This window comes from Gobio gobio (assembly GCF_949357685.1).
Source record: "Gobio gobio genome assembly, chromosome: 4".
NCBI lineage: Eukaryota > Metazoa > Chordata > Actinopteri > Cypriniformes > Gobionidae > Gobio > Gobio gobio.
Genome location: NC_137100.1, coordinates 35,902,865 through 35,960,464, shown reverse-complemented (window position 1 = coordinate 35,960,464; position 57,600 = coordinate 35,902,865). Strand labels below are relative to the sequence as shown.

The 57,600-nt window shown below is 39.1% G+C and overlaps 3 protein-coding genes across 3 annotated transcripts; 2 read left to right on the top strand and 1 right to left on the bottom strand.

The window, feature by feature from the left end:
- The first annotated feature begins 18,415 nt into the window (after positions 1 to 18,415).
- mark4a (MAP/microtubule affinity-regulating kinase 4a) lies at positions 18,416 to 34,968 on the top strand. The gene is made up of 18 exons (XM_079816132.1): positions 18,416 to 18,580; positions 21,753 to 21,950; positions 23,781 to 23,834; positions 26,855 to 26,903; positions 27,025 to 27,090; positions 27,347 to 27,417; positions 27,559 to 27,615; positions 28,002 to 28,238; positions 28,956 to 29,075; positions 29,325 to 29,424; positions 29,850 to 29,959; positions 30,050 to 30,224; positions 30,308 to 30,519; positions 30,965 to 31,068; positions 31,176 to 31,460; positions 33,502 to 33,588; positions 34,005 to 34,049; positions 34,486 to 34,968. The coding sequence occupies exons 1-18, from the start codon at positions 18,530 to 18,532 to the stop codon at positions 34,826 to 34,828; spliced, it is 2,364 nt and encodes a 787-aa protein (XP_079672258.1). The 5' UTR covers positions 18,416 to 18,529; the 3' UTR covers positions 34,829 to 34,968.
- Positions 34,969 to 38,874: 3,906 nt separating this feature from the next.
- Positions 38,875 to 43,567, bottom strand: ckma (creatine kinase, muscle a). The gene is made up of 8 exons (XM_079816131.1): positions 43,282 to 43,567; positions 41,701 to 41,909; positions 41,412 to 41,566; positions 41,071 to 41,203; positions 40,469 to 40,640; positions 39,799 to 39,922; positions 39,520 to 39,709; positions 38,875 to 39,387 (listed from the first exon to the last, which is right to left on the bottom strand). The coding sequence occupies exons 2-8, from the start codon at positions 41,891 to 41,893 to the stop codon at positions 39,209 to 39,211; spliced, it is 1,146 nt and encodes a 381-aa protein (XP_079672257.1). The 5' UTR covers positions 41,894 to 41,909; positions 43,282 to 43,567; the 3' UTR covers positions 38,875 to 39,208.
- A 10,215-nt stretch (positions 43,568 to 53,782) lies between these two features.
- Positions 53,783 to 57,090, top strand: nccrp1 (P1, F-box associated domain containing). The gene is made up of 6 exons (XM_079814290.1): positions 53,783 to 54,102; positions 55,670 to 55,756; positions 55,945 to 56,041; positions 56,124 to 56,219; positions 56,544 to 56,682; positions 56,766 to 57,090. Exons 1-6 carry the CDS (start codon positions 53,958 to 53,960, stop codon positions 56,913 to 56,915), a joined length of 714 nt encoding a protein of 237 aa, XP_079670416.1. The 5' UTR covers positions 53,783 to 53,957; the 3' UTR covers positions 56,916 to 57,090.
- The last annotated feature ends 510 nt before the right edge of the window (positions 57,091 to 57,600 follow it).

Genomic DNA, 57,600 nt, shown 5'->3' with positions numbered 1-57,600 from the left:
CGGATGCCATCGGGAGCCCCGGGAGCAGACGTGGTGATCGACGGGAAACACTTCAGAGCCCTGCTGGACTCCGGCAGTACGGTCACCCTCATCCAGCCAGGGTTGTGTGGGCCCCGAAGAGTCGAGAAGAGCTTCCTCCCCATCACCTGTGTGCACGGAGACACTCGCCAAGTGCCGTCACCATCTCATCGCCCCAAGGCACCTGGCCGGTGGAAGTCGGCGTGGTAGAGGACCTTCCGGTGGCCGTACTGCTGGGTAGAGACTGGCCGGGCTTCGACACCCTGCTCACCGCCGCCACTCAGCCTGCCAGCCGGGAGGGGAACCGTCGAAGACGGAGACGGCCGCGTGGACCCCGCAGCCGACCAGCCCTTCTAGCCTCCGACAGCGGGAGAGATGGTGAGTCCCCCTCCCAATCCACTAATCCATTTTTTGATGTGTATCAGCAGGCTGCCGGAGGGGGCTCATTCGCCAAGGAACAGCGGGAGGACGATCGCCTGAAGCACTGCTGGTCCCAAGTGTGGATCGTCGACGGGAAAGACGTCCTCCCACGGCCCCATCCTCTCCCGCATTTTGTCGTTGAGAATGGCCTGCTATACTGTGTCGCACAGCGGAGGGGGGAGGAGAAAAAATTGTTAGTTGTCCCTCGGACCAAGACCGAAACCATCCTGGAGCTGGCCCATTCCCATCCTATGGCAGGTCACCTCGGGGAAGCTAACACCACCTAACGCATCCGTGATCGGTTCCACTGGCCTGGACTGGAGGCCGAGGTGAAGAGGTTCTGCCAGGCCTGCCCGACCTGCCAAGTCACGTCGCCCAGGACTCCTCCCCCCAGCCCACTCATTCCGCTGCCCATCATTGAGGTGCCCTTCGAGCGGATTGGGATGGACATAGTGGGGCCGTTGCCAAAGTCTTCCCGTGGCCACGAACACATTCTGGTCATCGTCGATTATGCCACCCGGTACCCCGAAGCGATTCCCCTCCGCAAGGCCACCGCGAAGAACATCGCCCAGGAGCTGTTCCTGCTGGCCAGCCGAGTGGGCATACCAACGGAGATACTGACTGACCAGGGTACCCCGTTCATGTCCCGGCTAATGGCAGATCTCTGCAGGCTGCTGCGGGTGAAGCAGTTGAGGACCACAGTCTATCACCCACAAACGGACGGGCTTGTAGAAAGGTTCAACCAGACCCTCAAGCAGATGCTGAGACATGTGGCGGCGGAGGATAAGCGGGATTGGGACCTCATGATTCCTTATGTGCTCTTCGGGATCCGCGAAGTACCCCAGGCCTCAACTGGCTTCACCCCCTTCGAGCTTCTCTTCGGCCGCCAACCACGAGGGCTCCTGGACATCGCCCGAGAAGCTTGGGAGCAGCAGCCTGCCCCTCATCGCACCCTCATCGAGCACGTCCGCCAGATGAGGGAACGGATCGACCGGGTGATGCCATTAGTCCGGGAACACCTCAGCAAGGCTCAACAAGCGCAGCAACGCCGTTACGACCGGGCAGCCCAACCACGGGAGTTCCAGCCGGGAGACCGTGTCATGGTCCTGGTCCCCAGCTCTGCCTGCAAGTTCCTGGCCACCTGGAAGGGACCGTATACAGTGATCGAAAGGATTGGGCCAGTCACATACCGCCTGAGGCAGCCGGGACGACGCCAGACAGAGCAACTCTATCACATCAACCTCCTGAAGAAGTGGGTGGGGACCCGGGACCAGGTGGCGGCCCTAAGCATCACCGTGGTTGTAAACGTCAACCCCCATCTTTCGGCTGCCCAGAAGGCGGAGCTGCAGCACCTGGTCAGTCAGTTCCAGGATGTGTTCTCGACCCAGCCCGGGCAGACCAACGTGGTCCAGCATGACGTCAGAACACCACCAGGAGTCATCGTCAGGCAACGGCCCTACCGTGTCCCGGAGGCTCGTCGGCAGGCTATTGAGGAAGAGATCTGTCAAATGCTGAAGTTGGGGGTAATCGAACCATCCCGGAGCCCGTGGTCCAGCCCCGTTGTGATGGTCCCAAAGCCGGATGGCACCCTCCGCTTCTGCAACGACTTCCGACGCCTAAACGAAGTCTCCGAATTCGACGGGTACCCCATGCCTCGGGTCGACGAGCTGCTGGATCGGTTGGGAAGGGCCCGGTATATCAGCACCTTGGACCTCACCAAAATATATTGGCAGGTACCCCTCTCTGAATCCGCTAAACCCAAGACTGCTTTCTCGACCCCCAGTGACCACTGGCAGTACCGGACCCTTCCCTTCGGCCTGCACGGGGCCCCCACGACCTTCCAAAGAATGATGGACATCATCCTACGGCCCCACCAGGCGTACGCAGCGGCCTATATAGATGATGTCGTCATCCACTCCGAGGCATGGGGAGACCACCTGGAACGTCTGCGGAGGGTGCTTTCGGAGCTCCGGCGGGCTGGACTCACTGCCAACCCCCGCAAGTGTCACCTAGCCCTCTCCGAGGCCAAGTAACTGGGTTTCCGAGTCGGAAGGGGCCTCATCCAGCCCCAGGAGAAGAAAGTCGAGGCCATCCACTCCGCCCCAAGACCGCAGACGAAGACCCAGGTACGGGCCTTTTTGGGGTTGGCAGGGTACTACCGATGTTTTATCCCCAACTTCTCCTCTCTAGCCGCCCCCTTGACAGACCTGACCAGGAAGGGGCAGCCGGAGAAAGTGTGCTGGACCCCAGCCCTCGAGGAGGCCTTCGTCCGGGTCAAGACAGCCCTGACTTCTTCGCCGGTTCTCCGCGCTCCAGACTTCGGTTGCCCCTTCCTGCTGCAGACGGATGCTTCTGACACAGGACTGGGAGCCGTCCTGTCCCAAATCCAGGAAGGCGAGGAGCATCCGATCGTCTACATCAGCAGGAAGCTGTCCCCGGCCGAGACGAGGTACGCCGCCGTCGAGAGGGAGGCCCTGGCCATCAAGTGGGCAGTCCTGGAGCTCAGGTACTATCTGCTAGGCCGCAAGTTCACCCTGGTCACCGACCATGCGCCCCTTCAGTGGATGGCCCGCGCCAAGGACACCAACGCCAGGGTGACTCGCTGGTTCCTAGCGCTCCAGGACTTCCACTTTGAGGTACGTCATCGGGCCGGGGCCGCCAACGCGAACGCCGACGGACTCTCACGGATATGGACAGCTTACGCAGGTCTGTCAAGGGTCATTCCCCACCCTCCCTTTGTTTCACCCCTACTGTCTCCATTTGTTCACAGGACCAGAACGACGCTTGGGGGGGGGGGGGGGGGGGTGACGAGTCCACCCAGAGGAATCAGCGTCGCCCTGGCAACAACACACCTGCACGCCCTCATCGTGGGCTGATCGGTCACAGCTGCACCTCATCAGCCCAGAGACTTATAAGCAGCAATGGATGAGCAGACAGACAGACTCTGGTCTCGAGCTGAATGCACTGCTGGACTAACCTCTCTTTGTTGTTCTCCCCCAGAAAGCAGCGAGTGACCGACAGCCCACTTCACTGGAGTACGTTTGGACACCCACTTTCACGAGGATTGAGCACCATCGAGCACAAGGATCACCAGCCATCACGCACCGGCTCACTGACTGTTTTCACCTTTTCACGTGCACTGTAAATAAAATCCACCCTCCGGGGCCTTTTGCACTCAGCCTGCCTTGTCGTGTGATTCCTCACCCCGTGACAATATATTGTGTAGGTAAAGGGCACACCCTACTTAACTGTGTCCCTCGTCCAGATTCAATCAGCATAACAGTGCCATTCAACTGCATAGATGCTAATCCAATCACTCAGGCAGTATTGATCTAAACTTGTCATGGTAAATAGTCAGGAAATTGCATAGAGACAAAAGACTTAATGTCTCAACCACTTACACAGCCTGACGTAATCTCCCTCAAGTTTACTTCAAAATGTAAAACACAAATATAGATAACGTTTTCAGTTATATTTTATTACATTGGAACCTATATATAACATATATATAGGATGGGAATATAAATTTGTAATCTTACACTGTCGTTAGCTTTTTGTTTTATGCTGTTCTTGAGTCTCTTGTTTGTCCTGAGCAGTTAAACTGCCCAATGTTCTTCAGATATCCTCCAGGTCCTGCAAATTCTTTATTTTTACAGCATCTTTTGCATATTGGAACCCTTTCCAGCAGTGACTATGATTTTGAGATCCATCTTTTCACACTGAGGATAATTGAGGGACTCAAACACAAAACGTTTTGAATTTGAAGATCAAGTTAAATTATACTTAATTTGTCTTCTGTTGTTTCCGAAGGGCAGTACTAAATAAAATACAAAAAAGATATTTAAACAAAATAAGAAAAATGTGGACATCTTCAACCTGTTCAAAAGTTGAAACCCTAACAAGACGACTAACAAGTGGACATCTTTCAAGAAAAACATGACAATTGAAATTGAATCCCTTGGGATGTACACACAGTCCATATAAGAAATCCACTTGGCTTCAGATTGTAACAATCATTGGAATTGGAATCACCTCTTCTTAGACTTTGGTTAATTTGGACACTTTTATCAAGGAGAACGAATATTTTTTTTCTCTTTTTCTGCTTTTATTTTCAAAAAAAAATTTTTTTCAGGATTTTCTGTTTGTTTATAATGTTTTGAGATTTTTTTTCTCTTTTTTCTTGTTTAAAACGTATCATTATTGAATCTTTATTGGATTATGCAGTGAGCTAATTTCATGTAAGTTGTTATTGGCTGCATCCAAATCACATACTTCCCTACTATATAGTAGGTGAAAAAGAGTATGTGACAAAAGAAGTATGTTCAAATTCACAGTAGGCCTACTTGTAAAAAAGTAGGAAAAAGGTACCCGGATGACCTACTTCTTCCGGCAAGATTCTGAAGTGTGCAAACAATGGACCCTTTACTATCCCAAGCCATGACTCTCTCCACTTCGAAGATATCGGCAATAGTTTTTTTCCCAGGTATGATTTTCAAGTCACCATGTCCCTTCCACAATAAAATATTATCCTTTTATGACTGTTAAACTTAACTTATACCATTGCAAACGTTATTCTGTGTTCTAAAAACAAAAGATATTTCATGACATTATGTCATTCCAGATCATTTCTAGAGAAATGTGTAGGTCAGCAGGGTACAGAGACATAATGTATACTCCTGGTGGCCACAGCATATGCCACCACTTCGAGCGGAAACTGAGCGGTAGTTCTTTTCAGTTTTTCTTGTTTACCGTTACTGTTTACATTGTTTTTAGGGCCAGAGCACCGATGGTGTGATTAAAACTATATTAAACTATATTAAAACTACTTAAAACTACAGAATCATACAACAATATAGGCCTATATTAGGAGGAGGGCTGAAGACCTCTGATAGTCAGCCTCATGGGTAACTTTTTGTTGTTTACTTGATGCTGTTTAAACTGTAGAAACCTTTCGTTCTTAAAGTGTTACGCCCCGCCCTCTGTAATGGATCCCTGTCTTTGGTTCCAGCTGACAATAAAGTTAATTAGCCTACTTCATCTGACATTTTAATCAGTGGCTGTTAGCGGCAATGGAATATAGGAATATTACAATGGATTTCCCAGAAGCAGCGTTCCTTTCATTACGAATGGCTTTGGAGGAACTGTCAGTACCTAACGTGTGTTTGTTTTGGGAGCTCACCTTCAGGCTTGGTCATGAACTCTCCTTCCCTTCTACCCAAAGGTACACACACATATTGAGCTGTTTGTTTGAGTGTTTTGGAAATATCTGTAGGCACACACGCATACATGTGATGCAGACACACAGGAACACCCAAACAAGCTTGTTGAATAACATGACATGATAACCAATTGCACATGCAATTGGTGTGTGTATATAACACACACACACACACACACACACTCCACTTCACTCTCCTGAGGATAAAAAGTCAGTCAGTCTTTCACCTCTGTGCCACCACTTATGTTGAACAATGGAGGTGTGTATTCAAGCAAACAGGACATCCTTATTTATCAGAAAAAAATTCACTTGCACACACACATACACACGTTGTGTATTATGTACGGCATACTGTGTTACTGCTGTACAAAGTATTAAAAATATATATATGCTTTTTACATTTGCACATACATCACACTGCAAATATTTTACAGGGACTATAAAGAAATCCCAGTCATACTGTCTTATATTTTGCTTTGTAATATAAGCACGTTTCATATTTTATCCAACTGACCAAGTAATATAACCAAGTAAATGTGTAAAGGATGTACTCACATGTACCACAATATTATAAAAACATAATAAGCAACTATTACTGTGAAAATAAATAGTGTATTATAAATAAATAAAGATCACAAAGAGATAATGGCTTAGTTTTATTGTTTTGTTTTCTGATTTGAAAACCATTTGAATCTGACTCATTCTCCAGGACTTCCTTTAGTTTTCATCTAATGCTCTTGAACAAGACGCAAATCCCTTTCTGATGCATTCAATTTGAAAGACAGGAATAATAGTGACTAACGCCGGCACATCTTGCTTGGGCGTACAACAGACAAGAGCTCCATAAATACTGATGGTGATGTCAGAGACACCATAAACAGACGGTGAGGTGGCTGATGTGTCTCTTCCTTTGAATAAACACTGGTGACATCTGAATAACATGGGAATGCAGCACACAAATGGTTTATGTCTCTGTGTGCGCACAAAGTGATATATTTACGACAACACATCCCCTAAGCCAACCTGGCGGGCACCAAACTTATATACACACAGGACGCAAAACACCCGCATCTGAAATATGCCACATACTATTTTAATAAACACCAACTGTACAACAATGCACAAACTCTATTGGTATAGGATGTAACAGTGTATGACTTACTGCAAAACAACACAAGAGCTCCAAGAAAAATGATCCTATAAATAGGTGATGTAGCTGTAGAAAGACGTTAAGGGTGTGCGAGTTTGGTGGGTATAACGTTGGACAGAAATTCCCACTGTAGAGATTTCTTAGAATAGACAAACGACAGAATGCCAAATGGCTCGCTCTTCCGTTTAAGAGTCAATGCTCCTAATATTATATAACTGAGTAATATATAATCTTAAATGTATTGCCCTAAAGTCAGTTTCACATTAGTCTAAAGTCAACAGGAAATTATAGAGGCCAGTGGACACACACACACACACACACACACACACACACACACACACACACACACACACACACACACACACACACACACACACACACACACACACACACACACACACACACACACACACACACACACACACACACACACACACACACACACACACACACACACACACACACACACACACACACACACACACACACACACACAGAGCACTGGTACAACTTCCCTTCATTTCTCTCAGTCTCAAGAAAACATACACATATCTTATCTCCCTTTCCTTTCTGTACTCTGACCTTTGCCCCTTTTACACCTGTAGGCAGATGAATGTGTGTAGTTTTTGTCTTAGTCTGTCAATCTACAGGAAGACTGACCGCGTCATCAGCACATCTCGAAAAACACAGAAAACACCCAAACCCACTGAACTTCTGCAAGAAGAGGGACAGTCGGCTCAGTGTATATTAAAACTACTTGAATGCTAGCAGACCGTAATATCATTTTTACAGAATCATACAACATGTCAGGAATTATGCTGTCAGCCGGTCATTGTAGTAAAATAAGGTGGGATCAGGACCTTGAAACAAACTGACCAACACATTAGTTGAAATACAGAATGTATATAAGAATAGATAAAATACAGATAATTTTATGATTTAAATCAATATAGAGATCAAGTTACCTGAAGTAAAGCATTGGTTCTCAACTTATTATTATTTGAATGGCTTTTATAATTGTTTATGATTCACTGTATACGGATACTGTATATTACAGTTTTTCTCAATTGTTTACTCACAAATTCTGGTACTTGAGACACAATGACCACAACATGTAACTCATGCACCAACCCCCTGAACCAATTCTACTAAACTACAAGCACAGTTCCTGCTTTACACTCAAATTGCAGTTTTAAAACACACTTTTTTTCAAAACACTACACACAATTCTCTGCTTTTGGCACAATTTTCATGCAGAAAATATCTTGTTTTCACAAGGAACACACTGCCATTCAAAAATGCACACTGACTCATCACATGGGCAAACACCCGTCACACAGTTTTACAATTAGCAAACAGAGCTTTAGCATAAAAGGGCAATAGGTGAGCTCTTCTTTTGGAGCAGCATAGTTTTTTTTTTTCTGTAATTGTATACAGTAAATTCTTCTGTTGTTGCAGACCATTGTATGTGCAACTTTGTGTTGGTTGGGATGTACACTGTGTACATTGTTTTTGTGGGAAAAATAAAATATATTTGTTACAGTGTATTTGTGTGTTCTGAGTATAAAAACAATATTCTCAAATATTTTACAACACACTTATGTATGTACTGTCTGTTGTAAGTGTAACACTGAACCAAAAAAAGACCTAAGTCATTATGATGAATGGAGAAGAAGTGTTTTCCATTCATCAAAGTGTTTTACATTGAGCACATCAGTGTTCAACTGGTTCTTATAAATGTCTATACATATGATGGTTTGTGTGTGTCATTTGAAAACAAAATCCCATTTTGAGAAGAAATAACATTGTTTTGAATGTAAAGTTTCATTTTGCAGGAGAATTGAGGGGTTTTGCCCATTGTGTGTGTTTTTTTTGGATTTGTGTGTAGAGTTCTGAGAATATGAGGCATGCTTTCAGAAAATGTGTGTAAACAATTGAGAAAAACTGTAAAAAAAATATTTTTACTCAAAATGTCTACTCAATAAACTATTCATTAATTTACTTGACTTTTGCTAGTAACAATTTTTAAATGCGGCTTATATATTCATATATATATCTCCATATATTCAGGTTTTCCAAGACTGTGGGCATTCATGGTTCTTCAAAGACAAAACGTAATATTTTTTCATTATTAAGGTAAATTAAAATGAGAAATATCTATAAATATTTGTATTGGTTTAGTTTTTTTTGTTTTATTTTAACACTGTTTTTTATCTTATTTTAAATAATTTGAAGTCATCTTGAGGTTTACAGGGAACAAATTGTAAGAAGATACTGAGGACAATAAGCTAAATGGAGCAATCTGATTGGTTAATATTGTTTGTTTTGATGTGATTTTATGTAGTTGGTCATTAGGAAGAGTGAGGTCAGCAGGAGGTTTGTTTTTTGGGTGGTTCTTTTTTTACTGCCCTTAGAACATTTTAAGGACCTATTATTTAAATATAAAAGAATAAACTTGGAAGAGCTCTTATCCTGACAAAGACCTTTTGTTTAGTAGCCTTGGATGAATTCAAGAGGCTGAAAAATTGCAAGTAAACAGACACTAACTCAGACACATACGCCATTTTCATGACCTTTGACAGTCCACCTGAGAGCTGAGCGCAGCCAAAAACATGTCTGTGACTTAGAGTCATGCATTAATTTATAGTGTCTCTAGGGTACAAGGAGAAGGAAAGCCTTCCTGAAAAGAAGTGAGGGGAGAGAGGAACAGGGAGGACAGGGGAGAAGGAGAGAGAGTAAACGAGAAAAAGAAACAATAGCATGCATTCTGAAATATTGCATTGGGCGGTTGACCTCTGCCCCCTTCACACAGGACTTCATGGATATTTACGCAAACAGGCCCTTGCTTCATCAGCCTGCCAGTTAGGAGGACGTCCCGCAGGAAACAGTAGCGTGGGTCTGAAACAGGACAGAACTCAAGACGTCAGGCACACACACCCAAACATACACTCATTTACACATCACCTCATTACACTTAGAAATATACAACTACTAAACTGCCTCTACACACACACAATAACTAATCCAAACAGACATGCCATGCACACATGTAAAGAGATTACACAAAAGTAGTGCGGACACAATTACACACGTCATTCTCTCGTCCTTTATCTAGTCCAACACACCCTCTGTTAAACTCAAAGCATACAGTTCACAGCAGAGGTTACTAGTTCGAGTCCCAAATGGGCCCTATGAGGATGTTGACATTGTGTGCCCATAAAGATGTTGGATCTACAGGCGAGAACTGCTGGTTCTCTAATGTCACTGGCCTTCCTTTGTTCACTGTCAATGCGCCCCAAAGCAAGGCACTTAACCCTTAGATGTTGAAGAGGGCTTCCTGCAGGCTACTCCTGCCATTACTCATGCCTATAAAGACAAGTGGATCAAAATGTTTGTTACTGAGCGCAAACAAATAAGTTTACAATTTTAAATTTTGTTTTCTTTTTCCATTTATTGTGAAGATATGGAGTTTGGATTCTCAAAACTGTGAGATGGAATGCCTTGCATTATCATCAAAAACAATAAGTCAAGATTAGAGGTTTTGAGTATAGTATATTTGAGTATGTATTTCAATTAATATCGTCATACCGGGCAAACTCTTAAAATTTAGTATAAAATTATGCTTTTATTGGTTATTGATTATTAATGCTTTAAAGGTTGCCTGCAAACCACATATATATAGGCCTAGAAATTATTTATAAAAACGTTTTCCCCTTTATAAAACGTTTTTAACTTCATGGACGTGCGAATGACTGGTCCATATCTACTTCCTGTAAAGTGATGTACCATACTTGTTTCCTATGGCGTTTGCAGTGCACTCCAATACTGTATTCCTGCAATACCAGAGGCTGCAGTTTTAGGGCAGCTAGTTTTAAACTTGAATCTGCGAGGCTTTTGGTGTCAGCTCAGCTGTCTTCAGTTGTTATTTATCTGTGCAAGATCAGTCAATTGTGCTGCTTAATGTTGAAAACTGGTATTTGTTTCCAAACTATTTTAATTGATTAGCATACTAATAAACACACTAATTAGTAGCGCAAATGTTTTACTGTTTTTACTGCACTTTTTTTATGTGGGCCACAGATCAGACATGAAGCACCATGCCTCTTTCCAAGAAAACTGGATTTAAAACCAGGACTTTTAAAAACAGGGTTGTTTTTAGCAACCATTTAACCCACCCGCTGGGTTAAAACAACCCAATTGCTGGGTTTGTCCATTTTCAACCCAACTTGGGTTGCATTTTTAGAGTGTAGCCTATGTGTTTTATTTCGGTCACAGTTGAGCTAGAAAAATAAAGATGGAGTCTGAAAGTTGCGTCTGAAAGTTGCTGGTCAGTTTTTGTGTAAATATACGTTCTTGACCAACGTTTTCCACTTCTGATGTAATTTCTAGCGAAAAATTACTACTGTAGTAATAAAACATTTTTTAGTTTTCACCAAAGCTCGCTCTATTTTGCTGTAGATCATTAAACGGTTACGCTGCCGAAATCAGTTTTGTGAGGTACCTTCATGTGCAAATGCTGCCAGCAAAGTCCCATTGCTAGCGAGGTAACAAGTCAGCTACCCAAGTTTTCAGATTTCGGACAACAGCCTTTATGTAACCCCTCCCCTTTTCAGCGCTGCACTCGTTGTGTTCTGTCTTCTGGTTTGTATTTCCACAGCTTGAAGGTAAGGATTTATGAATGTCCCTCATTTTAAAGTCCTCCAGTCTACTGACATTTATTACGACATACCAAGTGGCAATCTCCCCCAGTTTCTCTTGAAGCCAATACGGAAGTGACTTAAACTGCAGTTCATCGACTGGCCGCTAGAAGGGAGCAGAATCTCATTGAGCTCCATATTAAAATGCCCAGCTTTACAGCAGAAAAAAAACATGTTTACAGCCTGGTACAAATTGTGGTTTTGGTCTATATAGCTAATTTTGCCCTTCATGACAACTGTGAGGGGGATTTTTTTTTTTTATAACTCGTTCATTTACATGATATAAATCCTTGAGTGACAGGTGGATTGCCGTTTGTCTACTGTCTGTCACCTTAGCTCCGCCCACGTCGCGCCTCTTTGCCCGTGACGCAAGGCCAAGATGGCAGCGACCAGCCCGTCCCTACTTTACGCTTCAATGCTGCTCTTCAGAATCCAATGGGTGACGTCACGGACACTACGTGCATATTTTTGTACAGTCTATGTGACATACACTTCAAACATTACAATGCTCATTATAACTTTTGTTAACTCTATATATAGGCTACAATGGAGCTGCTCACTCGGGTTTATGGCTGCTGTAAATTTGACCTGCCACAAGATAGCACTGTTTTCAACACTCCTAATGCTTCGAATCTTTTCCAGAAACAATGAGAGAAAAGCTTAAAAGATCTAAGAGGCTTCATTTCTCCATCCCTACCTTGTGAAGTCCACTGTGCAGGACACTACAAGACACTTCCACGATAAGGACGCTCTTGACGCCTCCGTCCAGGTAGGCCAAACGTCACACCTAAAACAAAAAGGCTCTCTGGGACCATCTAGTGGGTGTAACGTTAACTTTGTGTTCAGTGGAGATAGAAAATCCTCTGACTGCAGGGAACAAGTTTCATCAGTTGCGATTACTTTAAGACTACGACGTAAGCGTTGGCTATATGATCTTTGACGCATGTGTTGTTTTTATTTTTATCTCTAACTTAAATGTGTTTTAGACATTGGGGCTTTTTGTGTGGTCAAGCAATCTAATCGCCGTTCATATGCCATGAATTTGCTTGAGATTTGAGATTGGAACAATGAGCATAAAGTGACAGTCTTTAGCTCTGATTTATCTAAGAGCGAAAGCCATGACGAGCCTCCATGGACAAAAATCACATTGGTGAGATTACTTAATTAATTACGTGATGTTAGAACTCCATCTAGTGGTTTTGATGGTCTAAACCAGGGGTTTTCAAACGTTATGATGCCAAGGACCTCCAAATATGATGAACCTTTTATGAGGGACCCCCTTCACTCCATCCATCTATATATTTTTATGTATGAAAAAAACATTTAAACTGTTAGATAAATGGTAAGTGTGACATTATAAATACAACATATTGTTTCCAAACTTAAATTGGCTATACTTAATGTTGGATGTATAAACCTGAAGTAGAACATTTTCAATAAAAAAATGATTTGTATAAGCAACGTTCACAATAAATTTATGTAAGCAGCGTATGTACTGCGCTAAGAATACTGCCTTACAACCCCAGTGAGCAAAATAAAGGGGACTACACACGAGAAAAATACAAATCAAACGTATACAAATCTGGAAAGTATGTATATAGCAATAAATGAGAGAAACATTTAGAAATGAAATAGTTAGAATGTACAGTAGACTAACCATTTTTGCTTTGTCTTTTTATTCTCTGAAATTTTCTGGGGACCACTTATAACCTTCTGGGGGTCCCCGGACTCGAGTTTAAAAAAAACTCTTGTCTAAACCACCTACTATCAAAACTAATTAAGCATTCAGTATATTTAATGTAATTTTGTCTCTTCCTGGTGGTCTATATTATATTTCTAACTGGACTGAGCTAATAAGAAAATCTCAGGGGTCAGTTTAAAAGACCAGTGTCCTATTGGATTTGTTTAGGGAAACGATCTGGAAGTAAAAAGCATAAATGAGAAGTGCAGCAGCACGTCATGCAAATACATGTAGTTCAGTCCATCGCATGTGGTCCAGTGGAGGTTACTTGACCATTTGTTTTGTCCTCTATGTGTATTCTAATAACACAATTTTTTTCTTCCTCCATTATTTTACTTATTTATGGTTGACTTTGTGTCATGACACAACCAATTGTGGTTATTTAGGGCCAACTCAATATGTCAGCTGTAATATGGGAAGGGTTTGAGTGTCAGTCATATGCAAGATAAGTATAGTGCACATGCAGTCATGCAGAACATTTCAGGGATGAGAGTTATCTTTATATTTTTATGGGGACAAGAAAGTGCAAATTAAAAAATAAAACTCTCACATTCATGTTGATTATCTCTGGTGTTAGGAACCAGGTGGGAAGCTGACATCTTTACAGATATAAATCCTGACATATCTTAGAATATGTCAGTGCCATTGTTTGTGAAAGCTACTTAAATGACCCAATTGAATTGTGAAACTTAAAATGACGTAGTAACCAGCTTTACAATTTTTGGAACACTTGTAATGGACTGACTCTAGTGTAAGTAAGTTTTAAATGTCCAAGACATAAACGTCCAAGAACTGCATGATTGAATTGTTTTAAGATATTGTGTATTGTGTAAAATATATGAAAACATTTGATTGAAATGTTGTTGCTATCATATGATAGACAGTCCTTTAGCAACATCCTCATTAAACTCCTGTGCCACTCTGAGTTGATTCTACAGCTGCAATAGCATTTACCTGAGTGCAGCAGTGAAGCGAGGCCATTGTTTGGATGGTTAGGGTCCTTAATGATTTTCCTGGACCTCTTGAATGAAATGTCCTGTAAGGCACTCAGTGGAGCGTTTCGATCTCTGCAGGGCTTTGTAATGTAACATAAGAGAATGTATTTAAAAATCAACATGCTATTGCTATTTATTCTTGCTACTTTTATGTTTGGTTTAGGACGCTCAAAATGTGTTTTCTGGTCTAGTACTTTTGTGTGCTTTGTAATAGCTGTGGTCTGCTCTTTGAACTCCATACTTTCCTTTAAAAACAAAATAATAACCTATGTTAAAGAAAGACATTATTTACTTTGTTAGCACATAATAGTCTTGTGGTGAACAGTTAATCCGAATATCCTTAACCACCTAACCGCCAGTCTGTGAGCTAGAGATGCATTAAAATCAAGCTGTGCTCTGTTTTTTTTTTCTTTCAATATTCCGTTTCACTTGTAATACTGAAGTAAAATCCGTGATAACTTTTGTTTCATATGGACATAATGGACATTATTTTACTTATTTATGGTTGACTTTGTGTCATGAAACAACCAATTGTGGTTATTTAGGGCCAAATCAATATGTCAGCTGTAATATGGGAAGGGTTTGAGTGTCAGTCATATGCAAGGTAAGTATAGTGCACATGCAGTCGTGCAAAACATTTCAGGGATGAGAGTTATCTTTATATTTTTTATGGGGACAAGAAAGTGCAAATTAAAAAATAAAACTCACATTCATGTTGATTATCTCTGGTGTTAGAACCAGGTGGGAAGCTGACATCTTTACAGATATAAATCCTGACATATCTTAAAATATGTCAGTGCCATTGTTTATGCAAGCTACTTAAATGTCCTAATTGAACTAAATCCTCCTCCTGCCTTAATCTAAGCCCTGTCTGTGAAACTGGGCCATAATGACTTAAAATGACGTAGTAACCAGCTTTACAATTTTTGGAACACTTGTAATGGACTGACTCTAGTGTAAGTAAGTTTTAAATGTCCAAGACATAAACGTCCAATAACTGCATGATTGAATTGTGTTAAGAAGATATTGTGTATTATGTAAAATATATGAAAACATTTGATTGAAATGTTGTTGCTATCATATGATAGACAGTCCTTTAGCAACATCCTCATTAAACTCCTGTGCCACTCTGAGTTGATTCTACAGCTGCAATAGCATTTACCTGAGTGCAGCAGTGAAGCGAGGCCATTGTTTGGATGGTTAGGGTCCTTAATGATTTTCCTGGACCTCTTGAATGAAATGTCCTGTAAGGTGGAGAGAGCATGCTAATGCACTCAGTGGAGCGTTTCGATCTCTGCAGGGCCTTGTAATGTCACATAAGAGAATGTATTTAAAAATCAACTTGCTATTGCTATTTATTCTTGCTCCTTTTGTTTTTTTTTAGGACGCACAAAATGTATTTTCTGGTCTGTAGTACTTTTGTGTGCTTTGTAATAGCTGTGGTCTGCTCTCTGCACTCCATACTGTCCTGTAAAAATAAACTAAAAACCGTTATTAAAGAAAAACATTATTTACTTTGTGAGCACAGAATAGTCCCACCGAATATCCTTAACCACCCAACCGCCAGTCTGTGAGCTAGAGATGCATTAAAATCAAGCTGTGCTATGTTTTTTTTTCTTTCAATATTCCGTTTCACTTGTAATACTGAAGTAAAATCCTTCATAACTTTTGTTTCATATGGTCATAATGGCTTAACAGGAACTGTTTTGTCTTAGCAAACTCAAATTATACAAATTAGTTAAATCGAAGTAACTTTTATGAGTATTTAGAACGTTCTTTTTCTTTTGGGTTCACAAAACTGACACATTATAAGTAATTATATGTTATATATATTATATATATTATACTCGTCATGGTGACGAGTGGAGCATGAGCTTATTTGGAGAACAGATATACAGCATGGTAAATGTTCCATATTGCTGTACTCATTCCGCAAGTGCTATGCTATGCTAATGCTATCGAAGCATTGTGTTAATTAGCAGGGTAGCATTTATTGTATTAGTATTAGATAGTAAAAGCTAGCCAAGTTTCCACTGCTAAAAATATTTAAGTTGATCATTTTAATTTAAATGTATGAATTAGCTTAATCAAATATTTATGTTATGTCGCTTCACTCCCATTAACAAATCCACTCCCGTGGCCTCATGGCATATTATAGTAAAGTGTCCATCGTATGCACACTTCAGAATTTCTTTTGTCACATACTTTTTTTCGCCTACTACATATGCGATTTCAGATGCAGCCAAGGTGTCTTTCTGCCATACCTGATAAGGTTTCAGACATAGTCATGCCTCAGACAGCATACCCACACACTGTTTGGAGTATATTGCACACAAAAATGGCTTTTCTAAAGGTTTTTCTAAATCACCAGGTCCTACAATATATGATTGGATTTACTCAATTTCCGGGTGCACAGGTTTTATGCAGGTTTTAAGTCATTGTTTAAGCTGCTGCGGTGAGGGCTTCTGAAAAATTCATTGGACTTGACAAAAGTTGGCTATGATTTCATCATCGGATTTAAATCCATGCATAATAGGAAGTTAATGGAATATCCTGAGCACAGCTGTGTATTCCTCTTTGTTATGTCTGTGACATAATCACTACTTTTAACTTTTGGATGGACTGTAATTCTGGCCACAAAATTTACAAAAATGTTCTGCACATTTCTTTACTGATGTTTGTAGTTCGCTGGACCTGTTATATTATTTCAGTTGAAATTTGACATTATAGTACATTAATTTCATACAGTTAACCTTACTATATTTAAAAGTTTGACAAATTAGCTAATTGTACATGTACACTTAAAAAACAAAAAACGAATAATTTTATTCAACAAGGACATTGGTGACAATAGACTATTACATTGTTACTAACATGTTTTAGTTTCAAATGCTGTTCTTTTTTACCTTCTATTCATAAGAATCCTGACAAAAAATGTATCACAATTTCCACAAAAATATTAAGCAGCACAACTGTTTTTAACATTGATAATAATAAAAATGCTTCTTGAGCAGCAAATCAGCATATCAGAATGATTTCTGAAGGATCATGTGACACTGAAGACTGGAGTAATGATAGGCCTACCGAAAACTTAATCACAGGAATTAATAAAATAATAGAAAAGAGAAAAACAAAAGAATCACAATATTATTGTTTTTGTATAATAAAATAAATGCAGCCTTGGTGAGCATTAGTCACTTCTTTAAAATAAAAAAACTTAACCCCGAACTCAAACGATAGTGAGATGATATGGCCCATTTTGGCCAGTTCTTAGCCAATGTGTAAAGAGACCTCACAAAACTGCCAGTGACAAAAATGGAGATAGGCTACCTACACCGTTTAATCACAATGCTTTCATTCAGTTAAATGCTCAGCTAAAGACACAGTAAACTCAATCATCTGAAGTCAGTTGCATCCTTTAGTGTTATAATCCTGTCCTTACAACTGACCTGTAAATATTGTAAATAGACCTAACGTTCATTGATAGCCTACATTTACAACATGCATCTTAATTGACACTTTTGAATAAGCATGACTATGAAACGAAATAATGAGTGAGAGATTAAAGACCTCTACAGTCACGGAGAATTTGGACATAAGCAAGTTCTCGATATCAGTCCGCTGGTGTGGAGCTCTTTAAATGGTCCGTCGGTGCGCGCGCGTGTGCGTCCACGCGCCTGTGTCAGTACCGAGACGAGCGCTAGCGGAGGCAGCAGTGGCGCATCTCACATATCTGCCGCTGGAATATAACGGCTGCTTTAGGATGTGAACGGGTTTCGGCCTCGTCACCGGCCAAAGCTTCTGTTTTCCCATGACAAACAGATGCGACAAGAGAGCAAGCGCGCGCGAGACTGAACGGTACAAGGGAACGGGGAGATAATCGGTATTATTATGAGAAAAGAGAACGGGGTTGTCGGAGCCGTATTTGTTTTGCTCGCGGAGATGAGGCGGGGGGTAGCGAGTCGCTACAAAATCGTTGGGCTCCGGCCAAGCATTACTCTGTTTTAGCACATATTTACAGCCGCGCTTGCGTTTATAGCGTCAACAGACGCGTTTGATCGTTACGGTTTGCAGAAAAATAATGCAGCTGTTTCGAGGACATCTGTGAGATTTGCGGACTGCTGTTGCCGCTGCCATGACAGACGCAGGCTTTACCGAGCAGGCGGTGTGAGACGAGCACGGCCCCAGCTGCAGCAGCACGGCCGATGTGGGCTGCGTTTACCGGGGGAGATTAAATCTGTAAATACTCTTCGCGCTATTCCTCTTTAATCGTTTGCAATCTCAGGGAAAATGTCCTCTCGGTCTGCTTTACCGTCTGCGAACGACCGGAGCACAGATCATGTAAGTATCATCATTTCAAATGAATTATTATTGTTTTAATATATATCATCTCTTCGCTCCGTTTCCACAACGCCCAGTCGGCTATTTAACGTCAGGTGCACGGTCATTTTTGCAGGCGGGATAGAATATCAGGGATTCATTGCCTGATAGCGTTCATGGGAGGATGGAGAGGCAGGACACAGTGGCCCATGTACGCGTAGCAGGTTCTTTGGCTAAACGGGCCGCATCCTTGAATGTGCAAAGCAGCAAAAGAGGCGCTGCGAAACGCGCCGGCAGTAGAGCGCAGGCCATCCGCATAGTGTACACATCAGCGCATCATCTGCGCACGAGCGCCATGCTCTCCCAGCGCGCGGTTTTGCATCATTGGCAGAATTTGCGGGAGAATAGCAAGGAACTCTGAGCACTCTGTCTCTACATATTATAAAATAGAATATAACCATTTGGGGCACCAGTGAGGTTTCAGTGTTAGCGGTGGTCTGTCGTCTCCGCTCGTCTACAGTTGCGTGCTCCATAATCAGACGCACTAGTGGCCTACCAGTTCTGCGCCAGCACTTGACCTGACCCAGACTTGTGCTAATGTATTTAGTGTTGTTTCTGTAACCCAGTAAACTAAATATAAACAACTATTTACTTAATTAATAAACGAGGGTGCTGTTGATTTAAAATCAGTAGGGATTCAGTTTATCTGATGTTTGACTTCTTGATTGAAACCTTATTAAATAATAATAATAATAATAAAACAAACTCAGCTGATGGTAACACTTAATGAACACAATTCTATACTTGCTGTAAATTTGTTTTAAACAATCACCAAGGTAAACGTTTTAAGTAATAATTAAAGTATGTTCAACTAACCAAATTGTATGTAAAGGATCAGGTTGTTGGTGTCTTAGTTAGGATGGAACCATGAACACAGTTTTGCATTTGGACTGTCTGCCTAACAATTATATATTAGTTCATTCCTTTCTCTTTTTATATACACTTCCATTCAAAAGTTTGAGGTTTGTCAGATTTGATAAAACAGTGATATTATTAGAATTTAAAATCATGGTTATTTGAATATATTTTAAAATGTAATTTATTCCTGTGATGGCAAATGTGATGGCTATATCATTACTCCAGTCTTTAGTGTCACATGATCTTTCAGAAAACATTCTAAAATGCTGATTTGGTGCTCTAGAAATTTTTCTTATCAATGTTGACAAACAGTTATGCTTAATATTTTTGTTAACTGTGAAAATTTTCCAGGATTCTTTGGTGAATAGAAAATTAAAATGATTATAACATTTATTTGAAATGGAAATGGGTTGTTACATTATAAATGTATTAAAGGTCACTATTTGATCATCCTTTTATTTTTTTATCAAGTCTTACTGACCCCAAACATTTTGAACGGTAGTGTATATAAATAGTACTCCTTTCTTTCAAATTCTCCCTCAGTCAGCATTGTTATTCTTTAGACCAACTGCCAAAAGATACAGCAAATGATAAATCTGTCATCAAAAGCCAACCAGATGAAGACATCTTAGTAAATATAGTATGTGACACAAATGTTGAATATGGATGTTGACTTCTTACTTTTGTGCATAAACTGCAAAGGCAGCATTTTTCAGCATTCAGACTATTTAGTGGTTATTATAGGTAACCCATCCTTTGGCATGGGACAGGCACACAGTTTTAGGATACAGAGCTAAGATAATTTGCATGGTACCTTTTATTGAGCAAATATGTTCTGACATATTATAGAAAATAAAGAAAAATAAACAGATCATAAATATAGTGAACATGTGAGCCAGAACTGGACTAAGCTTACTTAAATCCCACACATGCTTTCACGTTTGTGATTCTCCCAACAGACCCTTTTCATATTTCTTTGGTTATAATTTTTCAAAAATAAGAGTAAGACCTGGTGCACAGTGTGTGGAGTTTGGCATATAGTGTAGGACTCTGTGTGTGAGGTAGAGTCCAGTAAGATTATGGCAGAGCATCGTTAGTAATTTATTCAATCCCTGAGCAGTAATCCTGTGGTTGGCGGTGCAGATGGGGACCTGGGCATGTTTTGGTTTCTGTGTGAGCTCCTTCCTCTCCCCTCTTAAGGGGGCAGTTGGAGCCATTCAGTAAACTTTACCAGATGTTAGTTTGAGTATAAGGACCCAGTCAGGTTTAAATGTGCTAATCTAAATAGAAAGTTAAGTTTCAGCTGCAACAGACTAAAACCTCAATGGGAAAGTAAGTTAATCCTGTATTATAGGGCAGAATTACTCACACACCAAAGCTGACACACCGTTTTCCTGCACTCTCTCGTATACCATCATCACATCAGCCATCTTAATGATAATTCATATGAATTATCATATGAGTTCAGTCACCATTTATTAAGGTTGTGCATGTGTTTGTGTTTCTCTGTGAATTTCTAAAACTTAAGTTTTAATTAAGCCTAAAAACTAAGTAATTAAATTGAGCAAATTAGGAAATTGAACCTGGTATGGGTGTGTCGTGTTTTCATGTGATAAATTAAACCACTCATAGTAAAGTAAAGTTGCTATATATCTTACTTTCTGGTCACAAGTGCGTCCACTCTGCTGACATGTAGGTTTTTCATGTTGTGTGCACGAAATAGACCCTGACATGGTTGAAACGCATCATTGGAGAAACATTAAATGTCATTGTTTCAGTCAATGGTGTCGGCCCTATATATAAACTATATTTGGCTGAATATTTTCAGTTGCCAAAATTCCAGTGCATCATTTCCTAATCCCAGATTTGAGCAACACACCTGTGACTTTTTAGAATTGTTGCAGTGGCCAAAGATATCAAAGCGTTGGTATAAATGAATAAAAATACAACAGTTGTGTGGCCCATCTGCATCTGTAGATGGATTTTTGTGTGTGGAGTAAGAGGCTTAATCAGTAAATGAGGATTTAATTCAGAAATCTGGTGCAGTCGGTCAGTGCTGTTGATGTAGCATTAGTCTTTTTTTCTAAAGTTTCCTTCTTAAAACGTTCCTATTCCTCAATTAAATTCTGCTTCTCAATTTCTACGTGCAATTTCTGTGATTTTAACTAACTACTTGTTGTTTTTTTACTGGCTAGAAGCACAGGCAGGTTTCTTTCTTTGATTACTTAAATTTTATTAATTTTAGTACATTTTCTCTGTCTGTCTCTCCGTCCAGCATGCGTCTCTGGTGGGGAGTCGCTCAGAGAAGGGGACGAATGTGTCGAGTCGTTCACTGGGTGCCAGATGTCGTAACTCCATGGCCTCTTGCTCAGACGAGTTGCCACACATTGGAAACTACCGGCTCCTTAAAACCATCGGCAAGGGCAACTTTGCTAAAGTCAAACTAGCCCGCCACATCCTCACAGGCAAAGAGGTGAGAGAGAGAGAGAGAGAGAGCGAGAGAGAGAGAGAGTTTACATAGGTTAAACCAGAAGGGTGTGATAAGATGTAGGTACAGGAGAAAATGTCTCATTTTCATCAGAACACTTGTGGGCATTGATTCTTTGGGTGGTATATTTTTAAAGTGGTCCAACTTAAGTGTGAAAATGTTTACGCCCACGTTTACTTTTTATAAACCAAAGCTGATATAGTGTGATTTTAGATGGACTTGTTAGTGGGAAGCTTAGAGTTTTAATAATCTTGGACAATAATAGAATATGATGCTTAAAGAATAGTTCCTGCATACAGTGTTAAAATATATAAAAAAACATTTTTCTAAAATTCTAGATTATACCATTATAGAAAGTTTCAAAACTCTTGTACAATTAAAAGAACTTATGTGTGGTAGTCTAGAGCCACGCATACACTTTTGGGAGTGACAGCCGCATTTAAATGCAGATGGGAATACCCTAAATTATGGTTGTGTGTGTGTACGGAATACCATCGTCACTCCCAGACTTATAATGGTTGACATAACCATAACAGTATTGTGGCTATAAATTAGGTAGCATGGATGCTAAAAGGGTTCTGCTCTTTTTGATCTAAGCAATGTTAGTGATCAGACACAATTTTTCATAAACTAAAAATACCCATCAACGGTGTGCTTTGTTTATACTCCTTAAGTTGCTACTAACAGCATGTGCTCTGTCTGAAGTGTACTGTATGAGTTACTCCTAGACCACATGGCTGGTGGAAGCAGCTACGAAGGAGACAGACAGACTGGCATGAGAATTTGCAAATGAGTCAAGACACATGGCTCTGTCTCTGACTTGTGCCACACAAGAAGAAAAGAGACATAGACACACTTCTAATTACATCACTGCATTAACAACTAGTTTTACAGTTGGGTGCTGTACACACTACACATTTAATGAGTGCATTTGGTTATCACTACCTGAATAGTTTAATTTATTCAATATGGTTGTCACTCCTGAAAATTACCAAAGTTCTGAAGCAAGGAGCACAGATTTCTCTTCATATACTATATTATTTCAATACTACATACTATATATGAAAATAGCATAATAATAATAATACAGTCAAATTTATACAGTACTGTTCAAAAGTTGGGTGCAGTAAGATGTTTCTTTAAAATAAATTAATACTTTTATTCAGCAAAGACGCATTCAATTGATCAAAGGTGACAATAAAGACATTTATAATGTTAAGGTTTTATATTTTATTTAAATGCTTTCTATTCATCAAAGAATTGGGAAAGAAATGTATCACAGTTTCCACAAAAATATTAAGCTTTTTCAACATTGATAATAATAATAATAAATGTGTCTTGAGCACCAAATCAGCATATTAGAATGATTTCTGAAGGATCTTGTGACTGAAGACTGTAGTAATGATGCTGAAGATTCAGCTTTGGAATAAACAGCATTTTAAAATATATAGAAACAGAAAAATGTTATCTTAAATTGTAATAATATTTCAGAATATGAGTGTTTTTACTGAGTTTTTGATCAAATAAATGCAGCACTGGTAAGCATAAGAGACTTATTTTAAGTACCGACCCCAAACTTTTGAACAGTATTTTATATATTATAATTTTTCATAACCAAGAATAGTCTAAACTGGTTTTCCAGTTTGGTCCCTCTAGCAAGTTACCTTTGATGAAAGCATCCACTAATGAATATCAAATGACACTATAACACGTTGGTCACAAAAACTCACAAGTTTTTCTGGAGGCTGTCTACCTGGCATAAGGGAAAATGTATGTTTTGGAGCTCAAATCCCTAATTGTGCATTGTATATTTAGGTTGCAATAAAGATTATCGACAAGACTCAGTTGAACCCAACCAGCCTACAAAAGGTAAGACCATTATGTATATATTTAGTATTTATGTTTTCAAGACATTTTCTTTTTTATTAAGACAACTTTCGCAATGCTACACAATGATGTAATTTTAACACTTTTAGTACAGGTAAAGGAAAAAACATCCACACTCTATATAAATATCACCAAGTGTCCAGAAAGGCCACGTATCAAATATTGAGCGCCTCAAATGAACAGTGAATATATAGCTATATATGCTAATCTAGAGTGTGAGGCTCTTGGAAGCACTGCAGTAATGTGTCTGTGTGGTGTTAGTGTTTAGTGTCTCTGTTAGTCTGCGCTCTCTCCTGTATCCCAGTGACTCATCTGTCTCGTAATAGATTATCTCCGGCCTTCATTCCTCCCATTGAAGCCCACCACTCCAACATGGCTCTGTGTTTGAGCACACATCGATTTTTTTTTTGTGTGTGATTATTGACACTTTTGTCTTTGAGCACACATTTTTTAGTCATCTGGATGGATCTTACATTAAATCGCAGCACAGACAACTGTGTTGAATTCAAGGGCTCCCCTTTGTGTGCAAAACTTGAGATATAGTACATTAAGCATCGGACATCAGTGATTATATATCATTTTTCTGTAAATATCTGCTGTAATTTCATGCACTGTTTAGTTATGCTCATTTTATTCCAAAATCTTTTGACTTATCTCTTTAAATCTGGCCATAGGCAGTCTTGTTTTCAAAATGCATCATTTGTTTGTGTGCTTAGTGTGTGTGTTGGAGAGGAGAGGTCGACAGCTGCGGTTCTCCACAGGCCCAGAATGCCCCACTGTGATTCAGTCTTGGCTCTGTAACACACACAGTTAACTGTACACAAACCGTAAACCACCCTTATTAAACATAAGTCACGTTTGGCTTTTTGATCACTCATATGGCTGATTTGAGCTGTTGTAGTGCTGGAATCACTGTTCAGTGGAGCATTTGTCAGTTGTCAGAGTAAGTGTTTGTCCCATCCCTCTTTTCTTGCCCTTTAGTGTTGCACATAAAGAAAAGCTTAAAGATTTGTCCTGTGTGATGTTGTGTCATGATTTTTTTGGTTAGATAATAGTCCCATAAAATAAGTAGGCCTAATAAAAAGTATGTTTACATGTGACATGGCTCACTACAGCATTCATTTACAGTGTGTTTCTGTCAGCAATGCTTATTTTAAAATCTTCTTCTGGTCTTCTGATTTGAGTATTTTTGCAGTTAATTCAAACATCTCTGAGCTCTTATGTCAACAACATGATTATTTCACTTCAAGTTGCAATGTAACAGGAGTATCTAAAAGAAAAAAATAGGGCTAGGACTGTGTTCTATCTACTGGTTGTTGATTGGATGATTGGATCGAGGCAGATATAATACGAGCTTGTATTCGATTATAAGAACAGGGTGGGTTCAAGCGGACCAAATGATTGGAGAAGCACAGCATACGTCACCAGAGAAAAATTTGTCCTTTCACTGTATAATCGAGTTATGACATTTTGACTGAAAAAATGACTAGGTCAAAAAAAAAACATGCATGGATGAGTCACAAGATCAATAACAAATATTTATTAGAAATAAACAGCTTTTTCCCCTTCTGATTTTAGTCCTCTGATTTGAATGCTCTGTTTGAAGGGGCGTGTCTGCTTTCAGTGTAAACGCCCATTGCAGTGTTTGGCTGACATCTTTGCATATGAAATAAGTATTACATGTTGAACCCTCTCGAATACTTTTACTACATTTTTACAAATCGTGAAAAGTGTTGATTATAGCATTATTTTTAGATCTATTCCCATCACATGAAAGGTTGCAGTGATGAGCATTGAGCAGATGACAGACAGTCTGTTGATCGCGTGAATTTTCTGCACTATCACGAATGCTTTCACCATAAATAACAATGCAAACACAATGTAAATACAGTAAGATATTCATTGCGTAGTGTTAGAGCGTCACTATAACGGGAGTTTGGACAAGTGTCCATATAAACTCACACTGCGTGATCGACAGATTCAGACATTATTAAGAGAGCATTCTTTGAAGTAAAAATACTAGGATTCATTATGAATTTAACTGTCATTACAGGTTTAAAAATCAAATACGTTACTTACAGTTTGCGGGGTCCTTGCTGGTTCCAGAACAGTTGGCACAGCCTGATCTTTGAGCAAAAGTTAGCAAAGCCAGTATCGTATTGCCACTTGTTCTTAAAACAGTCACTGGTAAAATGTGCGGTACAAACTTGAAATTACTTGACTAGGACGTTTTGAAATTGAATCAATTTTTCTCTGACATCGGGATCCTTCGGCAGCTTATGCAAAGATTATGTTTTTCCACAGCCAGGACCAGCGTGGCATCGCAATTTTGTTATTATCACAATCTTATCGTAAACAACTATTTCACTCGCTGCTCATCGACTGAACACCAGTGGGCGAGGATAACGATGCAATGATGTAAAAGTAGTCGTATGGCAGTCGTATGCAAATTATTGTGTCTCTGTGACGTCACATGCCACCTGGGATTCAAATAAAGCTTTGTTACAGCTTGATAATATAAATGTTTTTTTATTGATGATGAGGACATTTTAAGCTATGGGACTTGATGGATGTATTAATGATACAAAGACCTCTTATATACCAAAAGATCAAGGAAAATTTTATTTCTCATATCATGACCCCTTTAAGAAAATATATAGGATGAATGTCAGTTTCATGCCAACTTTAAACTGACAGTAGCAGTTATTAAATAGATTAGTTTTTTTTGTTTTTTTTTTCATTATTTGTCATTATGAGAGAATGAGGCAATGTGATAAAAAAGAAAAAGAGTATTGTGATTGTGTGTGTGTGTGTGTGTGTGTGTGTGTGTGTGTGCGCGCCTTCATGTACATGTATTTGTATCATCTAATAACGAGAGATATGGTACTTTCCTACCTTAAGGCTTCATGTTGATGATGATAAGAATATCAGTATATTCTGGGAAATATTTAATGAAGAGTCACACCACCCTCTTTCTTACTTTCTTTGTCTTTTTTTTGCAGCTGTTCAGAGAAGTGCGGATCATGAAGACCCTCCATCACCCCAACATTGGTAAGAATGCATGCATGAGTGCTGCTTTTATAATACTGACTGTACAAAATAATTAGCTAATGCTGTTTAGATGTAAGTTTTCCAAAAAATATTTCATCTCAGCTACTTTTATATATTACAGTGCAACTCTTTGAGGTTATCGAAACAGAGAAGACACTTTATCTTGTGATGGAATATGCAAGTGGAGGTGAGCTCTGACGTTCACATTGAAGTATGGAGTATACTACATTGCGTAACTATATCTAGTACATACTAGTGTGGCCATGAATGTACTTTATGAGCTGTGCGTTCACTGTAGGGTGTTTATTTGTGTAATGTGTTTTTTTTTTCCAGAGCTGAAACTTAATGCAAAAAGTCAAGACCTTTGATACTCATAACATTCATAGTATCTGTGATATCTGTGATATTTTGGCACAATATTCATGTGTGATTTGGTTTTGCAGGTGAGGTGTTTGATTACCTGGTGTCTCATGGGAGAATGAAAGAAATAGAGGCTAGAGCCAAATTCAGACAGGTAAGGCATTTGCCTAATGACTACAGCACATACAGTTTAAGATCAAGATGTTGCCACACATTAAGTCTCTGTTTGACAATTTTAGCTCCAGTTTAATGTGTTTTACCTGGGCTGTATTTTTATTTATTTTTTTCATTTCAGATTGTGTCAGCTGTTCATTACTGTCATCAGAAGAATATAGTTCATAGAGATCTGAAGGTACGAGCTGGAATCTTTGTACTGCACATCTGCAGTTTTGTCTTGTTTTTCAATGAAAATATCTAAACATCCCGAACACAATTTTCATTTTACCTGAGAAGCAAAATCGTGTGAGAGAATATATCTGAATTGTGCAGATTTTACAAACCCCATTAAATCTTATTCAGTTTTGATACTAATAAATCATTTTAAAGATACAAAAAATATTATTATTTTTTTACCAATGTACAAGCAATATAGTGTAAAAGTACGAAGTAGTATTAGGTTTTGTATCACTTTCTGTCCTGTTTGTTTCTCTTTGTTTTTCTGTCCTTCACACAGTTCATCTGTACAACTTAATCATTTTTCTGCCTCCTTCATGCTTTCATTTCTTTCTGTATTTGCAGGCAGAGAATTTGCTGTTGGATGCAGATGCTAACATAAAGATAGCAGACTTTGGCTTTAGTAATGAGTTTACGTTGGGGAATAAGTTGGACACCTTCTGCGGTTCCCCACCTTATGCAGCTCCAGAGTTGTTTCAAGGAAAAAAGTATGATGGGCCAGAGGTGGACATCTGGAGCCTGGGTGTCATCTTGTACACGCTGGTCAGCGGGTCTCTTCCTTTTGACGGACAGAACCTCAAGGTACAGTTACTTTGTTCCTACACTTACAATGATCCTTTCCTGCCACTTTACACCCTACGGTTGTTGTGAAATATTATTACAATTTAAAATAATTGTTTTCTATTTTTAAATTTAAAATGTAATGTGATGGCAAAGTTGAATGATCAGCATCATTACTCCAGTCATCAGTGTCACATGATCCTTCAGAAATCATTCTAATATGCTGATTTGCTGCTAAAGAATGATCAATCTTGAAAACAGTTGTGCTGGTTAACATTTTTGTGGAAACCATGATCTTTTCCAGAATTCTTTGATAGATAGAAAGTAATAAAAAACGCATTTATTTGAAATATATTTTTTGTAACAATGAAATTAATTCTTTACTGTGGGGTTTTAATTAATGCACCCTTGCTGAATGAAAGTATAAATAATAATAACAAAATTGTGCTGACTCCAAACTTTTGAATGGTGGAATACTTTGGGGGAAATTAATTTAGAATTGTGCACAGTTTTAATTTTTTTTTTTTTACGGTACTTTGAATGTGTCTTAGCTTTGGTTTTAAACATTTTAATTAAATGTTATTTAAACCCTTATTTCTAAATTCTTTAGTATCTTACTGTCCAAACGTCAAAAATCAAGCAGCGTCGAAATCCAACCGTCGGCTTGGTGTGTCAAAACCCTATAGATCACACTGATATCTGTTTGTCATACTGTTTGCTGGTGCATGTGTTTTCCAGGAGCTGCGTGAGCGAGTGTTGAGGGGGAAGTACCGTGTACCCTTCTACATGTCCACAGACTGTGAGGGGATTCTGCGCAGGTTTCTTGTGCTCAATCCCAGCAAACGTTGCACTCTAGAGGTGAGTAATTGCACATTCATTGATACACTCTACCATACCAAATACTAAACGTGAGACCAGATACATTATATGACCCCTCTCTGCTGAGTTATATCTCTGTACAATTTCTGTGATTTAGGATGTACAGCATGCGTTTGCTGGAAGTCGCTAAAAGCTATTATTAGTGTATGATTTGTGTTAAGTTAATGCAGATAAATGACTGAGCTAAGAAGTTTCTGTGTAGTCAGGATGCTGGTATTTCCTCCACAGCAAGTGATGAAGGATAAGTGGATGAATGCAGGGTATGAGGGCGATGACCTGAAGCCCCACATTGAGCCAGTAGAGGACTACAGTGATGCCAACCGCATTGGTGAGCATGTAGACCAGTAAGAAACTGGTTAAAGAATTTGACTACTGTTACTATCTAACTTAATGTTCAACAGTATTATTGATCCGACTATACTGACGCTGTTGTATGAGAACTGAACTGAGCTGGACGATGACACAATTTTTTGCAGAACTGCTTTATAGTTGAAATAAACTATTTTGATTATTGATGATCTTTACAACTGAACTGAATCAACACTAAACTGACTTCAACTGAACAACAGCCAAAATGCACATTTTCCTGTTATCACTGTAAAGCTGCTTTGAAACAATCTGTATTGTATAAAGCACTATATAAATAAAGGGGACTTGTCTTGACTGTTCTGTTACAGTGATGCATAGAATAAAGTGACTGATTGTGTCGGGAAATATTTCTTTCTGTTCTCACTGATTTCTTTGTCTTTCCAGAGATTATGGTTGGGATGGGTTTTACTACAGAAGAAATTAAGGACTCTTTACTCAATCAGAAATATAATGAAGTCACGGCTACATATCTATTGTTGGGCCTGAAGACTGAGGTAATATATAATACTTGAGGTAAACCAAAAAAATGGATTCTGAGGGTTTATATATTTATTTATTTATTTTTCATTGCCATTTGGTCATAGGATGGCGCTGAGTCACGAGTTAGCGGCAGTATGACGTTGCCACGTGTGCGTCCAAGCCCAATGACTAATGGAACCAATAAACCATCATCTTCTTCATCATCTTCCTCATCCTCACACAGCAAGACTCAGCGCAGCGCCTCTACCTACCACCGTCAGCGACGGCACAGTGACTTCTGTACGAGACACTTGAGCTTGACTCTAAACACAAACGTACTTCTAATAGTTAATGATTATAATCATTATTAGTTTATTCTGCAGGTGGTCCTAGCATGCCTGTGATGCACCCTAAGCGTAGCCCGACTAGCGGTGGAGATCGTGAGCTGCGTGAGAGCCGTATGCCGCCGAGGAAGGCCAGCTGTAGTGTAATGGGCAGTCGAACCCTACCACCATCTAGTCCAATGGTCAGCACCGCCAACAACCCCAACAAGGCAGAGATACCTGATCGGCGCAAGGAGATGACCGCCACCACAGTAAGAGAGAAATTTCTCTAATTTATAATATATATATATATATATATATAATATAATAAATGCTGTTTCTATTTATTAAAGAATCCTGAATAAAACTGTCATGGTTTCCACAAAAATATGAAATGTTTCTCGAGTACCAATAATAATTATAGTAAAATAGAAAAGTTATTTTAAATTGTAATAATTCACAATTTTTATTGTATTTTGAGGAAATAAGTGCTGCCTTGATTAGCATAAGAGACTGAATCCTAAATATTAAAAATCATCATCCTGTTTGATCTTTAATACTAAAACTATTTTTATTACATTTTGAATCCTAGGTTTTCAATATGTTCTCAGACTGTTGGATCCCATTTTATGTGTGTATGTGTAGTGTTGTGTTTTGTATTGATATTCTTTATTTTATGGGGGGTTAACGATATGTTGTGTGCCATCTTCCTTGCAGAATAATATCCCAGGAAGTACTATGACCCGCAGAAACACGTACGTATGTACAGATCGTACCAGCACTGACCGACACTCGCTGCTGCAGAACGGCAAAGACAACAGGTGACAAACACACACATTCGCAAACACAGTCATACTCTGTCATTGTGCTGCATATTGCAGTGCACTGTCCGCCTCTCATTCATTCTCATGTGTCTGTCTCTCCTCAGCTCTCTGTCTCACCGCCTCCCTCCCACCTCTCCCTCCACTCTCAGTATTGGTGGAGCAGGAGCATCCTCCTCCTCTTCCTCAGGTGAGCGTTGTCGGCTGACACGTGGATCCACCATCCGGAGCACCTTCCATGGGGGTCAGCTCCGTGACCGTGTACCGCCCACCTATGGACCTCCGCCCACGTCGCCCACCCTTAGTCATGACGCTGGAGCCCTGCCGCCCAATGCCCGCAGCCGGGCCACCTCTAACCTGTTCAGCAAACTCACCTCCAAACTCACACGCAGGTAAGAGGAGATGCTCTCATTATACAAATAAAAGCATACAGTATGCATAGTTATTATGGGAGTAACGATACATCGTTATATCGAGATATCGCAATATAAAAATGTGACGATACTTATCGTTGATGTAAACGAAATGATTCGCAATATAGTTTGTTTTATCCAAGGCTCAGCTTACTGTATTTATAAGGTTTGATTCACCCAAAAATGTTAATTCAGTCATCATGTAGCCTACTCATCCACGTTGCTCCAATAAGATTTTTGTTCAACTTCCAAACACAAATAAAAAAATATTTTTTATGAAACCTGAGAGATTTCTGTCCCTCCACTTAAAGTCCATTCCTCTGAAACTTAAAAGATCCAAAAAATGTCATAAAGGCATGTTAAAAAATTATCAGTTGAGTGTCTAATCCAAATCCAAGTCTTCTGAGACACAGTGGCTTTATATGATGAACAGATTTACAACGGTGGGCATACTGTAGGAAACACGGATGTTCAAATGCTTGCGTCACTCGCGAAAAAAACACGAGAGTGAGTAAATGCAGAATTAATTTTTTGGGATGAATTAACCATTTACTGCTTGGGAATAGTCATTTTGACATGCTTTCTTGCCATTAGAACTGTGATTGATTTCATCGTTCATCTGAAGCACATGCACTGAAACGACAATCCTCAAAGCGAAAGAGCAAACATCATTAAATGGCCATATCACATTTAGTTTTAGTAGTATGATTATTCAAAGCATTTTATATGGTTTATTCTTATATGTATAGTGCATTAATAGCGGGAGAGGCAGGAAAGAGCGAGCACTGGGAGAGACTGTGCGTGTGTGGCTTGTCTGTGTAAGAGATCCAACAAATGCCTGCATTGAAAGCGCGAGGCAAAGTACTGCGTGAGGGGAAAAAATTGAAGCTTACAGACTTTCAGTGACATTACTACATTAAACTACTATATATAATGTTGAATATAATGTATAATAATGCGATGGGGAAATATTTGTGGGTCCTGATAAAAAATTAAATAATATAATTTTAATAATAAAGTAATGATGATAAAAAAATCTCTCTTCTTTATTTTGGCTTAAAATATCGCGATAGTATTGTATCGTGAGTTCAATATCGCAAATTGTATCGAATCGTGACATGAGTGCATCGTTACAGCCCTAATAGCTATGCATTAAAAAACATTGCACATCACATGACAGAAAACAGGGTTAAGCATAATTTAGAATGGAAAGCTGTCTCTGATCCAGAGAGAAGATTCTAAAGTTGTTTACACCGACAGATTTTATTGCTGGAGGTCGGTAGGTCACTGTACTTTTGCTCACTACCTGACAGTTGTGCTGCTGCATGCAACAGTGTATAACAAATTATAGTGATGGACTGAAGTTTTGGCAATCAAAAATATTGGCAACCAAAAATATAATACTAGCGCTATTTCGTGTATACAGTGTGGATAAGCCCCAACAGTAAGCAGTGTGGACACATTTCACTGTGATCAAAAAGGATGCTGTCAACTGTCAATGAAAATGAATGACTTCAGGTTACTTTGTCAGTCACTGCAAGTTGCAGTTAGTGTGAACAGGGTTACACGGGTCGCTTAAGCAGCGGTTGGCTTTTAGCTAATACTTGAAATTATTAAATTTGTAAATAAGATTTTGACAGACACATTCACATACAAAAGATGCATAGACTTGATGACTTTGCCTCACACATTACTGCAGCAAAATGTGGGATTCCTTTAAAAAAAAAAAAAAATAGTGCTACCTGTCCAATAACACTGGGGTCCCACAGGGGAATTCTTTCAGCTTAAAAGTTGGTTTTATACTTACTCTTCATGCCTTCATCATTCCTTGGCATATTGCCTCTCCTTTTCAAGCTTTCCAAGTGTACAAATGTGTACCTTTCCTAATCTCTCCCTCTTTGTTCTTATTTTTCTGTTACCTTTCTTTCTCTCCATTTGCTCTACCTATCAATCAATCCTTCTGTCTTTGACTTTCTCTCTCTCTTTCTCTTGGCAACCTCATTGTGTTTCTCTCTTCTAGGGTCAATCTTGACCCTTCTAAACGCCAGGGCTCTAATAAATCAGTGTCGGGTTGCACTCTTCCACAGGGATCCAAAACAGTTAGTAAGTTCCCCTGTCTGCCTCTGTTTGCCTGTCTGTTTCTGCTGCATGTCCGTCTGTCTCTGCATATGGCATGCCTGTCTGCATGCAATGTCCTTCGCAGAATTGTGCGAGTCTGATAAATAGGATGTGAGGGTGAGGAAAGTCTGGATGATGGTGCATGGAGATTTTGTCTCTAATCGGTTTGCATGCATCAGGAACACGCAAGTTTTTATTAGTAATGACCCGTTTATACTTTTTCAGGTCAACATCGGGTTATATTGACCTAATTGCAAATTAAATTGCTGGGTTATCTTCATACAGGACTGAGAGATCCAGAGATACGCATGTTTGTCTTTTTGTTAGTGATGTTGGAGTTGTGTTGCATGGATCGGACACTGTTGGGATAATGCAGATCATCTCAAGATGTGTGCTTTTTTGCAGGGTCACAAATGAATCTGAGGGAGTCAGCAGATCTTCGGTCACAGGGTGAGTCCTCATATGATACTACATGTTATGATCAAGAAATCTCTCATTTTCATTTCATGCCAACTTTAAGAACAGACTTTGTCAACAGATTGCAATGAATAGAGTAATATAAACATCAGCTGTGGATTCATTTTTTAATTTAAATAATGCCAAAGCATCAATACACACAAAGTGACAGGGAAAAAATAGCCAATAATTAACATAAAAATATTATTAATAAGTAGTAATTGTAAATAATATTAATAGAAATAAAAGGTTTATAGGAATAAACTTAATAACATAAAATTACATAAAAAATAACATAAACCAGAATAAAACAATGGTGATGAAAGCAGTGACTACTTTCTGAAAATGTGAGTTTTGCAGGAACTTTTTCTGTAAATCTCTCAGTATTCGTCTCTCTCGTTCTCATGCTCTCTTTCTCTCTATTTCCCAGTGGCCATTTATCTGGGGATCAGAAAGCGTCCGAGCCCTGGGGCGGGGGAGGGGGGTGGGATGTAAGGGGTCGTCTCTCCCGTCCCCCCCGGGCCCCTGCAGAAGTGGTACTTGCCTTGCGTGAGGCAGCGAGGGGATGTGGCTGCCAGGTCCGGCATGCTGGCCCGTTTCTGCTGTGCTGCAGTCATGGGTCGGCAGGGTCAAAAGTCGCATTCCAAGCAGAGGTGTGCCAACTGAGTGTGGGTCCCGCAGAGGCAAATGGAGTACGCTACACACGCCTTTGGGGGGCCCCCCTCGCCTTCAGGCACATCGCATCGCAGATCTCTAAAGAGGTGGAGCTCTGAGGGGACGGGGGAGGAGACTTGACTCGTAGACGTCCCCTCACTATATCCCTTGCTATAGCGAACTGACGTTGACCCACCCACCTATGTGTTATAGACTTAAAGCAAAATCTGATCCCTCCTCCAGTCAACACTAAACACACACCTGAACACACATACACGTAAACAAACACAGTCACCTTAAAAGCACGGGACACTCGATCCTGACAGTATGGAAATCTAAAGTACTAAAACAAGCACACCCCTTTCATGCACAACATAAACCTGAGCGATTCTTAACACGGATACACACACACACACACACACACACACACACACACACACACACACACACACACACACACACACACACACACTCTTTCTGAACAGCCTCATTCACTGGATCTGGATTGAATCCAGTTTAGTATTTTTATTCTCATTCTAGTCATGAAATTCTTACTTCAATAATTGATGTCATTCTTTTTTTTAACCACTTTTGTATGTTTTCAACAAGTCTTGACATTTTAAACGGGTCATTATTTTTATGTTTTTGTGATTTAACGTGTCTTACATTTTCTTAATACTGAGTCAAAGCATCGAATCATAGACAATGTAGGACTGTAGCTGCCAATGAACTATATGCACAAATGTGAAGTTGGCAAACGTATCCTAACTTCATCATAGCTCACGTTGCCCACCCAAATCTACATCGCTGCCGACCACAAATTTGATCAGCCTGCAAGCCAACCATCTACATTTTGTTTTTGAGATTGTCCAAGTCTTTCTGATGTATTGTGCCAGTTTACTTACTTCCTACCATTTTTAATTTAGAAGAGACATTTAATGCCAAATGACTTTCCCTGACCCTTCTCGAACAGGCACGTTGATTGGTTGGTCGTTAATCCTTCATTTCAACTCCTATTTAGTGATCCTTTGAAAATAGCCACCTCTCCTTTTACCCAGTATTGGTGGAGTTGAGGTTATGAAATGAGTGATGGTGGTTTTAATGTTCAGTGTTATAAAAAAGACACTTCCTGCATTGTAGATATCTGACTCAATTTCATGTCTAGAAAAAAACAAACACCTTTCCTATTCGAACATATTTAATTGTCAATGGATTCTCTCCCACCTCCAGTATTAGAAAGAAATAGAAAAGTAAATATCTAATACAGTAATGGTGTTTGCATTGCAAAATATGTGGCTTAGTAATTGCAGACATTTAAATCATCATATTTATTAGCACATATATGTCAGCTTTTTTTTATTAAAACTCCCAGGATTTATATGATTAAATTGGTATTGAAAAATCTTTTTATCCCTTACCCAGTCACGTTGGCACCAGATATCTAAAATGCAGGATGTTTTAATGCAGGAGTACAGGAAGAAGTGCAGTGTTCTTAGTACCAAAATATGTTTTTTGGGGCAAATGCACCAACAGGGCTTTGAAAAAAGTCTTACTTGCAATCTTGTAATAATATGGCATCTATATGGCTGTGTTTCCATTGCAAAATCGTATCAATGCTGTGTGACACAAACAGAAATGCAGTTTAAAATGGACCATCGGCATTGCGTCATGGACTGGCCATGTTTTCACTGTAGCTCATGTTGGTTTTTAGCTCATGTTCATGTTATTATGAATTTAACAGGGATTTCATTTGCAGGTTTGATACCTGAATAGAAGATATATGCTGCTTCAGATTATTTGTCATGGGTAGAAATAGGTTTGTTTGGAGATTATTTGTTCTTTTTTCAAACAGGCTTGCTTTTTGATCAAACCAGTTCTGGTTTTAGTTGTATAGCTAGGCCTAGTTTTGCAATAGTTGTCAATTTGCCAAGCATAAAGCGAACAGCAATTCACAACCGAGGGTGATCAAAATGTAATTGTGAATGGTGATAATTGTGCAATAGCAATAGATGTTACTGTCATTTCTTAGTGTAAAGCCATGCTTTGGCCCTGTTGGTGCTGCCAGCTCGTAGACAGTGAGATATTGTTCAAGCACATGGGTTTAAGCAATGAGGTTTTTGAGTAAGGAAGGTGTATAGGACACCAGTTCAGTTCGGATAAACAGGTTGATTTAATATGGTTGGTCCGTTACTTTTTGATTGGGGAGTCATTGTGCTGCCGTGTGTGAAATATGTTGTAGATACTAAAGGATTATATGCCACTTTCTCCATGTTTGTGATCCATGTTGTGGCATCTCCCTCTGTTCATGAGAGGGTGTTGGATTATGGTACAGAAAACAAGCTTGGTTCTTGATTTTGTCTGCTGCAAGTATGTCAAATGCTTTGAGATGCTTGAAAGTTTACTTGTGATGACTGACTCCACAGGTATCACTGTGGTGCTTCACTTTTGACCTTTAGCCAGACAGTGAGCCTCCCAGCCCACCTTGCAAGTCTGCCATCTCATCATCCATCCACTTTTCGTTGTTCACTTTATTCTTTGCCTTTGTGCCGCACATTCGCAAAGACACCCAGTTTCTCCTCGTCCGATTGCTGAATCACTGGAAATCCTTGTCATTGTTCTGTCTGCTTTGTGACTGGACTCCTGTTCTGGAGACACTTCCTGTTTCAAACTGAACAGGGTAAAGACTGTACGTCCTGGTCCAGTCTGACACGGTCTCCGCATCAGACCGGCTCTGTCTGGTTTGGACTGCTGAGATCTGTATCCGTTCGACGTCCATTAAGACCTCTGTGCACTCATGTTGACTTGAATCAGCTGCATCCTACGGCTCTGTGGGTTTGTACCCATGTTTGGCCAGCGGAAGGCGCCAATGTCTTAAATGTGAACACTTCAATTTGTGTATATTTGCACAGGTACTTAATTTATTTTCTAGAATAATTATCTTGGGAGAAAAAATACATTGGTTTATATCAGTCAGACTCTGGCTGTATATAAAGATTATGATACTGATGATAATATTGTGAGTATAGTATATACAGTATTTTAGAATTCCAGGTTAATTCATAGCTAGAGCAGAAACCCTCTGCTAGCTCTCCAGACGTTTCTATGTGTGCTGAAGTGAAACACTAACCTGCAATCCTGCATGATTCAGAGCAAGGATGGAGAAAGAGAGACTACATATGTGAAATAACAGAATGGGCAAAAGCAAAAGAATTCGAGGTAGTGAAAGAGCGTGTATGTGTGTGCATGTATGTGTGAATGTGTGCGTCTGTATTGCGCTACTCTGTTGCCCTGCCTCCCTCTCTCTCTCTCTCTCTCTCTCTCTCTCTCTCTCTCTCTCTCTCTCTCTCTCTCTCTCTCTCTCTCTCTCTCTCTCTCTCTCTCTCTCTCTCTCTCTCTCTCTCTCTTTCTCTGCTGGTAGGAAATGTTTGTGTGGGAGGATTATGGCAGACTTTTGCTCTGGCAGACATACTTGACCTGGAGTGAAAGTGTGTCCGAATGAATGAGGTTTTCTTAATGTCATTTAAAGGCATTAAAATGAGTATTAGGGAGAATTGTGAGCTGGTGTGCCGGGTGTGTCACGTCTGAATGGTACATCCCTCCAGTTCAGTGTTGTGCTGTCTGTGACGTAAACTGTCTGCTATGACATTGGGTTTCTCATGATGCATTTAGCTAATATGCAATATGACAAGCGAGAAGTCAGGTGGACAAACTATATATATATATATATATGAGAGAGCAAGAGAGAGACAGAGAGATTCAAACCTTGATGCTGTTTGCAGAAAGTAATTTTTTTCCCCGGAGGTGTTTGCACCTCTGGCCAAATATTAAAATGGAAACAAAAGATCTTGAGAGAAAATAAACTTCACTGATGTTGGCATCTTTGCTTGTGTTCAATTATTGTTTGGCGTGTTTGTGTTTTATCCAGATTCATGGCAAAGTCTATCTCTCTTTTGTATGTGTACTTTATTTGGTGCCTGATTAGAAGAGATAGAACATCACTTATGTATTTATTTATTTTTTAATTTTAGTTAAATTAAATTAAATTATTTTTAACTTTCATCTAAACTGAACTGTCATAATAAAAAAAAAATCAGGTTATAAAAAGGGCTATAAAGAAATGATATAGCCATAATTTCTTTTCACAAATATGATAAAATACAAGATGTGTATTTTATGGGGTATGTTTATTTAGATACAACTTGATTGATTCACTTTATACAACCAAGGCTGAAATTGAGGTGAAGCCTCGGCGGCAGGCACTCACACCAGCGCCGGGAATCTGATCCCAAGATGTTACCGATTGAGCAGGAAACAAATGGTAAAAAAGTGATGGCGAAATGACATGGAAAATAAAGAAGATGGGAAAAAGGAAAGGAAGACAGATGCAAAGGCTAGACTGTCTTTTCAAGCAGCAGTTTCCTCTGCATTGATGTCAGATCGCATGATGGACTGTAAAAAAAAAATACAAAGACGAGGAAAAAAATAGAAGGGCTCCTGCTTTACTTCTGGGCAGGGATCATGCTGTCGATAGACTCGCCCTTCTCCAGCTTCTTCTCCATCTCGACCATCAGCTTGACGCCATCAACCACACACTGCACCTGGTCAACCTCTGAAGAGCCCAGACGGTCAGCATTGGAAATGTCAAACACTCCACCAACGGAAGCGGTGTCCACACCACCTGAGTGAAATAAAAGAAGATGGAACAAGTGGCGATCAACAAATGGACCAGATGCTAAATACACGTCTTTGTTTACGTCAATAAACATTTCTATGCTTTTGCCAATGTATAGTATGTTTGGTGTTTGTATACCTGTGCCACGCTTCTGCAGGCGCAGTCTGGTCAGGATCTCGTCAAACTTGGCATGTGTGCTCAGCTTGGGCAGCTTGACATGGACACCACCACGCAGTCCTGTGCCCAGGTTGGAGGGGCAGGTCAGGATATAACCAAGATGCGCGTTCCACATGAATCCATGGTTGTGCTTCTTGAAAATTTCCTCGATCTGTCAAAGCAGAAGACGCACATGCTCACATGCTGCAGGTGACAACAGAGGTTTATGTGTGTGCATATATGTGTGCATGTTCTCCATACCCTCTGAAGACCAACGCAGAAGCGCTTGAACACTTCCTTCATGTTGCCACCCGGCTGCATGGAAATGACACGCAGATGATCCTCCTCGTTCACCCAGACCAGGAAGGTCTTGTTCTCATTGTGCCTGTAATTGAAGCATAGGCATCCATTACAATACAAAACCAAATGTGTATCACCCAGCTAATATAAATTATCTTCTACCAAAGATACCAAACGTGGTGTTGTTCAGAACTATTTAGTTGATGGAGAAAAAACAGTAACTGGCAATAATGTGTCTATAATGCGAGGTACTAATAATGTTAAGTCAGTTGTTACACTCGCAATAATGCTGTTGATGTGTCATCATGGGTACTCTGAAAAACTGCATTCTGGCTTGTGTGATATTCATTTTTGTCCAGTCATTTGACTCGTGTAATGTGTCTCATTTCAAAGGTCACATTTGTTGGTCTCGTACGTCATTGAGGCTGCCTGATTTCAGAAAAGTAACCATTTTAAAACTGACTGATTTCTTTCTTACTCTAGAATGTAAAGGTTACATTTCTGAAACGAGGCAGCCTCAAAGTAAGAAAGAAATATGTCAGTTTTATAATGGTTACTTTTCTGAAATGAGGAAACCTAAAATACAGCCGACAATGGAGACACAGCAGTAGATAACTATGATTCGACTCACCAAATGCCTCTGGCATCGGGCCAGTCGCGGGCCATACCAGCAGCCAGCAGCAGGGGGGAGACGGGTTTGTCAAAGAGGAAGTGGTCAGAGATCAGCTGCTCCTGCTCAGCATCAGTCATGGACTTCAGGGGGTAATACTTGCCCTTGAACTCTCCATCCAAGCTGTTCAGAGCTGGAGAAATAAAGAGTGCCTAAACTTATACCAATTCTTATGCATACTCTCGTTCTTCAGATTTCATTGTTATATTATTGTGCTATCCACCCTTACAGTTCTGAACTGTTGTTGGGGTGTGTACGATGTGATCATCCCCAGAAGTGTTCATTTCAGCTGGGTCAATTTTACTATATGAATATCTAAATACCACTACGTGTGCACAGTAGTGTGTGCCAGTGTAAACTAAAACTATTCAAAATAATTTCCGATAATTGAAATAAAGCTGAAATAAAATAAACTATAAATATTACATGAAAAACAATAAAAATGACAAGCACAACAAAATGACTAAAATATAAAAGCAATTCAAAGCATATTCAATGGATGCAATAGTAGTTTATAATAATACTGAAATAACACTGATATGTGCACAGCAATGATGGCACACCTTCAACAGACAGCTTCTCCACAGCTCTGCGCTCTCCACGGGTGTTGTGGGGGGGCAGGGCGTATCCCTTGATGCTGCGGCCGGTACGCACACGGCTGCTCAGAACGTAGTTGGGGTCCAGGTCATCACCACCCTACAAATAGAAATTCAGTTCATTTCAGAACAGTCTCAATTATTGTTAAATTGATTTTCATATTTATTTACTAGCTCACATTTCAAATTATTCAAGTAAATGAACAATTGAGGTCAAGGAGACTTAATTAGTTTACTGATCAATTAAGAGCATGTATCGCCTATATTGATATTAACTTTATAGTATATTTGTTATTTCTGTTTTGTACCTTCAGGTTCTCAAAGTTGAGGTCGGTCTTGTGCTTGTCAGTTGCCTTGTATCCACCGTGGCGGTCGGAAATGATAGGGTCGAGGAGATCCTTGAACACTTCGTAGGACTCCTCATCGCCAGCAACGCAGCCGACAGTCATGATGAAGGGGTGACCTGGAGAAAAATGTCACCTCATCAGTATATAGACGGAAGGAAACATGTTGTGCTTCCTGAACAAGTCCAGGTTTGATTGGGGTAAATACTGTATGTGGTAAGGATGTGATACTGATGGAGGGTTTTTTTCTCACCTGGGTTGTCAACACCGGTCTGGATGACATCATCCAGTGTGTACCCAGTGGGGGTCTGCTTGTCCCTAAGCTTGGCATAGATGTCCTTAGTCAGCACCTTGGCCATGTGGTTGTTGTGCTTGGTAAGGTCTGGAAACTCATCATCAACTGAAAAGTTCAGCTTGAAGTTGTTGTGGGTGTTTCCGAAAGGCATGATTGTGTTTCTAACACTGCATATTGGACAGAGAAAGTGAGAAATATTATTTGCATTTGATTCCTTGAATTTTCTAATCAAGTGAAAACACTTCCACACACACAGGTCTCACTTGTCTGACTTTGTCGCTGACCTCAACTGTTTGAGACTTAATTGAGCTATTTCTGCTTAGTCAGTTAGCATGAAAAGAGTTTCCTCAACTGATTGTGTAAAAGTTTGCCACATGATTGTGTCACCAGCTGCTGCAAACACTATAGCTTTGTTTATATGTATAAAAAAGATTTTAGTGTACCCAAATGGGTTCAAAATGTGTTTACAGCATGCTGACTGAAATCAGTGAAACTGTATTCAGTGCAGAACCGTAACTGCTTAAACACCAGCTTCCATTGGATTGAGAAGAATGAGATACTTGTGAAGCACAGCTGCAGACATTATAACAGTCTGTCTGTTATCCTAGCAACCTCCACTTGAGGTCCTCACTTGTTATATCATATGTCTGATTGTACCAGGAATGGGAGAGACTCTCAAGTGTAAATCTAGACAGATCTATTTATACTATGGTTCACTCCCTCCCATTACTTTCACATAATCTCAAACCTCTCCAAAAAACATTGCAATGTTTTCCACATAAAAAGTCATATTATTCCTACATGATCTGACTAGAGTTTCCTCAAACTCGCGTGTTTAACACGTCATGGTCGTGTAATTATATAATTTATATAAGTTATATAAGTTCTGTGTAACATACAAAACATACGTTGTCATTTGAATTATTTTGAATTAATTTCTGTTCTGTGGAATACAACATTCTCTCATGATTACCAGAAGATTTGATTTTAAAAATAGCCAGCAAAGGGAACCTGTCCCATATGTGTCAGTAGGAGAAACAGAATCACATCCCATTATTTTTTATGGCTGTATCCGATTATGCTCTCTGAGCAGCTGAATATCACACGATTGACATCTGCTCCCACATTTAAGCACAGGTCAAGCAAACCAAGAATCCTTCACCCAAAATATTTAAACATGCACAAAATCAAAAATATATTAACATTTAAATCGAGATGCCTTTGATATACACTCCAGTACTTCTGGCATGAGAAAGAGCATGCATCTGCTGTCACGTTGGAGTGTATCATAGCAGTAAATACAGTTTAATCAAAGAGCATCTTAGAATTATTTATAAATTGAAAAATGTATGCAGCCCTTTGAATCACTTCCATTTTGCTTTTCTATTTTAGGCAGTATTCCACTAGAATAGTTTTTACATTTTTCTCTCAATTATTTTTTCTTATTTAATTTAATTCTTATTTATCGTTTAGTTTTTTTCTCTTTCTCTTCTTTCTTCGCAGTGAATGATGGTTATTCAAGAATGTTGATGTCTTTACCTGCACAAAAGACAACAAAAGTGGTAACAGTCCTTGGGATCAGATGTTCACCAAAGCCGAAATAGGGGTCACCCAAGCAAGAACAGTCTGATTGGGTTTATATACTTCCAACCCCTGCAAGCTATTGGCTGGCCCATTTTAGAGCTTGCTGAAATCTAATTGGCTGGCCCCAGTCTCTTATGCCCAGTTTAGTGTAAGAAAAGCTTCAATTTAGATCCCAGGCATCTTAGATGAGGTGGCAGCTGTGGGTTGTGTCCCCCTCCACTCGCATATCCATTTACACTTCCCACCCCATACATAGCTTTCCAGTAGGGTTTAGGTTGGAGGAGGGGTGATAGGGCATGGAGGGTCTGCCATGCTAAAAAGGCTGAGCAGCACATTTGCCAAACATACCATGGATATCAGAAGTGCTCACGTCAGGCCGATAGCTTTGGAAAAAATCACCTGGTAGGCTCAGGCCGTCTCATGATTCTTGGTGCAAATTCACTTAGCAGTTTTGCAGGTGAAGTTTGCTACAGTGTCACATTTCATTTATTTATCTGTTCATTTTGGGTGCCATATTTATGCATTGGGGGTGAAAGGTCATCATCTTTTATCATGTGAAAGTCAAGTGGACATACAGCTCAGACTTAAACATAACCATAAAGCCCAACCCCTAACGCTAACCATGATTGTAAATAAAAAAAATTTAAAAACTTTAAAATGTTCGATACAATTCAGACAATATCATACGATTTTGCCATCTCGTAGAAATTACGACAGATCTAATTATGTTGCCAAGTGAGTGTTTATAGGAAAACAATCAGTATCACAAAATATCTTGAACTCTTAATGTTTGTTTTATTCAGACACTGTTGTGTCTTTTTTTGAGTAATTATGTAATTCAAAGAGAGTTATTTCCATCTCTCAAGTTTCTGTCATGTTCTCACTCAGGGAGGCACCGTTAGTGTCCCCAGTACTAGAGTCTCACTGGATATTATGGGTAAACCCTTCCCCCCAATATATCTGTCTAGTAATCCATTCAGCTGCAACTTGCATAATGCATTTGATACAATTTGTTAAGTAATACATTGTAAAGATTTCAATTTAACAACATTGTTTCATTTTATATCCGTGCCATAATGCTATAGTCTAAGTGTCTCCAACATGGCACCAGTTGTGAATAACAGGCCTGTCATGACTCACATGCTCCCCAGCAGCTGTCAAGCATGCAACACACACACATACCAGCACAGCTTATCATACAGAGATTAACTTTTTAAAAGTTTTTCATTTGCTCCTCATAAAGTGGGCATGAAACAGAAGTTGCAATAGTCTTTTCTTCTCATATATAAGAGTGAAATGGCTTCTCGAACAAGACATTTTTTTTTGGGTGGGACTGAGATTTTGTCCACCGGAAATTGATTGGATTTGTTGGATTGTTGTGGTTTGCTATTGCTGTTATAATAAACAATGTAGTATTCGAAAACAAAAATAAGAATGATTGATTTTGATTTTATGGGGACTTTAATGTGGCTCCAGGCATATTTTTGAGAAAACAGATTCAAGGGATATTTGAGACTGGTTGGTTGGGGAGGGTCATTCACCATGGCCTTGCCCTCTGGTGTCACCCCATGTCCCTTTACTCACACAGCTGTCTTCTGTTCGTCCTGCACAAATAGTATGCTCACCATATCTATCTATCTATCTATCTATCTATCTATCTATCTATCTATCTATCTATCTATCTATCTATCTATCTATCTATCTATCTATCTATCTATCTATCTATCTATCTATCTATCTATCTATCTATCTATCTATCTATCTATCTATCTATCTATCTATCTATCTATCTATCTATCTATCTATCTATCTATCTATCTATCTATCTATCTATCTATCTATCTAGTGTTTTAGAGGTACACTGTCATTCAAAATGTAAGAATTTTGATGAATGTAAGAATGTTTTTTGAAAGAAGTATTTTATGCTCACCAAGGCTGCAAAATACAGTAAAAACAATAATATTGTGAAATATTATTCACTGGGTTTTTTTTAAATGTATTTTATTTTTTATTTTAATAATTTAATTGTATATGAAATTATTTATTCCTGTAATGACAAAGCTGCATTATCAGCATCATTACTCCAGAAATCATCCTAATATGCTGATTTGCTGCTTAATATTTTTGTGGAAATGGTGATACTTTTTGCGATACTTTGGTCAATGGAAGGCTCGAATTAACAGCTTTTATTTGAAATATAATCTTTTGTAACATAGAAGTCTCTACTTTCACTTTTGATCAATGTGCATCCTTGCTAAATAAAATTATTAATTTCTTTTTTTTTTTCTTAAGTCTTACTGACCTCAAACTTTTGAATGGTAGTGAATGTGATGCGTTCCAGTCTTTGAACATTATTTCTTCGAGTTGGGTGTGTATAGTCATGTCTTATCTTTCTAGGTCTGTGAGGTGGTGTCAGAATGGTGTGCATGTGGGAGAGGGGGTAGGTTGTGTAACATTAGTGTGCTTGCGTACAGTGAAAGAACAGACCGTCATTACAACTTCAGCTACTACAGGACAGTTACACAACACAAAGTGAGGAAAAAGGAAGAGTTTTTAAAAAGTCTTTCTCATTTGCTTTTCTTGCATACTAGGTACGGTTATAGAGCATGGTATAAAATCCTAGTGTGCAATATCAGGGTATACATTTTTCTAAAGTTAACTTAGAAACATAGAACCACACTAAAGCCTCAAATGATCTGCCAGACGATGGCCTGTTACAAAATTTTGTCAGTATAGTGTAAGGTGCATGGTTGGGTAACTGCAAACGAACAAGAATGTCGTTTAGCTCGATGTCGTTTATGTGGAAGTGGAAGTGAGACTTGGACTTGAGAATGTCTTGCATGGAATCTCCACGGAGAATTATACGTTGTGTCTATGGGTCCGGGGAGGCCAAGTCATCATCATGTTCTGTAGTCTTCGTGAGCGTAGCAAGTTAACAAGCAGTGGTGGCTAATAATATACTTGGCCTTTGGAAGGGCAGCAGGTAACCCGAGTCTAAACACTCCATATGACCTTCAGCCAAGGCTGGTTTTTAAGGTAGAGCATGTATACACGCCTGTTCTAGCTTGTACTTTTCAGCACAATTTAGTTTTGTCTCCTAAGGATGAATCGCTTGCTGCGTACTTCATTTGTCGATAATTATAATGAATATGTGTAAAAATGCGGGTGCTTGCATGCCTGTACAGACGGTTGGGTGGTGGAATGAGCTGAAAGTCTCACAGGTCACCTGGAGCGGTGTCATTTTTTTTTAGACTCATATAATAATCTGACACTGATTATATTGGGTAGGAATGAAATATGCACAACAGTACGCACTAATAGTGTCTAATTGCATTAAGTAAATGAATTTACTTCCAATTTATTTCTATTTAATGATGGGACAGTTTGTTCAGTTGAGTCTGAGATGTGAGAGAACTTATAAAATATGAGCTAATCAACCAATTATTATCAACTAATTAACCTGTTTTGTTAACCAGGGGCAAGTTGCATAAACAGCCACTATGTTAAAAAAAAGTCTCTAGCAGTAAGCCAAGTCTTTTCCAGATCTAAATTATACTAATCTATATTTTTATGCAACTTGCTTTAATTTTTTTTTAAAGATGACTAAGCTGTTTAAACAACCAGCCACAAAAATGCAGCAGCAATATAAGATAAATGGTAAAGTGTCCATGTATATTTTGTGACTGTCAGAAGGGAAGATCTGTTTTTGTGGGGGTTTCTCTCTCTCTCTCTCTGTTGATATAAATCATGCTTATGTATTTTATGCTTATGCATTTTATGCATAAATTTATGCTTGTGATTAATGGCGGAACTTAGCATGACGCAAATGAATACAGTACCCTCTGGTGCTCTTTGGTCATTTCTGAAAATTTTCTGTTTTGAAATTCTAAAAATCACAGCTTCAATGGAATGATATGAAACTTGGTGACTTTTATGGCATTAGGACTGTGAACACAAAAAAATGACCGACTATAGGAAATGAATGGGAAATCGGCAAAAACACAAAAATTCACAAAATGTTTGTGTGTACAATCTACAAATCGGCCACAATGCTGAAAAAAGTACACAGCAGTAAAGGGAACACTCTAAAACATCAAGAGTGTGATATTGACATCCACTCACACACACACACACACACACACACACACACACACACACACACACACACACACACACACACACACACACACACACACACACACACACACACACACACACACACACACACACACACACACACACACACACACACACACACACACACACACACACACACACACACACACACACACACACACACCTATGAACCACTGTCTGTAATACAAAGCAAAGTCTTTAGAATATGTGAATTCAATAATTCAGTCATAATGCAGGAAAAGCTCACAAAAGTGAAGGGGTGACACTCTAAAACTTCAAGAGTGAAATTCTCTCACACACACACACAAACACACACGAACTGTGTACTCGGAAGCTCAGGCTATCCTTTGCATCTTTCTCAGCATTAAAAAAAACATAATTTATTATGTTATTATTTTAATTTAAGTGTTATAATTGAATGAATTGCATTTTTTTTTTTTTTTTTTTTTACAAATTCTGAATAATAAAAAAAAGTGGGTAAAAAAATGCTTCCTTGCTTTCTCTTTCTAACACAATGATCATTAGGTTTGACTGTATATACATAATTATTATTAGTAGTATAATCATAATGCAAAAACTAACACTTTAAATCACTATTTCTAACAAAAATTTTTTTTCTAAAACATGATAAGAAATAGTCTTTGAGATTGTTTAATTATATATTCAAATCCACCTAAAAAAAATTATTAAATGTGTCCAAAAGACAACTAGGGAATTCACAAGCCTCTCCATAGAGACCTCTAGTGGTTACACCCATGGTTGCATGTTTGATTAAATAATTCCACCAGATGGCGCTAATCTGCTTTCAAAAGAAATTTTATTTTGAAGGCCTAGGCCCTAGGGCCTCATTTATAAACGTTGCGTACGCACAAAAGAAGGGGTACGCCACTCTCTACGCAATAATTGGTATTCATAAAAAGCAAACTTGACGGGAAAATGTGCGGTCCTTCACGCAAGCTCTGACCCAGGCGTACGCACAAAAATGGGTGAAATGAGAAATGGCGACACCGTCGGCAGATGGAAGAAACACGTGAAAGTGTGTGAAACTGTTGACCGTTGTGTAAAAGAAATGTCAATACTGCCTCTCATAAATAACATGAAGACTTCACAAAGCAATTATTACAATTAACAGCCTACACGAACACCCGTTTGATCGATCTGCAGTGTAAAACAAACAAAATCAAAACGAAAAAAAAAAGTGAAATATGTTCTGCAATAATATTGGCATGTTATGCAATTCATCCTCATAAATAATATGGTAAACAGAACGAAATAATGTACAAAACTGATATTCTCGTCAATGTGTCCGTCTGGCGGAGCAGATATAGATGCAATTAGATAGACAGATAGATAATTAGGGAGGTATATAGATAAATAGATAGATAGATGTATTAATTGTCCACTGGGGAAAGTTGTTTTCATAGTAAAGATTTCTTCATCAGCTACGGAATCATGGTATTCATGCAAATGCCTTTAGTTTGTTTTATTTTAGATACAATAACATATGACGTATGTCTCAGCCATTCAGAAAGCTGCAAGAAATTACATTTGCACTGAACTATTTCCCATTTCCACGCAGAGAATAGGGATAGGGATTAATAGGGATTCCCCAATAATTGCCGCCAGTCTCTCATCAAGAGGGGTCAGCTCCGGTGTCCCCTTTCCCCCACCCGTGGCAGACACACTCTGACGATGGAGCGCTAGACGCTTTTTTGCCTCGACTTTGATGTCCGACCATTTCTTTTTTTTTTTCGGCCACGGTCCGAGGTTGTGAGGCTACAGCATTTACGGCGTCTGCAACCTTTTGCCACTCAGGTGCCTTTTTGGCATTAGTAATGCCCACACTGTGTCACTCCAAAACATATTTTTCTTCTCTTTTCCACCTCGCCAACGATAATTTCTACTTCACATTGAGTGAAGTAACGTTTTTTTGATTTCCTCTCTGTATTTGCCATGATTTCGCAATTGATGAATATTAACTTGTGGGCGTTTCACGGACTATTTATGGGCAACTATGGGCGTGACATGAAGCCGCAAAAGCTGCGCTACATTTAGAATTGATTGTGATTTATTAAGGGAAAACTGCGTAGGATGTGCGTGCGCACGGTTTTATAAATCCGAATATTTCTGTGCGTACGCACGTCCTACGTTTCGTCCATACGCCACTTCTGACGCAAATCCTACGCAAAGTTTTATAAATGAGGCCCCTAGTCTCTATTTTAACCTGAAATACTGCATTAATAATAAACAGATAAAAATAATAATAATTATATATATAATGTTTTTTTTTTTAATGGCAAAAATAGACAATCATTTTTGTATACACTCTAAAAAAAAGGTGCTATATGGCACTAAAAGTGGTTCTTCGTCGTAATCGAGTGACCACTTTTGGCACCATATCTTAACATGTTCTGTTTATGGTGGCGGTGCTATATAGCACCTTAGTCAGTGGTTCAAAAGAACCGCTGAAGAACCACTGAAGCACCAAAATTGGTGCTATACAGCACTTAAAAAGGTTCCCCTATGATTAAGAGCCAAGAACCAATTTTAGTGCCATATAGAACCTTTTTTTTTTAGAGTGTAATATTAAGTACCATCAAATCATCTCAAAATACAAAAGAAAAAATATTATTGAAGACAAATAAATTACACTGGTTTTACTGGGGTGGAGTAAGTTTAATGTTTTGGTGTCCGGTCACTTCTGACCGGGAAGATAACCAGAGAAATACCCAAATGAGCAGCACCAGAGTGTTAAGTAAACTAGTATTTTAATAATGCAAATTGATTGCACACTAAACTGAGTTTTGAATAATTGTATTGTATTATATTTTGAGTGTAGATTGCTTTGAAATGAGTTTCACTCTACAAATGTGCAGGTGAATTGAGAATAAGTGCATGAACTTGTGAACAGCAAAGCCAGGCTGAAAATGTCTCATACATTACAAGATTATACCCACACACATACAGAGAGAGAGAGAGAGATATTCTCTTCATATCCACAGTAGTGCGAGTCTGCTAATGGACCCGCAGATAATTATTCTGACACCATGGTTCACTGTTTCACATCTCTAAGTGTGTGATGGCAGTCTAGCCTCTTACATAAGTAGGCCTACATAAGGAGTGTATCATATGTACATTTGCCATGTGTTGTATGAAATGCAATATGATTGAGTGTATTAATGTGCAACTCAGTGAGGCCACAGTACACAGTGTACCTGACCAACTCAACATATTATTTACATAATTACGCAGGATTTCTCTCTGTAAATAATTTTACAGTGCATATGAAATACCATGTTTTTTGTAGATTTTGTAAACAAATTACTGCTTTATTTGTGTATTTATAAAGCTTAGTTAAACATTTACTTTCAAGGATAGAACATTACTGAAATGTGTTGTGTATGTTGCATGGTGAAAATATTAAAATCATAATTATTTACCTTAAACATATATCCCAAATTGAAAATGTCTGAAAAGTTTATTACAAAGAAAAAATATTTATTTTAAATGAATTTGTTTTAATGTGTGCACTCTTTTTTCTGGACTTTCCTTGTAAAATGAGTAAATGACTGAACAGCAATTGCTGGTTTACCACATCCATGTGATTTTACTGATGTTTGGCTTCAGTTGCACATGGAATGTTTCTCTGAGTTCAGACCGCGGAGGAGTGTAAATTAAACCACATAAAGTGATGTGTTGTTATTTTTTGTGTTTCAGATCCTGTAGATAGACAATTCTAGAGCTGCCAATCCTCAAAGACAGAACAACCAACAACTCTCCCTGATGGCCACCTTCTGCCACTGCGATCTGAAAACAAGAAGGGAGAGAGATGAGAGGATTGTGAGAATGTGATAAGATAATCAATATAATGAAAGAGTACATCATTAATCATTTATTAATCAACAAATAACTACTGATTTATGAATCAAATAATGGGGAAGTTTTATTGCTGGAGATGTTTGTTTAAACTCGAGACATTTAAAAGCACTGACAATGCATTAATATCATCAAAAAAAAATTCTAAATACATTATTTTTTAAATCACTGTTTACATATTTTATTTGAGGTTTATATAAGCTATAGTTTATATTCTATTCCAACAATACCAGAGTGTAATTGTTTTTTGTGTCAGTAATTGATCAGAAAGCATTATTAGTTTGTTTCCACTTGAGGCACTGTTTTGTTGGCTATCACAACATGGACTCTAAAACATGTTTGTGGTTCATGTGATTTTGGTCCCTTACTCTCTATAGAAGCTCCCTTTAGCTTAAGCTGGGCTCTAGAAAAGGCACCAACACATTTCATTAAATACAACCTGCAAAACTAACCTAGACTCTGCTGAGAGAGTTGTGAGATAAGCAACAGTTAGCAACAGGAAACTGACTAAACACTGTAACAAATGAGAATGTTCTCTTCTCTTGAATGCTTGTGTAATATATGATTAATATGACATACTGGGTGGATGTCTGTGGGAGCAGCTGGTTTGGTGATTGTATCAGATTATTTAAAAAGTCCCAGGCCTTTGTTTGGCAGGGCTTGGGATTTCAGCTGACAGTGAGTTACATCTTAAGCAGTGAGTAGTTATGAAATCCATTTAGCAAGTTCCTGTACTTGCTCTGAAGCAGCAGCAGCAGCAATAATCAACAGCAGCAGCGTAGCAGATCTATTCCACCAAGATCTATTCATATCCATTACCATGCTGAAAATCTTAAGTGAGTTGTCATTATATATATACACCGATCAAGGTGAAGTGAATAACACTGCTTATCTCTTCATCCAGAACCTGTTGGGTGGGATATATTAGGCAGCAAGTGAACATTTGTCTTCAAAGTCGATGTGTTAGAAGCAGGAAAAATGGGCAAGCATAAGGATTTGAACGAGTTTGACAAGGGCCAAATTGTGAGAGCATCTCCAGAACTGCAGCTCTTGTGGGGTGTTCCCGGACTGCAGTGGTCAGTATCTATCAAAAGTTGTCCAAGGAAGGAACAGTGGTGAACCAGTGACAGGGTCATGAGTGGCCAAGGCTCATTGATGCACGTGGGGAGAGAAGGCTGGCCCGTGTGGTCCGATCAAAAGTGTGTAGCTCAGATTGCTCAAGAAGTTAATGCTGGTTCTGATAGAAAGGTGTCAGAATACACAGTGCATCACAGTTTGTTGCGTATGGGGCTGCATAGCCGCAGACCAGTCAGGGTGCCCATGCTGACCCCTTTCCACCCCGAAAGCGCACATGGGCACGTGAGCATCAGAACTGGACCATGGAGCAATGGAAGAAGGCGGCCTGGTCTGATGAATCGGGTCTCGTTTTCTTTTACATCACGTGGATGGCCGGGTGCGTGTGCGTCGCTTACCTGGGGAAAACATGGCACCAGGATGCACTATGGGAAGAAGGCAAGCCGGCGGAGGCAGTGTGATGCTTTGGGTAATGTTCTGCTGGGAAACCTTGGGTCCTGCCATCCATGTGGATTGACCTAAGTATTGTTTCAGACCATGTACAGTACACCCTTTCATGAAAATGGTATTCCCTGGTGGCTGTGGCCTCTTTCAGCAGATAATACACCCTGCAACAAAGCAAAAATGGTTCAGGAATGGTTTGACGAGCACTAGTTTGAGGTGTTGACTTGGCCTCCTAACTCCCCAGATCTCAATCCAATCGAGCATCTGTGGGATGTGCTGAACAAACAAATCCGATCCGTGGAGGCCCCACCTCACAACTTATAGGACTTAAAGGATCTGCTGCTAACATCTTGGTGCCAGATACCACGGAGTCCATGCCTCGACGAAGGGTCAGGACTATTTTGGCAGCAATATATATATAAGCAAGTCTCGTGGCAAATGTCCTTCATGTAACTCTAAAAAATTTATCATACAATGTAACATACAAATACATTATTTTAGCAAACAAATCTTTATTTTAATTAGATAATTTTACTATATTTAATAGGCTATAGATTTGTATTATACGCATATTTGTATTGTTTATTATCCAGCGTTTATGCATATGCATTTTAAATAAATCAAAAGTCAGTATTTCAGAGAATGAACAAATGACTAAACTTTAATCTTTGCTGACATGATAAGCTCTTGATGTTGTCATTATGGGTGTGGTGTGGTGTTCACCACTTGTGTGCTGCTAAAGAATTATTCTATCTCGCCTCAACCTGTTCGTTTTTGTGTAAAACAAGGCCATCAATAACGACTGAAGTGTTTGAAATACATTTAACGCATAAATCATTGCGTTCTATCTTGTTGTCAACTCGTAGCATGGCATTTGTCCCTGTTGTGTGTGTTGGTAAGAGAATGTTTAAAAGTATCACATGTCGTGAAACAGGGGTGGTCTGTTAATGGTGTCCGCATTGTGACTCACTTCTGAGTGTGCAGGAAAGTAGGAAATCTTGCATAAGACCCAGAAGTTTTCTGGGTGGGGCAGACCATAATAAAACACTTCCTCGTGTGTCTGCAGTGCGTATAGTGGACTGCGAGAGAAACAGTGTGAAATGGCGGCGGACTGGAAACAGAAGTGTAATTCGCAATGGAAGCTGGGGGCTCACGGTGTCCCCATGCCCGACAGCGTGAACTGGAAATCGGTGTACGAGAAGAAGCCGTTTGAACGCAACCTCCTGCAGAACCCCTCGCCTTACGGTAATGACGTCACATAGACGCTGTTGCTGCTAGTTCGCAGTGTGTATTTGGATGAAATCTCTGTGATTATCTCTGATCTCTGCATGAACTTTGTTGTAACTTTGTAAAAGTTACCGATTATGTGGTTGTGTGTAACACGGGTGAGTTGTTACACCGTTAACTATTGGGAAATCTGGTCTAGCAGTGAATCATGCATGAACACCACCCTTCTGATGTATTTAGCCTCTAAGGGGCGCCGTTTGTAAAGCGACTCACGCTGAAAATAACAGCAACATTTTGACACATTTAGCTTCAAACAATGTTTAAAAAACTGGTATGAATTTTTGGGGGTCACTTTTTTAGCACATTTACAACAATATTTATCAACTTAGAGATATTTTAAATAGTTAAATCTAAATGTTAAATCTAAATCTAAATGTTAAATCTAAATCTAAATGTTAAATCTAAATGCTAAATCTAAATCTAAATGTTAAATCTAAATCTAAATGTTAAATCTAAATCTAAATCTAAATGTTGAATCTAAATCTAAATGCTAAATCTAAATGTTAAATCTAAACGTTAAATCTAAATGTTACATCTAAATCTAAATGTAAAATCTAAATGTTAAATCTAAATACAAAATCTAAATCTAAATGTTAAATCTAAATGTTAAATCTAAATATAAATGTTGAATCTAAATGTTTCGGGTGAAACTAAATATTTAACTAATATGCAAATTCAGAATGCAGATAACCGGTTTTAAAATTTAGATTTAACATTTAGATTTTACATTTAGATTTAGATGTAACATTTAGATTTAACGTTTAGATTTAACATTTAGATGTAGCATTTAGATTTAGATTTAACATTTAGATTTAGATTTAGATTTAACATTTAGATTTAGATTTAACATTTAGCATTCCAATGTAAAGAAAGAAATTATAGTAAATTACGCCTCACAAGGAATAATAATTCATAATGATTACATTCTAAAATGAGACATTCTCAATGAAGTGTAGGCCTATGTAATGTATTTTAATTGTTATATTGTTATTATTGTTAATTAAATCAATAGGCTATTTTTATTTAGGCCTTATTTTTCAACTTGATTGCTGTTTTAGAATAAAAGGCTCCCAATATGTTTAAAGATACAGAGAACATATACAACTAAATGTATTCATGAAAAAGAAAAATCACAGGGCTAGTTGGTCGAGTCCCGTGGTATTATCTTACAAAGCCATATTTCATGAATAAGGCCAAATATAGTTAAATCTAGATGTGAATGATTGATAATGTTGTGTATGTAAAAGAGAAAGAAGCAGCTTTCAAAATACTGAATCTGTGCAGTGATGAAACAATTTGCAGCAAAGGTGTACCACCATTCAAAATTTGCATATAAGCCTCGCATACTTTTACATGTGGCCTATGTAGTAGCTACTCCAAAAGTTGACGTTAAATTATATGGATATTTATATTATTTGCCTACATGTATGTTTTAAATCTGAAAGACAATTACATTTTTACTGTAATAGAAATGAAACATTTTCATGCAAATCTTTTGAACTTTTTTTTCTTGCTCAACAACTAGGTGTAAACCACACCGTGCCACCACCTGAGCCCCATCGATCGGGAATGCCTCCTCCTCCAAACCAGCCACCTCAGTTTGAGCCTGACGGTGAGTCAGCAATCAACACAAAAGATCGCCTCTGCTGAATATTAGGTGTTATTATATCTGACATTTTACTAGAACGTGAATTGTTGATTGGTTGAACTTTGCACCCCAAACATTTGCCATTCTTAATGTCTTTGGTTGCTAAATAAATTGATTGAGAATTGAATCTTCTACCTGGATGTTAATTGTAGGCAATTTCTCTGGCTGGAAAACGAGTACAGAAGTTTTGCCATATGACTCTAGTGGAATACCCCCTGGTGTTGTGGTCTGCCACCTGCCTCAGTACAGGTGAAGATATTGGCTTGTCAGTTTTTCAGGTTGAGTAGTAGGTCCTATATTCTGATATAGCCTTTGTGCATCTTTACCTCAGGTGGTTTTCTCTAGAGCAGCATGTGGACCTGAAGGCAGAGGGTCTGTGGGACAAACTGCTGGATGAGTTTCAGCCTGAGATAGTCATTAAGGACTGGTGAGTTATGAAGTAGCCTACTTCTAAAACTAGGTATTTGCAGTTTAAGCAATCTTCAGTAACAGTAATTGCAAACTGAGCTGAAAAGAAGAGTCAAAAATCAAACTGGATATCAGTCAAAAGCTGCTATGCAATCTATCCATGTCCACATATTCAAATAGCTTACAGCTAAAGAAAAAATGGATAAAAAGCACAAAGGAATCTGAATGAATTTCTGACATAATATCTGAACAATTTAATCTGTGACATTGTTGCAATTCTTTTTTGAGGTTACATATGTCATGTCTGTGGTGGGTGTGTCTGGGCGTTTCCCTTCATGTGTAGGTATGAGGAAAGCCAGCTTAATAAATCTATCTATCAGCTTGACGTGAAGCTCTTGGGTGCTGATGCTAAGACAGTCATCAAGCAGCATTCATTTAAGCCTGAAGAGAACCTGGAGTGCTACTCACACACCTGGAAAAAGGTAGCACACATGCATATATTCATATATTTATATTCATAAATATTTTATATACATGTGTCCACATAACATGTTCATGTGCATAGGTCTCCCATGTATTCTCCAAGTACGGGCCGGGGGTGAGGTACATTCATTTCCTCCACAGACTGAAGAACCAATTCATGATTGAATTCTTTAATACCAAAGTCACAGACAGCTCGATTATTATCAAGACCAGCAAATCCAGTGTGAAATAATGCATCACAGTCAAATAAACAGGTAGGAGTTGATGCACTCCTACTAGCTGATGTAAACTTTGAGATGTAGACAATTTAGAACTAAGCACTATAGACTCAAGTGCTTTATAAATTGACTGCTCTTTTATAAGATGTATCTAGCAGCTCAATGATGTAATAAAACATTCCCCATTCATTTTTTGACTGTTTCTTTTGTGTTGACAATAGCACTGGATGCAGATAGTGTTGTTATATTTTATGAGTATACCAGCAGATGGCGCTCACTCATTGCAAACAAGACACTGTGAAAATTATCTGTACATAAACGACCAGATAAATGTAATTTCTATGAAAATACCATGGTTGCTACATATATTTTTACTACTGTAAAATCAAAAAATAATATGGAATCAGATTTCTAATTTAGAATCTTGTATTTATGTTTTTGATGACAGTGGTGGCTATTTAGGCCTTTTAGTCACACTAGAAACTGGAGGCTAATTTAAGGGGAGTTGTAACAACTATTTTCAATAACTATAAATGTATATTAGTATATAGGTTAATATATAACTTACATAATAACTGTGGACGGACATATTTTAATCACTTTTTTGTTGTTGCTTAAAACAATTAAGAATAGCAATCCCCTTTAAGGTTTTAAAGAACGGTTACGTCGTAATTTTATAAAGATGCATTGCCTTGGATT

Coding starts and splice junctions, on each gene's coding strand:
- mark4a (XM_079816132.1), top strand. CDS start 18,530: ATGTCCTCTCGGTCTGCTTTACCGTCTGCGAACGACCGGAGCACAGAT. Junction 28,239..28,955: donor TTGACGGACAGAACCTCAAG/GTACAGTTACTT, acceptor TGTGTTTTCCAG/GAGCTGCGTGAGCGAGTGTT. Junction 33,589..34,004: donor GGATCCAAAACAGTTAGTAA/GTTCCCCTGTCT, acceptor GCTTTTTTGCAG/GGTCACAAATGAATCTGAGG.
- nccrp1 (XM_079814290.1), top strand. CDS start 53,958: ATGGCGGCGGACTGGAAACAGAAGTGTAATTCGCAATGGAAGCTGGGG. Junction 54,103..55,669: donor GCAGAACCCCTCGCCTTACG/GTAATGACGTCA, acceptor CTCAACAACTAG/GTGTAAACCACACCGTGCCA. Junction 55,757..55,944: donor ACCTCAGTTTGAGCCTGACG/GTGAGTCAGCAA, acceptor TGTTAATTGTAG/GCAATTTCTCTGGCTGGAAA.
- ckma (XM_079816131.1), bottom strand. CDS start 41,893: ATGCCTTTCGGAAACACCCACAACAACTTCAAGCTGAACTTTTCAGTT. Junction 40,641..41,070: donor GGAGAAGCTGTCTGTTGAAG/GTGTGCCATCAT, acceptor TTATTTCTCCAG/CTCTGAACAGCTTGGATGGA. Junction 39,923..40,468: donor CCCGATGCCAGAGGCATTTG/GTGAGTCGAATC, acceptor CTTCAATTACAG/GCACAATGAGAACAAGACCT.